Source organism: Nelumbo nucifera, chromosome 8, assembly GCF_055504915.1.
Source record: "Nelumbo nucifera cultivar China Antique chromosome 8, China Antique-T2T, whole genome shotgun sequence".
Classification (NCBI taxonomy): Eukaryota; Viridiplantae; Streptophyta; class Magnoliopsida; order Proteales; family Nelumbonaceae; genus Nelumbo; species Nelumbo nucifera.
The window spans coordinates 41,540,002-41,612,090 of NC_142656.1; the positions used below are offsets into that span (position 1 = coordinate 41,540,002).

A 72,089-nucleotide genomic window follows, 5' to 3' on the forward strand; every position below is an offset into this window, starting at 1 on the left:
GTTGAAATTTGAATATGCTCTCTAGTCTGGACTGATCAACTAAGTAGCTTTCTTACCAAAAACAGATAAACTAAATAGTTTTTATATCATGTGAAACTTCCAATATCAGAACTAATTACAGATAAATGAAACAAGGAGAAAGTAACAAAACCAAGGATTAATAGAAGTTTACCTATAGTGGGCAAGGGAGGGATGATTTCCTTGATTGCAACTGCATCCAGGAGGGGGCCACATGTGGGGTCCTCTTGAATCCCAGGGTTGTGAAATGTCACCTTAGCAACATTAGAAGTGACCTTGAATGCCCAAGCTTAAGTATCACCTCCATTGCTGCTGTAGAGTGTTTGCAGAGGGAGGTCCCCTGAGAAAGGAGGTACTGACACCCTCAAAACTTCATCCTGAGCACAGGTTCTGTTATTTGTCATGTTCAGGGCTGAAACTAGCAAGAAATTCCCCTGTATATTTCATGGTTATTGATCCGTTTGGCCTAGACATCTTGTTGAGATCCAGATGTTATTTGGGATATTGCAATTAGATTAGAACAGTTACTCTCCATGATCTGATAGGCTTTTTGTAGATCTCAATGGGAAGAGGATCAGATTTGTTACAGTACTTTGACCTCTGGCGGTTTTTGGCACCAGGTTCAGAAACAGAATGTTTTTAACTGATAAAAAACATGGAAGAACATGGGAGTAGAGGCTTACTGTCAAACAGTGTTGAGATGGATGAGAAGTCAAGATCAATTCCTGTGGAAACTCAGAGCATTTCGACCTCTGAGTTGGACAAGGGAGACCATTTTGATCCCAAAATATTACCGCGATCTGAACTAATATTTGCTGCTCGTAACTTCAACACCTCATCTACCAAATCAACAAGAGCTTTTCATGTCTCAAAAGGTGTGAAAATCGTAGTCCCCAAAATTCAAATCTTGATTATTTGCTTAAATATAAATAAAAATGTATTCCCCTGTTGGGTACAATTCTTTATCCTCTATACAAGACAGTCTTCATCATTTATAAATTAGGTTATATTGAAAAAATGCTAGAAAATATGAAACTTTGAGTAAAGATATTATTTTATTTATGTAGAAAAAGGTTATAGATATAAAATAAAATTTAATAGTATCATATTAAAAAGAATATAATCTGATAAAAAGTAAATACATAAATGAACTGTGAATGAAATAAAGTATATCTGAATATACTAGAAAATGTGCAAATTAAACAGATGGATTGTTTTATATAGGTAAAATTTATAACCATGAAACAAACTAAAAACTAAAATTCAAAAACAAAAAGAATATATAACATAATTTCAAAAACAGAAAAGTATGTTTTTTAAAACCTTGGCAGTAATAAGGTAAACAGAGAACAGAAAAGCTTTAAGTGACAAAAATGTAGCCATATAATGCTTACAGACCTACAGTTCCATCATACATGCAAGAAAATAAAAACATGTGCTAAGTGTAACCAGTCAACATGTATTTATATATGGTCAAATTAATTATAGTTCAAATAAAACTTTTTAAACAAATACCAATACAAATGAAAGACCATTAACTGCTTCTACAAAATAGAACTACATATAAAGTATGTCGAATACCCTGTGCTCTGTACAACTTGACCAAGAGTTGCAACAGCAACTTCACGTTTAGTAACAACAGCACCATCCAGCAAAGCTTCAACAATTAATGGCATAAGCTCAGAAAGATACTGCCTCATTGCAAAACCACCCTGAAACAAATCCAGAACAAATGAATTAAGAAATAACCATCATCAAGTGATTAAACAGATTAAGATACTGGAATAAAATCCAGACAACAGTAGATATGAAACTAATAATGTACTAGAACTTTGCTCTCACAACTACTTTCTCTTTTTATTTTTAAACTGCTCAGTGGTAAATCATTCTAAATGGCAAAGCCAACTTTGCTCTCCAACCCTGCATGGCAACTCTCTTTACCAGCTTTATCAATGAATTTTATATTGTGAGACATACATATCTACTTCCCTCAGTTTCTACTAGTGTAGTTATTGATTCTCCTTAACGTTCTAGTCTCTTGGGCTGTATTTGTTTGCAGTACCTCGATCTGGCTTGTCCTAAGTTCCAGTTTGCAACTGCTTGTTTTAATATTTTGTGTAGGTAAATGTGTAAGTGGGACCCACATGTAATATTTTGTATATTTGTAAGAAGAACCAATAAGCATGTTGCCAAATGGTCTTTTGATCTTTCTAGTTTTTAAATGATCTTTAAAAAGAATTGCAACCAATCAGTCTTTGGTCTTTGAAGATCTACCTATGAAAGCCTATCAATCTTTTGAGATCTTGAGCTTTTGGAAGATCTTCCTAAAAAGACCTACTAAACGCCACCTTAATGTTCACATCATCATTAACCCACACACATCAATTGTAACAAGCAAATTTAAACCCCAATGGCTCTCACATGAGATTTGAAGAGGTCGATTGTTTACTCCAATATTGTCAACAAATCATGCCTAAACAATGGGCAGGTTTCTTGGTAACGCTATCACAACAACAATTATATTCATTTGCTAGCACTCTTGCTTATTGACATAATACTTCTATCAGAAAATAGGGGGCTAATATTAGGAATAGGAATCACAAAATCAACAGTCCCATTTTAAATCGCTAAGTCACCAACCCTATTTAAGAAATAACTTAGAACATATTTGGTTGACAAATAAGTTATGCCTATTGATAGAATACTCTCTATCAATAAGTCGGGGGCTAAATGTAAGTATATGTAGATAACCATTGCAAAGCCTACGATAAGGTCATAATAATGCAAAAGTAACCACCACAAAACCTGCAATGAAAACTATCCATAGCCAAAGATAGTACAAACCACATTGTCAACAATTAAAATCAAAGGACTACCTAATTCTCTAAATCACATAAGACATGCAATTATGCTTGCGATGATCTTGCTCATCTCCTTGTAAACAAAGATCTCATTCAAAAGGAATAACAATAAAGAAGCATATTGTGATGAAATTGATAAATATCATAGCATAACCACAATTACTAATGCTATTGCATTCTCTAGATTCATCAGCTCAACCTGATATCGCATGATGCCATTAAGGTAACAATGATGTTAGTCTATTTGCGATATTGCATATTAACCCTTAGGTGCTTGTATAGAAGAGCGTTGTTCCGCATGACCATGAGTGAGCTCTTAAAATGGGTTATAGATATAATTGTACCCAAGTGAGAACTCTAAAGACATGGATTCCTTATCTTAAAGAGATTCTCACAGACATGTGGTGAAACCCTGAACTACTTACACCCGTTATGCATCCAACAAATTATAATTACCTTTTTGGGACAGGAAAGTTTTCCTCTATCTTCTTCCATGTTCCCTCTTATAGCCACGTGTCTTCCTCTATAAATAGGGGAGGCTCGAAGCCCTTCACACAATATCACCTCAATAGACCACTACGAGAGTCCTAGCAACATAACCTTTTGCTTTCCTAGAATTCCTTGTTACCTTGCTCTAGCCTATACCTTTACATTCATCCTTCAGGTAAACCCCTTTGTAGCCATACCTTACAACTTACAACTGTAAAGCCAATTGATTTGTACCCTAATATTGTTGATTTAGATGTTCAAGCTAACGAGTATGGAAATATGAAACCCTTCTTCCTTTTTCCCTTCTTTAAGCTCGCATCTTCATGCTACACATGTTTTGCTTTTATTTCTTTTCAAACATCTCCCTCTACCTCTACCTCTCACTCTTTTTCTTTGTTTTTTATTTATGTTAAATAAGATTCCCAATGTTCAAAATATTAAAAAACAATGTAATTTTTTTGTGTTTGGGCCGACTTGGTTGAACTTGATTGAAATATCGAAAGTATCGAATGACATCTTGTATTTTTCTTTATCACCTAAAAGTTTTGTATTGGGTCTCAACACCAACATATGTCAAGAGATATTACGACATTTCCCAACATTTTAAACCATGAGTAGTATCATTGCCAATGGGTTGGGGTCAGGTGTATTAGTCCCAAATTGATTTATCAATCGGTTTCATATGATAGAACTAGAACTGTTGTATTTATTAATTGGGATAATTGGATTTGACCTGATTAAACTTGATTGCACTTGAGATCTTTAAATACATATTATAAAAATAAAAATGTAAAGCTTTTTTTATACAAAAAAATCTCACTCAAACTCATGTTAGAAATTTTAACTCCACCATATAGTTACAACAATTCAAAACTTCCAACACCCCACCCTAAACACCAATAGCTAGGGGTGAGAATTCGGTTTATTCAATTAAAAACTGAACTAAAACTAAATTATAGAAAAACTAAGATTTTCAATCCGGTTTCGATTAAATCAAAATTTAATAATATATACTCTATTATATATATTATAACATATAACATATATTATGAAATCAAATTTCATTTTATTATATATTATATATAATAATAGAAAGTCCTATTAATTCGGTTAACCTAATTTCTAATTGTTAAGACCAAAACTGAAAACCAAATGAATAAAAAATTGAATTAATCGAACTGATTTAACAAAACCAGAAAAACCAAACCGAAAAAACTGAAATTGAAGTTTTTGGTTTGGTTTTAACCGAATAATGCTCACCCCTACCAATAGCCCCCTTGTCCCCTTTATTGGAATTAATTCCCTCCTATCACTGTTCCCCAATTGTATGGTGAAATTAGAATTTGTTAGGTGGGGGTAAGTGATGTTCCCCTTTTAGAATCTGGCCTTCATAAAAATAATTATATCGATAAAACAAATGTTTTAACCAAAATTGTTTTATATAAAATATATAAAATCTATCCTTTTGGACACAAAGTATAATAAATATTATAAGAAAACCAGGAGGCATTATATATTATTAACAATAATCCGTTCGAATTTGAATTGATTTAGAACAACAAGAACCAAATCTGGCCCAGTTATTAATCTAGAATCGAGAGAAAATGTCAAAACATAATTACTTGGATTGGGCAAACCCGACCCATTGAGCCCTAGAGACGAGTATGTACATTCATTACGAATAGGGTGGATACAAAACAAACATTTCATGAGCTATTCGATCTCGATACATGAAATGTTGGATTTGGCTCGACCTAAACCGAGCTTTAAGTAGAGCTTGAGCCTAATATTTAAGCTTGTTTGTTAATCGAGTCGAGCTCAAGCTCAATAAACCTTGACTCATTATATATTTAAGTAATATTATTATTTTTAAATAAATAATTTTTATAATTCTTAATTCTTATATATAAAACAAAAAAGGTCGATCTCCAACCAAGCCGCCGAATTCAAGCTCAAGTTTTTAACCCGAATTGAGTCCGAATTCAAACTCGAGCCCGATGTTTTTTTGGTGAATCCTTGGCTCGGCTCGAATCTTAGCATTGTGAAGTCCGCCAAATGCTCGCGTGCACGTCTTCTGATTAAGACAATTTCAATTCCATTGTCATTGGATGGCCCGGTCCGACTCGAACTACTGGTTCGGGTTATAGTCCGGCTCACCCCGTCCGTCCGGTGCTCCCTGCGAAGTGCGAAGAAAGAGATATCTCGCCCTCCACTGCCGGTCATTTCTTGAGGGAAATCGAACCTTTTTTCGCATTTCAAATTTAATTTGCAAGTTTTGATTCTGGGATTTAGAGTTTCACGCCGATCATAATTGTCATTGCGGTTGAATTTAGTGCGGATGTTCTTCGCAGAATCTCTAGCGTTTTCCGTTGGACATTCTGTTCGTTAAGCTTGGACTCCTTGCGCAGTGAGAGGTCAATTTATTTGGGGAAGAATATGGTACGGAATTGAATTTCCAATTTGGTTCTTTTCAAATTTTGGGAGGTTTTTGGATCTTGGCCTGTATTGTTGTTTGGATTTCAAATAGCGGAATTTGATTTGATTTGTTTCTTTTTGTTTCATAGTTTTGATGTTGGGTTAATTTTAATGAATTGGACATTTCTTTTTGATGTGATTCGGATCAGTGAATTGATTTGGGAGGATTAAATTCTATTATTGCTATGATAGTCTGGATGATATGAATTTTACATAATTCTGGATCAAGTACTCAGATTTGTCCCCATGAAGTTCTTGGGTCAGTTTGAATCTCCGGTGTTGTTTCCTTAATTCCTTAGGTTGCAAATCCAATATCAGGATTTGGTGCCATGTGGATAGAATACCACTGGGTGCAGAGAGAGAGAGAGAGAGAGAGATCTAGGTTGTCAATTCACAAGAAGCTTGACATATATCGATAATGTTCAATATTGAATCAGTAAAGCTTGACCCCATGAAATAGCATTCTATATCTGAATCTTAACATTTACCATCAGAATGTTATAAAATCATTTACATAAAAACCTGTTATTGTTATTTATTGAGGTTCAGAGATCATATGCTCTGCCTGTGCTCAGAAACTAAAGAATGCTATTTCATGTGATCTCTTAACCTCAAGAAAAAAACTAGCTATACGCTGTTTCAAATAAATTTATTTGAAACAACTTATATCACCTGTTTCTATTGCTTCCAGTGGTATTTTCAACACTTAAGGGTAATTTCAATAGGAAAAGCATAAGTTATCATTATGGGTCAGTAAGGTATATAGCTGCACAGCACACAAAATTAACATGTCTAGGCCCTCTTGTGGGCTTTAAAACATTGAGAAATTGGTAGGTTCTTTCTTTATTTCCTTGTTTTTTTGGTAACAATGGTCTATGATACTGAGATAACTGTACAAAGATGCATATTGTGTTGGATACTTGATCTTTTAATGTAATTTTTTTTATCTGGATACGTCGTCCATCCATGTCCTTGTCATATCTGGGTAACACAGTTCTCTTTGTTTATTTTTGAAAACAACTTAATTGGGGTTGGTGACATAGTTTCAGAAATGATGGCAAGTGATGGTTTGTCTGATATCTAGATTATTACTATGACTTGGTAATATGCCATTCATTTGAATTGTTTTCTATGCAAGAGTCAAGATGTCTACATGTTGTAATATCCTCATGCCACTTAACATCCCCTTTTTTGTGACTCAAGGTATAACTGAATCCTTATTGTCATACTAATGAAAATAAAAGATGTTTCTTTGATGATTTGTTTTGGGTTGCTTAATATAAGTTTGGTATTTTTGCTGGATTTTAATGGGATCTCCCAACTTGAAGGGTGCTTTTTTTAGATAATCATTTAATATGGCACCCTAGGATCAGGAAGGTGACAAATTTCAGTTATGCTGTGTTTGATTCCTTTGAAAATAAGTGAGAAGCAGAAAGTTGAGAGAAAGTTCTTAAGGAATTTCATAAAATTCCTGAAGGAAGTGAAGGACTTCCCCACAAATTTCCCTTTCTCACTAGTTTCATGAGAAACCAAATGCAGATAAGCTTGGGTTTTGTGGAGGAATGTTATGGGCCCGGGAATAGGATCTCGTCACGGGTCGGTCCACGGGGAAAACCTCCTGTTTTCCCTTGTTCCTTCCTGCTCTTGATGAACCTATCTTGGTGCCTCTGGGATTTGTCCAAGAGATCACCAACTCTCCTAACTCACTTCTTCAACTGAATATTCGATATCTTCATTCAATAAGGGTGTCTCCTTAAATAGGAGATTACAAGAGTCCTAATCTTAGGGAGACTCCTTGCTGATTAGGGAGATCCCCCCTTCTACTCTATCTTGATAACTACTCTATCTTGATAAGATAAGACTGATAAGATAAGATAAGTCTCTTCTTAATCCTAATCTATTAAGATAAGATAATCTAATCTACTAATCTAATAAGATAAGATAAGAATAACAAGATAATCTAATCTAATCTGCCGAATGGATAAGAACTGTTGCTGCCGCATTGGATAGGATGAGAACACCGGATCACTGCTGCTGCTGCACTAAATTGCTACTGCCGGCGTCCACATCATTACTCTCCTCCTGGACTACGAGCTTGTCCTCAAGCTCGAATTCAGGATGGGTGTCTTGAAACACAGTCAAACGTTGCTGCAATTTCATGCTGAGCCTTGTGAACCATGGCAAGTCCTGCCCATGCTATCCGAAGCTCAATTGTTGCAGAGTCCTCTTCTCTGAGTATTGAAGCCATTTCATTCGCAGCCCATGAAAGTTGTTCAGTGGGATCCTGAGACCTTTCTGCATCCTTGATACGATGAAGCGTAACAGCATATCGATTTGATATGCAATTAGGCTCCAGTTTTGCTGCCTTCTCCAGGCACTTTCCAGCACTCCTATGAACACCAGCCAAATAGTATGTATTAGCAAGATTTGCCCAGATATGTGCAGCCCTAGGATCTGATCTGACTGCAGCTAACAAACAATCTTTTGCAACATTTGCAGCCGCAACATGAGGCATACAAGCTCCCTCACCAGCGATGACGACCTTGGAGTAGTTGCTCTTATTCTTCTTTGAGCTCTCGTCAATGGAATCCTCTGGGTGTTGCTAACTTGCACTAGGGCAACGACCTGCTGTTCGCCGGACGACTTCGTCAAGTCTGGTCGGTGACTGTTTGTGGTTACAGCCCCTTCTGGATTCCTCTCCTTGTTAGAGAAATACGATTCCAGCAAGCGTCGCAGCTCCCGGACATCGTCTTTGACCTCACGAACCTCCACGCTGGTTTCCATGAGCCTATGCTCCAGTTCGTGGACCCTGGATGATAGCTGCTCCAGATCTCCCATGACGGTTGGCTCTGATACCAAGTTGTTATGGGCCCGGGAATAGGATCTCGTCACGGGTTGGTCCATGGGGAAAACCTCCTGTTTTCCCTTGTTCCTTCCTGCTCTTGATGAACCTATCTTGGCGCCTCTAGTGATTTGTCCAAGAGATCACCAACTCTCCTAACTCACTTCAACTGAATATTCAATATCTTCATTCAATAAGGGTGTCTCCTTAAATAGGAGATTACAAGAGTCCTAATCTTAGGGAGACTCCTTGCTGATTAGGGAGATCCCCCCTTCTACTCTATCTTGATAACTACTCTATCTTGATAAGATAAGATAAGTCTCTTCTTAATCCTAATCTATTAAGATAATCTAATCTAATCTACTAATAATAAGATAAGATAAGAATAACAAGATAATCTAATCTAATCTGCCGAATGGATAAGAACTGTTGCTGCCGCATTGGATAGGATGAGAACACCGGATCACTGCTGCTGCTGCACTAAATTGCTGCTGTTGGCGTCCACATCAAGGAAACTCTTAACTCCTCTATCCTTTTTATGGTTCTTTCTCATTGTGGCATATGATTCACTTATCATGATAAAATGGAAATATAATAATCTGCAATCCAATTAACTATTGTGAACCCAGAGAGGAGGCTAAATCTTCAAAACTGAGAAGATAAACTTATTCCAGCTGGAGAAAGGTTAACTTCAGTAAGAAAAAAGGAGAGAGATATATAGGAGGTACACAGTCAAAAAAAAAAAAAACAGGGGTGCCTAAACAAAAATCAGGGCACTAAATGACTGCTATGCAAATCAGATCACAGAACTCCAGCCTTTGGTAGACTATCAAGCAACAGAGTTCAAAATATTCTCTTGAGATCCAATGAAATTGAGAGTGCAATGAGCTTGCAAGGTCTTGGGGTTCAGTTAAGTAATGAAAAAGCCTCCAGGAATCTCCCTCTTGTGACCCCAACGACTTGATTACATTAGCAGAATCACCAAGCACAAGAAGGGAGGAGATGCCTATCCTAATAGCAATTCACAGTACACAGCCATTGCTTTTGCCTTTGTGTTATTAGCAACACCAAGTGGGCCACTAAAAGTTATAAGGTCTCACCATGAGCAGATAGTAATAGACCACCAATTCCCACAGGACCCAGGTTTCCAGAAGAACTGCCATAAAGAAATAGCCATACACCAGACCAGTTAAGATTAAAAGAGAAATCCATAGACCTCGCTATCGGGCTTGACCAGAGGTAGCAATGCAGCTTTCTTTGAATGCCATCTGAGGCAATACCCTTAAAAATCTTATCTTCCGAAGCCCATGAACTGGCATACCATTAATATATTATCTTTGATCTACATGAAACTACTCACCTTAATTTCAAAGATATGTCAGTTCCTCTCTTCCCATATTCCCCACAATACTGCATGAGGGATAAGGTTCCAAACTAATTTACCTCATTGTCCCAAACCTTTTAGTCTCCATTGACAGATTAAATCAGAAACGTGAAGAGGGAAAATCCAGTGAAGAGTTAGGGCACTAGAAAAAAGATCCACATTCTTCTCATCATCTCATAGTGAAGAAGAAGGTGGTTTATCGTCTCCCTTTCTTGGAAACATAAAACACACATGTGGTGAGAAATAAAACCTGACTTGCACACTTCTTCATTGGGAAAGGTTGAGCATGTGGTGTTAAAACATAAAACACACATGTGGTGTTAATTTTCCCAGATAGGCTTCCCAAATAAAAAAACTAACTTTACTCGGAGAAGCAGTGCTCCAGATCTTCTTCATTGGGAAAGGTTGAGCATGCACATCTGAGCTTAGAACCTGAAAAAAAGAGCTAGTTGAGAACTTGCCTGAAGCCTGCACTATCCAGGTTCTATGGTCCAAGTGATGTGGAGAGAGATAAATCTCTGCAAGGGAAGTGAGGAGTCTCAAAAGGTCTTGGGCTTTGGTATCATGTAGGGGTCTATGCCTACGAAGATTCCAAGAAAGGGGGGGGGGGAAGAATGAGCAACAAGACTAGAAACATTGGCATATTAAGAGAGAGTCTAGAAAGACAGGGTAAGGACATGGCTTGGGGACTATTGTCACCAAAGACCAGTCCAGAACCTAATATGGTGTCCATTGCCTACTGTATATTTACAGTGTGATAAAAAGAGGGCGTATGGTTTAAGTACCTTTCCTAGGGGATTGGGAGTGCACTCTGTTGGTGTGGAGTCTACAATCCCAACCGTTAGCATGCTGTCCATACCTGCTTTTCATGACTCTAGCCCATAGGCTGCCTTGTTCAAGAGGATACCACCAGAGCTATTTCCCAAGTAGAGCAATGTTCATCTCACTGATTCTTCCAATTCCTAAACCACCTACATTCTTAGGTTGGCAGACCATATCCCATCTGACCATGTTCCCCATGACCATTTGTACCCTCCCAAAGAAATTCCCTCTGAAGCCTTTCAATTCTGTCTCTAATTCGGGTTGAAATTTTGAAGGCTGAAAGAAAGTATGTTGGGAGATCTGCCAAGGCTGCTTTGGTTAAAACAATTCTTCCACCCTTGGAAAGATAATCTTTCTTCCAACTTGCTAAGGCTTGAATGTAATTAATCCAATTTATTTGATTTCTGACTTCCTTCGCTTGGCTGGCCTTGTTTATATGATTCCCTTTATGTATTTGTAATTTTCAAGTTGGAATCTCGTTCAATATTACCTTTGGTGACTATTTTCATGGTGGTTAACACACTGTACTGCTTTATTATCATTGGTCAAAATGAAATTGTATGCTTCAACCATATTTAGTGCAATAGGGATTCTCGATTTTCCACCATGAAAATTGAATGTATCAGTGATGTTAGGCATTGAAGAAAGAGCCAATCCTTTGGAAACGTCAACCTTGTAGGCATCAAGCTGTATAAGTTGGTAGTTTACATTGACCATTTTTCATTCCCTCTGATCCTGCAGGCTGGAGTCTGGATTAACCAAATTACTAGTAAAGGCATGAATGTCTTTTCTAGAAAATGCATGTAATGGTAAGAAAACCAAGTCCTTGGAAGGGTTTAGTGCTTAATTATAAAGGACCTCAAACAAGGGATTTTTGGAGTATCAAATAATTATGTTATTATAGATCAACTAAATTCTTATAATTCCTACTCTAGCTACATTGTATTTAGTTAGACAGCTGATGCTAAACTTGATTTTTTTTTCAGTTTTGACAATTGTTTATGGATTATACACACCAGAGAATTGATGATCAGTTTCCTTGCACTTTGAAAATGTTCTAAAAATGATTCAAGTTCTATATTGACCTGACAGTCTAATTATTTATATTACCAACAATGGGAGTTCATTAAAGATCAGAAAGATAAAAATTACAAGACTAGAAAAGAGGATGTTTAGTCAGGAAAATCCACAAAGAGTTGCCTAATTGTGGACATTCTATTTCCTTCCCTCTCAGTGAAGGCATTTTGCATCTTTTGGAGAATAGAGTTATGCCTGGAAGTGTTATCGATCACACCTTAGGTGGCTCTTGTCTGCTTGGATCCTTGAGTTTTGGGGACATGATCATATGGAGGATAACATCTTCCTCAGTATGCTTGTGAAATTCCATATATTTGAACAAAATTCTGGACTTCTTGTGTTTAGACAGGCTTACTCACTGTTTCTCCACTTACCATTTATGCCTAGACTCTAAAGCTCAATCATATTTATCAATAGCTGGGATGATGATTCATGAAACTTTGTTGGGGCATCATTTCTTTACTTTGTCATAGAGTAAGTGGAGAAACTAGACTCAGTCTATTGTAGCTGGAATTCATGGTTTTATGCAGATCTAGACTCAAGATTACTGGGCGTCATGGCTTTATGCTTAATCAACCCATGCTGGTCTGGGGTTTTATAACTATTATATTAATTAAAATAAACTTCTATTAGCCTAAGAAATATAATTTCATATTTATTACATTGCACTCAGAAAGATCTATTTGGCTACAAACCCTATTTCTGCAAGAAGATCTCGTTGATTGGGGTTTGGGGATAGAATCCAAGGTTATGTCTTAGATTGGTGGTTTGAAAATTTGAAGCTAGGCCTTCTATTATTGGTTATGTGGAGTCTTGTTAAGAAAAATAAAAGAAAAGTGGTAATTCTTCATGAAAAGACACAAATAGGCCTCAAGCACATGGCATCACATAAAAAGCAATCTGAAAAAGAGAAGAAAAAATAATTTGGGAGAATAGGTGCCCCAGTACAACTTGGAACCCCCTATTTCAAGAGAGTCAACCAAAGAACTGGTATCTTTGCACCCATATGAAGATATTCACGTGGATGCAAAAAGATCTAGACTATTTGATGCGAGGTTGAAGGGACCAAGGCTCTTCACCATTGTTTCTCATCCATTTGATAACAACACAACAGTCACCCTCTTATCTCTATAGATCCTGAAAGAAAGACTAAATGATCTTCCCCTCTTGATCAAGGATTCCTCCCCCCCTGTGCCCCGCCAAATAGCCTATATTCCCATTGGATCAGCCATTAATTGCCAATAAGTTGATAGGCCCAGTGATAGGCCCACTGGATCAGCCCTAGCAGCGTTCGATTTCCCTCTCTCTCTCTCTCTCTCTCCCCTTGTCTTCTTGCCACCACCGCTGCAACTCTCAGCAGTGGCATTTCCTTCTCCCTCCCTCTCTCTCTCTCTCTCTCTCTCTCTTCTCTCTCTCTCTCTCTCTCTCTCTCTCTCTCTCTCTCTCTTTCTCTCTCTCTCTCTCTCCCCCCTATCTTCTCGCTGCCACCGCCGCAACTCTTTGCATTGGCATTCGATTTCCCTCACCCTCACCCTCACCCTCTCTCCCTCTCTTCCCCTGTCTTCCCGTCACCGTCGCTGCAACTCTCAGCAGTGGCGTTTGGGTTCCCTCTCCCTCTCTCTCCCCCTGTATTCCCACCACTACCACTGCAACTATCAGCAGCGGCGTTCGAATTTTATTCTTAATAATTTATTTTTAATTTATAAATTTATATGTATTTCCAATTTTATTCTTATTTTAATAAATTATCTTTTTTAATTTTTATTTGTATTAATTATTAATTATTTGATTTTTTTTTAATTATTAAATAGTTTAACAGGTTTAATTTAATAATTTGATAATTATTAAATATTTTTTTCATTGCTGCATGGACTTTATTACTATTTTCGTTATTATTTTAACTTTTAATAATTTATTTTTAATTTATAAATTTATATTTATTTTCAAAATTATTCTTATTTTAATATTTTTTTAATTTTTTTATAATTTATAGTAATTTGTTCATATTTTTCAATATTATTTTGAATTTAATAAATTATATTTTATGAAATAGTACAAGTTGAACTCAAAATTACCAAATAGAATGTTCTAGGGGTAAAATAGTAAAATTAAGGAATTTCAGATGCTGAAGGTTTGATCGAACACAAACAACCTTCTCTGTTCAGAGCATCCAAAATGTCAAAAAGCATCTGTCTCTTTTCAGATTTTAGATGCCATTAATATCTTTTTAACTTTTCAGATTTATCAAATGCCACCTAAGTACTTAAGTACTGAATGTTTGCTGTAAAAGATGAAGAGGTTTTTAGAGTAGAGGTGTTTCCTGTATTCCCTTAGCGACAAAATCAATAGGACTTCTTCTATTTGGAGTTGAGTTTTATTGATGGGGCTCATCAACACTCAACAATTTCAAGGGTATGTTGCCTTCCAATGTGCATTTGTTGTTGTTGTTATTATTATTATTATTATTACTAAACTACGATTTTAGGTGTGTATGGGGTGGGAGGGCGGGGGGGAGGGGGTAGAGGCCCTCAGTTGCCTCTGTGGTGAAACAGATACCTGATAGCAATAAAAGAAGCGTATTGGGATAACACAGATAACTTTCTGCTATATATCCAAATAGAAGAGGAATTTACTGTATTGAAGACAAAAGGATGCCAACTCACTCAAAAGGAAATGAAGGATGTTGAAGTCTTTCATGTTTCAGAGTCAGTGTTATGTAAAGATTGCAGTCAAAGAGGTTGAGTGGTCTATTAGAATGCTAGATTCAGTAAGTTCACAAATGTGGCATGCAGATTGCTTGTCCTTCCATAAATAAGAGCAAGAGAGCAAGGATGTTAAAGATGCTTAGAAGTTTGATACCCTAATGAATTTCTGATTCTTCACTGCCATCAAAACTGTATTACATTTTTATTATTGATTAACCATAACTTGTGGAATTCATGCTCATATGCTATTTTGTTTATTCTGTATTTAGTTGCATAACTGGTAACTGTTGCTTACCTGAACTAAAACTTAGAAGGTTTATCATGGCAGGTATACCATTCGAGTTTTGTTGATGAGGAAGGTATTACAAAGGCTTGTGGATGCCCTCTACTTCCTCTAAAAAGCCATATAAAGGGTCCTGCTCCAGTTTCAGATCAAGGTTATTTTATGCTCTTAGGTTTTGTTCAACTATAGTCTCATTATATTTCTTGGACTTTCATTGATCACCTAAGATTACTTTTGTTACTTCATTTATTTTTTGCAGACACAACCGATATTGTTGATGAAGCTATTACATTCTTTCGTGCCAATGTATTCTTCAGAAACTTTGATATCCAGAGTGCAGCTGACAAGCTTCTCATCTATCTCACATTTTACATCAATGTAGCATTGAAGAGGATAGAAGGCTGCAGAACTTTGGCTGAAGGAACAAAAGCTGTCATCAACTTGGGTCTTGAGAAGGTCCCTGTTCCTGGAGAGCCAGGTTTTCCCTTTGGGGGCCTGTTTGCACCTCCTGAGTCTCTTCAAGAAGCAGGTAAGTATCCACTTATGTCTCTAGTTATCTTCAGTGTTTTATAAATCACTTTTAGGGTGTAAAGTGGTTGTTTGTGCTGTCATACTTTAAGCGCATTCCCATTATGATACAAGAAAATCTCCATCAACATTTACCTTTTTATTCCAATGATTTATTAGACAAACCATAAAGTTTAGCTTTGTCAAAATATGAGAATCTACATTCCTCTTTTCATGTTAAAAAAGTTCTATAAAAGTTCTCCATCCAGTGTTGGAGTGTTCGTCAGATTATTTTGAGTCTGACATAATATTTGGGTCAGGTCAGGCAGATAGGTCTGATCAGGGGCTATTTTCATTGTATTACCATAAGCAGAATTTGTATGTTAGTGTGTCATTTTAGGTTGTAGGACTGTGAGTCTATTGGGGTAATTGGGTCATGTCTCTTGTTTCTTTTTGTGGATTCTGTGTGGTTATGGTATAGACAGGGGTAAGGCTGAAGGATTATCTTTATATGTGTTTGTATTTTCTGTTCTTTGTGACTGTGGTAGTGGAAAATAGTTTTCTTGCATGGATGTATGTTACCTAATACTGGATCTCCAGAAGAAAAGAATAGTGATGCCTGGAAGAATCTATATCAAGCTGGAAACTGGCTTCAAGGCTGTCAGCTTGCTTAGTTTTGAAACTGCTTAAATGTAACTTGCATAGGGGTCTGGAAAGAACTCGAGTGCCAGAAAGTTTAAGAAAAATAAAGGGAAACTGATCTAGGTTGTGCTATTCAAGGATAGCAAAAAATTTAATAACAAAAACAACAAATAGATAAAATTTGCTTTGTCAATACTAAAAGCTAACAGGATAAGAACTCTGTTATGAGAGAAGGAGCATGCCTGGTGGAGATTATTGGGCTGTCATAATAGTATGACAACTCAATTACAACTTTGAAGCAGAAGGCATACTCTCTTTCTATATTACTAACATCATTAGCATCACAGCCTCATTAAAATAGCTGGTCTGGAGTTATTCTCGAGAAGTTTCAGAAGCAGGATCCATCTCTGATGGGAAGGATTAGAGGTTGCATTGTCGATTCAGCTCCAGTTGCAGCTCCCAATCCACAGGTTTGGGTGTCAGGTTTCTCTGCTGTATTTTTGAAAAAACAGAGTATGACAACAAAAGGATTGATTCGCTTAAAAGAATATGGCAAAGTCTTGATTGGGGGAAATGGAGGTGTTCATGGAGGCAGGTCTATGGAGAATTTTGAAGATAGAAGCAAAGGAGTTCTTCTTTGAAGAAATGAGAATCAGGGGAAAGCCAAGCCTGAATGTAAGGGAAGCAAGAAGGGTATGATTCCGCTGGAAGGGCTAGAAGTAGTTGAATGGTTTAGGGACTTCATAACTGAAGCATGTTCTAAAGGCAAGCAAACAAATGGGCAGGAGTCTGGTACTGAAGAAGGCAAAAGATATGTGGTTGAATGTAAGAGGAATATCAAAGGATTTTACATAGCCCTGTTTGAACACTTTGGTAGGGGAAGAAATCAGCTTAGTATGTTTCCCAGAAGGAAGACAGCCATGGCTGGGGGGAAATTAACAGATTACTTAATGAGTTTTTGTGTCAAAGGGTATCAACTGAAAAGGAAATCTTCACAAGGGAGGAGAAGGTGGACCAAAGTATTAGTAGGTAGGATGCCATGGAACAGGAGCCTGTGTTCATGGTGAAAACAAATGGCCAGTGCAGAATGGTGGGTGCTTCAAAGAGAGAAGAGTGGGAGAGAAAATTTGTAATCCAAGCATAGGATCAGGTTAGTGATTGGAGGAGGGTTTCCGATTTAATGGACTTAAGATTGAAACTGAAAGGAGTGTTCATAGTAATCCCCTTCGATAAATGTAAAGCTCTTTTAGACCTGGTAGAAAACGGAGTTGATGTTTTGGCTATTAACATTCAGTCTGATGTTGGATCCTTCACAGTTGTCAAATGGAGTCCAACGTCTAACTCCAAGGAGTTCATCAAAGATGGTGTGCTGGTGTGTGTTATAGGCTTGTCATTCCATCTGTGGAAATGAAAGGGTACTTTAGAAGTCAAAGATTTCAGACCTATCAGCTTGATTGGGAGCATGTACAAAATTTTAGCAAAGGTTCTAGCTGAAAGACTAAAGAAAGTTTTAGGTGAAATCATTTTCCCAAATCAATTTGCATTTGTCAAAGGGTGACAAATTGTTGACAGCATCATAATAGCAAACAAATGTGTAGAAGAGAGGAAGCTGAATGGAAAACCAGGTGTAATTGTGAAACTTGACTTGGAAAAAGCATACGACAAAATAGACTGGGAGTGTCTCATGGAAACTATGAGGTTAATGGAGTTTGGAAGAAAGTGGATTCAGTGGGTTGAGGGGTATATAAGACAAGGCTGCCCCCTCTCCCCATTGCTTTTTACTCTTGTCACAGAAAATTTTAGCCAATTGGTGAATAAGGCTATTTCTCTGGGTCTGTTGAGAGGTTTTGAAGTCGGACGGGAAGCCACTCAGATTTCACATCTCCAGTTCGCCGACAACACTATCCTTTTCCTAGAGGCTGATGAAGAAATTGTTTCAAATCTGAAAAGGGTCATCACCTGCTTTGAATGGATTTCTGGACTGCAAGTCAACTTCTCTAAGAGCAGTATCGTTGGCCTAAATCTAGTTGGTGCACATTCCCTGAATACTTTCACAGAGATCTTGGGATGCAAAGCGGAGAATCTCCCCTTCTCCTATCTGGGGATGCCTCTTGGAGGGAATCCAAGAAATCAAAGTTTTTGGGAACCAATACTAGAAAAATGTGAGAAGAAGCTAGCCTCATGGAAAAGGAACTACCTGTCCAAAGGGGGGGAGACTCATTCTCATTAGAGCCTCTTTGGCAAACCTTCCCACCTACTACCTTTCTATTTTCTGCTTGCCAAACAAGATAGCTATTCAGTTAGAAAAGCTTCAGAGAAATTTTATTTGGGAAGGAGGTGGGGAAAGGGGCTCTCACCTTGTGAGGTGGTCTCAGGTCTGCAAACCAAAGGAAGGTGGTGGGTTGGGAGTAGGCAACTTGAAAGAAATAAACACAACTCTTCTCAGTAAATGGTTGTGGCAATTCCCCCTAGAACCAAGTGCTCTATAGACTGCTGTAATCACTCGCAAATATGGGAAGAATGCCAACGGTTGGGATAGCAAGCTTCACTTGAATTGGGTCAAATACACCCACCCTTGGAAAGGTATAACCTCGACTTACACTTTTTTCATCTCTTTTATCAGATATAAGGTGGGAAAAGGGTGATAGAATTAAGTTCTGGACTGATCTTTGGTGGGGTAACTCAACCTTGGCCAACTCCTTCCCTCGCCTTTTCAGCCTTACCTCAAACCAAGAAGCTTCCATATCCCAGGTTTTACCCCCTTCCCCCCTTATTTTGGAACCTAACTCTTAGGAGACCACTAAGGGACCTGGAACTTAGTGAAATCACTAACTTCTTGCACACTCTGAGAGAGGTATACCTTTCCTGACCTTCGTGTGTGGACCCTTCACCTATCTGGTAAGTTTTCAACCAAATCTTGCTTCAAGGCTTTAGTTAGGGATGAACAAACCACTGATCAGTACCCGTACAAGAGAATTTGGTATGCCCATATCCCTTCCAGGGTCTGTTTTTTTTGTGTGGGAGGCCAGCTTAAAGAAAATCAACACTTATGATCTCCTTCAGAAAAAGAACCATGGAAGGTCTTATTTATCCCCCCATGTCTGTTGCTTCTGCCTTAAGGCCGGGGAATCTGCTAACCACATCCCGCTTCACTGTGAGGAAACTAGAAAATTTTGGAACTTTTTCCTAACATTATTTGAATACAGTTGCGTTTTCCCAGAACATGTGGTCGTATGCTTAGGACAATGGTCAGGAAGAGGTTTAAGCAAAAGGGGGGGGGGAACTCTATGGCAATCTGCTGCACATGCTATATTTTGGAGCATTTGGGAAGTGAGAAACAACCGGGTGTTTAACAACAGAACAAAAATCTGTGAGGAGCTTATTTCTCTAATCTGTTACAGATGCTTCCTGTGGACTTCCAGCTCAAATTATTTCAGAGGTGTCACATTTTCCGGCCTCCAAAGAAATGCCATAAATTTTCTTCACTCTAATCACATACACCTCAACACTTCCCGCAGTTTCAGATTTGCCAAGGAAGGGGAGACAACTTTGTACCTTGATGGGAGTGCTTTCGGAAACCCAGGTGCAACGGGTATTGGAGGCGTAATTCGAAGAAGAGATGGTACTATCAGTTGGGCTTTTATTGGGCCGGTTGGGATAGCTTCCTTAACAAAGGCTGAAGTCATGGCAGCATTAACCGGCATCAGGATTGCAAGAGACCTGGGTTTATTAAATCTTACCATTAAAGGAGATTCAGCCAACACCTTTAATTGGTTCACTAATCCTGATAGTGGGCCTTGGGCCTTAGCTCACTACTTGGCTGAAGAGAGAGACATCCTCTCCTCCTTGAATTCTCACATGGGCTGGGTTCCAAGGGAGCTAAACTCTGAAGCTGACAGTCTAGCTAAATCTGGCACTTACAGGGATTACTTATTCAGTGATAGTTTTCTGCCTATGTAACTCTTTGAGTGTCTGCTTTCTGTGTACATCTCCTCATGTACCTTTCTTATTTTGAATAAAGTTAACCTTTTCTCAAAAAAAAAAAATCAGTGGAAACAAAAGTGGCAGAGTCTATAATTAGCAAACGATGGAGAAAGGGAAGTTTCTGCTGGCAGCAGTTTGGAGATCTCTAAAGGTTGAAGCAAAGCAGTTCCTCTTTGAAAGCTTCAGGGTGAAGGGGAAGAAAGCTTTAAAAATCAGAGAAATAAATATGGCCATGGTTTTCCTGGTAGGGGAAGAAGCATTTGGTTGGTTCCAGACTTTCATGGAGGATGCTATTCAGATGAGTTGGAAGATAGATTGCAAAGATTCACTGAGGTTAATTAATGGCAGGAGGTATGTAGCAGAAAGAAGAAAAAGAAGGTATATGGTGCTTATGTAATTCTTTGGGGAAGGAAAAAAGTGAATGGTTTGATTCCCGAAGGAAAGCTTGGGACTGGTTGGAAAGAGGTTTCAAGTGCTCTGAAGGAGTTCTTTACCTGGGAGGAAGTTGGGGAAGGTAGTAGAATGGAGATTGAAGAAAAGACACAGGTGGTTAGTGGAGATTCTGTAGCGGGGAAGCAGAAGGAACAGTCCAAAGAAGTAGCAGGAATGCAGGTCATAGGTCAAGCATCAAAGGACTGTAGAATAGTCTTCAATTTATCCAAGAATGGATGGGAGAAAAAGTTTGTTTTTACAGCCTCACCGAAAGATTGGAAGAGAATTGCTGAAGAGTTATTACAGATGCTAAAGTTGAGCTGTACTATCATTTTAAACTCTTTTGACAAGTGTAAGGCCCTTCTTGAGTTAGTAGGAGAAGAGGTTGAACTCCATGCTGTGTGCTATCAACTGGATTCAGTTGACCTGTGTTAGCATAGGGGTATTTCTGTCTTTATACCTAGATTATGTTGCTGATCTGTAATGTTGTGTTGGAACCAGTGCTCCTAACTTAAATAAGGGCACATATGTCTTTTCAGTTAATTTTAATAATATAAATACTGCCTGGCCGACTGGGAGATGTTATGTTGAGTCTTCCAGTTCGAACCAGAATTTCTCCCTTCTCTCTTTCTCTCTTTCTTCCACCTTTCTCTTTCTATATAACTGATCTCAGACAGACAGAACTCTAAGGCAGAACCGAATCATAACATGGTATCAGAGCTACTTGAATCTGCCTAGATTTCTGCTTGCCTAGGTTTCTATTCTCTACGCACCCTATCTAGGGTTTTTTTTCTTTTTTTTCTGCATTCGATTGGAGATAAGGGAAAGGGCTGAAAAAGAGTGATCGCCCTCTTCCCTTGGAGGTTTCTATGCCTCCAGTTAGGTTGTATGTGGTCGGTTGCTATGGTTTCTGAGATCGCCCTCTCCTAGTAGAGGAAGAATAGAGGGCCGAACTGTGTGTGCAGTGGCTGTCGTGTGTGGACTGATTTCCTGGTCGTATGGTTGTTACTTCAGTGATAAGGTAAGAGATCTTAGTGCATGATATCTGTTATGGATTAAATAGGAAGTGTGTTTCAGACCATATGCTATGGTTTCGGACAGTAATGTGCTAGGGTTTATGCTGGTTTCTTTGTGCATTTCAAAGGAAGAGATATGACCATATAGTGGTGAGATTTCTGGTAGTTGTAGGAGTAGGGTTTGTAGTGTAAAGAGCACACTTTTCAGCAACAATAAGTGCTGAAATCAGTGTGACAGGTGTGATCTAGGGTTTGTGGTGTAAAGAGCACACATTTCAGCAACAACAAGTGCTGCAATCAGTGTGACAGGTGTGACCTAGTGGTGTGCAGTGTGCAGATCTCAGTGGTAATAGAATTCAGCAAGTGTGCAGAATCGGTGATAACATAATGAGAGATAATAGTGATTATAAACCTAGTGTGATGGTGCCTACAGACTACCTGAATGTTCAGATGACCTCCATTAAACTAAATAGAGAGAATTATGTGCCTTGGGCTAAATCCGTCGAAGTCTTTCTGAAGGCAAAGAAGAAGGTAAAACACATAAGAGAGGAGAAACCCTCCTTTGACTCTCATGAGTATGAAGACTGGGAGCAAGAGGATGCTCAGATCATCACATGGTTGTGGAATAGTATGGAACCTAGGATTAGTGTGAACTTCATGTTTCTTGATACTGCCAAAGATGTGTGGGACCATGCGAAGAAATTGTATTCGGGGCAGGACAATACAACCAGAGTTTATCAGCTGTATCAAGAGTACTTTAACCTGCAACAGGGCAATCAGAGTCTTGAGGAGTACTATGCCAACATGAGAAGCATACGTAATGAGTTGAATGTCTATCATCCTCTCACTTCTGATGTCAAGATTCAGCAACAACAGAGAGAACAACTTGATGTGACTAGATTTTTGGTGGGACTAAAGTTTGAATATGAACCAGTACGGGCTCAGATATTAGGAGGATCAACACTTCCCACCTTAGAAGAGGTATTTGCTTGACTCCGGAGGATTTCTATCGGATCTACTGAGAACTCTAATATCTCAGATAGATCTGCCTTTGATGTATCGAGAGGCCGTGGTGCTAGAGGTGGAGCTAGGGGAGCTCAGTCTAGCCGTGATGGTGGTAGTGGTTTTGCGTATGGTCGAAGTGGCAATGGTGGGCCTACTCATAATCGTGGTGGTGGTCGTACTAGGGGTAGAGATTCAGGGGGAGCCCGTGGTAGAGGACGTGGCTCAGGCCCGAGGAAGTGCACTCATTGTGGTATGGATGGACATACCATCAACTATTGTTATGATCTACATGGTCCACCCTCAACCTGGGCCAATCATGCCGTGACCGGTGACTCAAGTTCCAGCTTTAGACAGGAGAATCATTCATCTGATCAGATGCCTCCTACATCCACAGATGGTCCCATGAAGGAGATGGTGAGTGTTCCCCGTGATGAATATGAGAGGTTTATCCAATCACAGCAGAACACGACGACTTTCGCTCACTCAGGTATGGCTTGTTTGGCATCCACACCCAATCCCTGGATCATTGACTCTGGAGCCTCCGATTACATGACTGGAACTCCAGGTGTGTTTTCCTCCTTATCTCATTGCTCAACATCACAATCTGTCACCCTTGCTAATGGTTCCACATCCTCAATTTGTGGTGTTGGTAACGTTGACCTAGATCATGTATCCCTCTCCTCAGTTTTGTATGTTCCTAAATTGCCTTCTAATCTTATGTCTGTTAGTAAGCTGACCAAATCACTTAACTGCTCCATTACCTTTTATCCTTCTATGTGTGTTTTTCAGGATCTCAAGACGGGGATGAAGATTGGTGGAGGGCATGAAGCAGGTGGACTGTATTATCTTGACGGTGGTGGTGGTAGAACTTCAACAGCTCTCCAGTCATCCCTTTCTCCTCTCCAGTGACACTGTCGATTTGGTCATCCGTCGCTAAAAGTCTTGAAGTCCTTGGTTCCGTCCTTGAGTCAGCTTTTTGTTTTGGATTGTGAGTCGTGTCAGTTTGGGAAATACCATCGTGTTCCCTTTAGTTCTAGGGTTGATAACCGTGTGTCGAGTCCTTTTTCTTTAGTTCATTCAGATGTTTGGGGTCCATATAAAGTGATGTCATATAATGGATACAGATATTTTGTCATTTTTGTGGATGATTTTTCAAGGATGACGTGGCTCTATTTAATGAAAGAAAGAAGTGAATTGTTTACCATTTTTCAGAAATTTTATGCTAAGATTCGTAATCAATTTGGTACCCACATCAAAGTTTTCCGTTCTGATAATGGCCGCGAATATTTATCCTCATCATTTCAGGATTACCTGGACCAACACGGCATTATACATCAGACCTCGTGTACCTACACCCCACAACAAAACGGGGTGGCTGAGAGAAAGAATCGCCATCTCCTTGAAACAGCAAGATCCCTCATGCATCACATGCATGTTCCCAAACCTTTTTGGAGTGATGCAGTGCTTACCTCTTGCTTTCTGATTAATCGGATGCCCACATTCATCCTTGATGGTCATTCTCCGTTTCAGGTCTTGTTTCCCACTTCGTCTCCATTTCCTCTTACGCTGAGAGTTTTTGGGTGTGTCTGCTTCATCCATAATCTGGGTCCCGGGAATGACAAGTTCGATGCCCGTTCTCTCAAGTGCATCTTCCTTGGCTACTCTCGGACCCAGAAAGGGTATAGGTGTTACCATTCTGGTTCTCGACGGTCCTTTGTGTGTGCTGATGTCACCTTCTTTGAGTCTACTCCGTTCATTTTGGGGTCCGGTGATTCTTCTTCCTCATCACCTCCTCCTCTTCCACTTCCCATTGTCGACCCTCCTTCCTTTGTTCCAGCCGTGACCAAACCCTTGCCTCCGGTGCCACCACCTGTTGAACGCCCACCTATCCGTCATGTGTATACACATCGCTCACGCGCACCAGCTACTACTCCTCCGGCTACATCTCCGTCGACGGATCCGGCACCAGATCCGCACTCAGGATCTGAGCTTGATCTACCCATTGCTTTGCGGAAAGGTAAACGTACTTGCACCCTTCATCCCATTTCTAATTATGTTTCTCTTACTCACCTTTCCGCTTCCCATCGCCAGTTTGTCACCCTGTTATCATCAGTTGTTGTCCCTAAGGATGTCCAGGAAGCCCTTGCCTCTCCAGGGTGGTGCCGAGCCATGGAAGAAGAACTCTCAGCCCTTCATCATAATCATACTTGGGACCTCACTGCTCTTCCTCCTGGGAAGCAAGTTGTTGGTTGTAAATGGGTTTATACGGTTAAGTATCTGCCTGATGGTAGTGTTGAATGCCTGAAAGCGCGGTTGGTTGCTAAAGGGTACTCCCAAACCTATGGTATTGACTACACAGAGACCTTCTCACCGGTTGCTAAGATAGGGTCAGTTCATGTTGTGATCTCTCTTGCAGCTATGTATGAGTGGCCACTATATCAGCTTGATATCAAGAATGCCTTTCTACATGGTGACTTACTCGAGGAGGTCTACATGGAGCAACCTCCAGGGTTTGTTGCTCAGGGGGAGGATGGTAAGGTGTGCAGACTAAGGAAGGCTATATATGGGCTTAAACAGTCTCCTCGAGCATGGTTTGGTAGGTTCAGTGAGGTGGTAAAGAAGTTTGGTATGAAACAGTGCAAAGTTGACCATTCTGTATTTAGTCATGACTCTCCGGAAGGAAAAATACTGTTGGTGGTGTATGTAGATGATATCGTTATTACTGGGAATGATAACATGGGTATTGACAGGCTGAAGACTTATCTGCAGGATCAATTTTAGACAAAGGATCTTGGTAAGTTGAAATATTTCTTGGGGATAGAGGTAGCGAGATCCAAGTATGGTATTAACCTGTGCCAGAGAAAATATGTTCTTGATTTGCTGGAGGAAACAGGCTTGTTGGGTGCTAAACCAGCTGAGACACCCATGGACACAAATACCAAACTAAGCAGTGATATGGGTGAAGTGTTTGAAGACCCTGGCAGATACTGATGACTTGTGGGTAAACTGAACTACCTAACCATTACCAGACCAGACATCTCTTTTGTGGTTAGTGTGGTAAGCTAGTTCATGCAGAAACCTCTGGTTCCTCATTGGAATGCAGTTCTGAGAATTGTGAGGTATCTAAAAGGGGGTCCGGGTCACGGTCTGATATACAAGAGTGACGGAAAACTTGAAATAGAAGGGTATTCTGATGCTGACTGGGCTGGTTCTATGTCTGATAGGCGGTCTACTACAGGCTATTGCACGTTTCTGGGAGGTAACTTGGTGACATGGAAAAGTAAGAAGCAGACGGTTGTGGCAAGAAGTAGTGTAGAAACAGAATGTAGGGCTATGGCGCACACCGCTTGTGAATTAGTGTGGCTAAGGAACCTTCTATAGGAAGTAGGGTACAACATCAACACTCCAATGAAGCTCTATTGTGATAATCAGGCTGCAGTTCATATCTCCTCTAATCCAGTGTTTCATGAAAGAACCAAGCACATTGAGGTTGACTGTCACTTTGTGAGGGAGAAGGTGCTGAATGGAGAGCTAGACACTACACATGTTAATACAGGAAATCAGTGGGCTGACTTATTTACAAAGGGCTTGAGTCGGGGAAGAGTGGACTACATATGTAACAAGCTGGGAGTATATGATTGAGGGGGAGTGTTAGCGTAAGGGCACATATGTCTTTTTAGTTAATTTTAATAATATAAATACTGCCTGGCCGACTGGGAGATGTTATGTTGAGTCTTCCAGTTCGAACCAGAATTTCTCCCTTCTCTTTCTCTCTTTTTTCCACCTTTCTCTTTCTACATAACTGATCTCAGACAGACAGAACTCTAAGGCAGAACCGAATCATAACAACCTGTATGCGAGAGACAGTAATTGTTCAGATCTTAGGTCTGCCTTTTCATCTTTGGACTTTAGAAGTTTTTGATTCTATAGCTTCTCTGTGCAAGGTGAGACTGGATGATTTTTTTTTTCAAAGATCTCCATTTAGCTGCAGTTTATCTAAGTATTGTGAACCCTGAAGATATCCCCCATTTAGTAAAGGTGCTGGTTGATGGAGTATTCTACTCAGCTTGGCTTGTGAGGCCATTGAAGCTGCCTTGTGGAGAGAGGGGAGAAGGAAGGAAGATGAGAAGGTAGAAGAAGACTGGTTATGTGGAAGTATGGGATTGGTTCATTCAAATTTGGGTGAGCCTTTCACCAATGTGATAAGTTGTGGGAGAAGGAATTAAAGGGGAGACACCAGCAACTAGATGGGAGGAATGAATAAGAGAAAAGGAAAAGGAAGCATGCCAAAGGTCCTATGTTCAGGTGCTGATAGATGCTGGCTGTAGGCAGACGTTAGGTTGGCAATTTTCACCAAAGAAGCAACTGAATAGTCAACTAGGAGTAACTGGGGTAAAACAAAGATTAAATATTCAAGGAGGTCAGTTGGTCAGGGGGGAGGGCCATGTGGGCACGATTAGAAAAGGTACCTGTTTATCTTCTCAAAATAAAGTAAATGGACCTTTATTAAACCAAGTGGAGTGTAGTTTGAATGGGCCCAAAGTACAGGAACTTGGAGCCCAAGAGGTGGAACGTGGGCTGGGCCGAGATAGTATTAAAAGTTCATGGGCCAAAATGTTAAAAGGTCTTAAAGAAGAACAAATGGGCCAGGTCCATGTATTTTTATGAAGACAGGGTCAGGTGACGATTTAAGTGGTCACATGGGACCTCTGGTGAGGCCAATGGTGGACATTAGTTCTGGTCCATCATTGTTCCCAAAGCAAAAAACAAAAAAACACACACACACACAGAGCCAAAGGATTTGGGGCGGGGAAGCTTGTTGCAGTGAAGACCTTTAGTAGCAGAGTATGTTGCACTAGAAAGATGCAATCCCATAAATCAGAAAATGTCTTTGGAAGGAGGTGAAGCAGAAGGTTCATTGGAGCTTGAGAGGAAGGTTCTGATTTGGATAAGACAGATATTTCGAGTATTGGGAGTGTTTGTCAGGAAAGAACTTCTGGTTTTTCCAGGGGGATGAAAGCTTCGGCATTGAGCAACTGTTTCTGGAGGAAGATAAAGAAGAAAGACCAAAAAGAAGGGGAAAAAGGAGGAATGTCAAAGAAAGAGGAAGTTGACAGAGGTTGAGAGATTAAATGTAGATGTGGCTGCAGATTTAGAGTTAAGTTCAAGGGGGAGAGAAGGAAAGACACAAAGTGAGGGAATGATTGCTTGGGGGTGGAATCTTTGAAGTGTTTCTATGAAGATAATTAGCTGGAATGTTAGAGGCTTGGGTAGTGCTAGGAAAAGGCGGGTAATAAAAGACCTGATTAGGAAACAAAATCTGGACATAATCATGCTATATGAAACAAAAGTGGTAGATTGGGATAGGAGATGGGTGAGAAGTGTATGGAGCTCTAGAGGGATAAGTTGGTCTTTTATACCCACATCGAGGGCTTTAGGGGGTATAGTGACAATGTCGACAAGGAGGTAGTGGAGCCACTGGAGGAACTAACAAGTTGGTTCTTGGTTTCGTTGAACTCAAGAGTTTGGGAGAAGAGTTTACTTGGGTATTGACAAATGTCTATGGTCCTAATTAGATATGGAGAGAGAGGTGAAATGTGGGAAGAGCTCTCTGATATGAGGGGTTTGTGGGAGGGTCCATGGCGCCTAGGTGGTGATTTTAATGTGATCAGATTTACATATGAGACAAATAATCCCACTCAAGCGGTCACAACTAGCTTCAATGAGTTCATTAATGAGTGATCTTTTCGAAATTCCCCTCCAGTAAACTATTTTCACTTGGTTCAATCTACAATCTCCCCCGAGGTGCTCTAAGCTGGATAGTTTCATCTTCAATTCTGTATGGGAAGAACATTGGATAGGGTTGTCAGCTAGAGCTTTGCCAAGAGTCATTTCAGGTCACTGCTTGGTTGGCATTGGATCTAAGAATTTTTGAGTGGTCCTAAACCTTTTAGATTTGAAAATATGTGGCTAACACATCTTAAATTTATTCATAAGGTTAAAGTGTGGTGGAATGAAGTGGTGGCAGCTCATTGTAAGGGTAGTAAGTTCCATAAGAAAATCCGAACGCTAAAAGGAAAAATTAAAGAGCGGAATAGGGAGCATTTTGGGAGAGTGGAGGAGAGGAAATTAAGTGTTATATAAGTCATTACTTGTAGATTAGTTTTCTAGTAGCCTGTATAATAACACTCAATTTACCAGAATACCATAAAATTAAGGGTTCTAGATGTTCTGGCACTTGGATGTTGTGTTTGAGGATTCAAGCTTGGCCTAGTGGTTTTTGATCCTGCAAATTGTATTTGCTTCATGATAGGGCCAGCCTTTTCTTTCCTCTCTCCCATTTGAAAGTCGACAGTATAATTGGAGTATCGTTGTTTGATTGTGATGCTACCAAAGATAGCAGCAATGTTAAAGTTGGAACTTCTGAAGTGATGAGGTTGAAGGTCCCACCTGTAAGCATAGAAAAGACATCAGAGGCCCTAGGGTGTGGTCCCAAGGGTGAGGACTCCAACAATTAAGTTAGCCAAGGATTCAAGGAAGCTGAGGTGGTAAGAATGCAAGAGCAGTTAAGTGTGTTAGTAAGCATAAGAGAGTTATCCAAGGCCTTGAGTCTGTACTTATAGTCAAAGTCCCCCCTACATTGGCATGGTGAGTTCTTGGTAATGGCTCCACACATTGGGCACCATTAAGATTGGGGTCATTAAGGTGATGACCACGTGGCCGAGCATTACCCTGTCATGAATTCATCAAGAGGGGCTCGGCCGAGGTCGTAACGCCTGTTATTAAGGCTCCTCATTAAGTTGATGAGGAAATGTCAAGGGTGCCCTCCGGGGTTTACATGATGACGATGTTGCCCCTGTGGGCATGCCACGTGTCCTCATATGATTGCAGGGATGAATCTGACTACATCAAGTTGGTCATTGTGGTGGCTGGGTGCTTTCATTGAAAAGGGGAGTGTCTTCCTTATTTTGGGGGAATGGTTTATTATTTATGTTAAAGGTTTGGTTTGAATGCTCCAAGTAGGGTGGGGTGGTAGTTGTCTGTTGACTGTTGTCATTGTGGTGATTTTTTGTCAGCATTTCTTGTTCTCTTTTATTTTTATGGAAATTTTTTCTCTACTATCAGAATAAAAAGTCAAATGTTTTTGTAAGGTAGCTGGTCCTTTCACTATTTGCTAAATTGGAAACTACCAACCCTGAGTTTTTCTGGATGATTCCAGTACTGTAGGGCTAGGACCTCTAATCTGTTGGCTTTTGGCTGCTAAAGTGATTAATAAAACTCTTGGTTACGCTTGTCAGAAAGGTTGACTTTTTTACATGCTATGGGATTTGGAAGCTACTTGACCAATTTAATGCGGTGTGACTACGTATTGTTGAATGTTCTCTATGTGTGCACTTTCTTGGCTGTTTTAATAGCTCAGTTTGCCCCATTCCTGATGAATACTTTTTGTATGGTTTAGCTTAATGCTTCTCTGTCTATTACTACTTTTTTCTTACATGCTTTAATCTCATATTTCCTTGGCAAAGGCACTCCCCCCCATTTACTTGTTTCTTTATTTATTCAGTAATACAAATTTTGGCTATTTGAGCTATGGTGTGAATGGTGGCTAATATCAGATATGATTAATGGTGACAAATCCTTTCTAATTTTGATCTGTCAATGATTGGATTAAGTGCAGGAAATATTTGACAGGAACATTTATTTGGTGTTGTATCATGTGAATGCAGATCTGTTCAGGAATTATCTGAAGCAGATAAGGGAAGAAACCAGTGGAAGACTACTGAGTGTTGCATACAGACCTAATGGAACTCCAAATAAATGGTGGTTAGCATTTGCAAAGAGAAAATTTATGAATGTTGTTACTCTGTAACATAAATTTCTGCATGCCCCTTTTTGGGGTCCCACAAAAGCTCCATTAAACATGTGGTTACGTTTATGGTCAATTTTTGTAATTTCACGTAGAAAATTAAATCAACAATTGAAATTTATTGTGAGGAAATTTGAAAGGATATTGTACTTTGGACCATTTTTATGAGTTAATAAAATCCTCTTTGTCAATAGTAAAAAATCTCTTATTCAACTCAACTCGTAAGCATTGTTCCAACTATATGGGGTATTGACAGGTATATTTAATCGTCTTTTCTAATTAATTTCTGCATATATTTAATCACCTCTAATTTGACAAATCAACGCCCTTATTTAATGCTGAGGTAAATGTTCTGAAAGATGGGCTGCAACTATGTCTTGCACTTAATTGGTAATGACATAATGGTGGAACGTGATAATTAATCAAACCTTGGTGCATCTCCAGAATCACGATGGCATTCCCCTTTTGAATATCTATCATCAGTTTCATGATGCGATTCAACTCAGGTCCTGGTTGAGGGTTTCCTTTCATCACATTATCAGTCAGCTCTTGCTAATTGGGGCATTGACTCAGGTACGTGTTATACTCATTTAGCTCCTTTATCTTCTCAATCACATAAAAGTGCTTTTAGTAATGAGAGTCTGCATTTCCTGTTCTCAGGTTTTGTTGGTTTCTTTTTCTTGTGTTTGGGAGGGTTGAGTGGATAAAGGTGAGATCTTTGTATTTGGTTAGGGGCAAGGCATTTCTGTCCTCCCCTTTGTTTTTGATATTACTGGTTTTATTTAATAAAAATTTAAGATCGCTGCCCCTTCACAGTTTGGGGCTAAAAAAGTATATCCATCTACCCTTCTCTCTCTCTCTCTATATATATATATGTATATATGTATGTATGTATGTATGTATGTATGTATATGTAACAATTTGAAGTTTACAGGTAGAATTTTTTTAAACCATAATAATGCTAAAAATGATAACCCTTTAGTATAGGAAATATCAACATTTGGCAAAAGGAAGCAGAGAAATTGGTCTGACCTGAATCCAACATGATTGAGTTGGGGATAAAGTTGGTAGAGTTCAATAGCTCAGTTTGGGTTAGGATTGATCTAACCCAACCTAACCTGGCCTGACTTGCACTTGGGCAATACTTGGCTCCTACCACGTTGGAGGACATATGTTCTACCACCTCTTGATTTTTAGATTTAAGCCCTAGACTCTATACTCTTAAACTCTTAAACCCTAAATCCTAAGCCCCTAAACCTTATCCCTAAGTCTTAATGTTTTAAACCCTAAAATATAAATTCTAAAGCCCTAAGAGCCTAAACCCTAACCCTAAATCTTAAACCTAAAACCCTAAAATCTAAACACTAAAGTCTAAACCCTAAGACAATCCTAACCTTAAGTCTTAAATCCTAAAAGATAAACTCTGAATTCTAAACCCTTAAATCATAAACTATAATCCCATAAACCCTAAAACTAGTGTGTAAAATACATATGGTAGGGTGTATGTCCTCCAACGTGGTATGAGGCAAGTTTTTTCTCTTGCACACCCACTACACCTTATCACAATTGTTTCTCAAAATGACATAGGTTTTACATTTTACGTACTTTTATTGGTGGTAGTATTATATCAACTTGAGAATTAAAAAAAAAAGAGTAAGAGTAATTATTTTATCATTTAGTATTTCTTCTATCGTTTCACATCTTCCCTAGATATGTCTTCCATATATGTTTTATGTATTATTTATAGTCCTTTGAACTTAAGATTTAGTGTTATTGATGTATTTTGTGATTTATATGAGCTTTCCTAGCGAATCAAGTGTATTTTTAATTACTTCACCCTATTAAAGCGTATCATGATTGTTTGAAGGGTTAGGATCCATCATATAGATGTTCGAACCATGCTAGATGGTTGGGCGAAATTTCAAAAATTTCCTAATCCTTTTGGGAATCGAATTTCCTATGTTTTGAAAAACTACATTTTTTTATGATCAGTCTTGTACTGAATCGGACCAGATTTGAAACCAAACAAAGAGGGAGATTTGTACCTGATATGGATACCACAAACATAGATCCCAAGGTGGAAATTCACGCTCAAATCAGTCCTAAAATCAACCTCCATTGAAGATGGTACAGTATATAGGTGAAGTTGATTCAGCAACACAATTTTCAGCAAAACTAAAATCCAACTGCTTGAATCGAACCGAGGATGATGAGCCTGATATCCCCTAAATTTTTATTTCAAAAATCATAGGAAAAATGGATCTATACCAGTCCCAGATAGCTGATGTTGAACTAGGAAAAACTGAGAGACAAAAGGGTATAGAGAAAACTAGAAACAACAAAAATATGAAGTCTTAGATTGGTCCACCCCCTCCTCTTTTAATGGAGCTATCTTCTAATCTAATTAGGAGATAATCTAGATCTAAATCAGACCTGGACTCTAATTAGAGATATACTTTATTTTCTTATAAGATTAGGTGCTCCATACCTAGATCCAAACCCATATTTGCCCCATGGAACATGACAACTGTCATGTGGCAGCTTAATTGATCATATTAATTATGGGCCTTATGCTCATCAGCTATAAGGCTCATGACCCAAGGGTGTTGCATGGCCAACTTAGATCTGATTTGTATGGTGTGGGACTCCACAATGACCTCACATAATTTCACATGGGTTCGACCCAGCCTCTGTGAAAAGGCTTGATCGAGTTCACTGCTAAACGTCGTGAACCCCTGAGCACATCACTATAGGCTCAATATGGGCCCAAGATTTACACTTAAATGATCATTGAATTCAGCCATCCTATAAATATCCAAGGATAATGGACTTAAGTAAAATAAAGTCCATCAAATAATCAATCCTGTAGTGGTCTCTTACACTTAACCTCTTGGCCCATAATGATCACAACATTGCCCGACAGGGAATGACCTCTCCCCTAGCTGCAAGGTACAATGTCACACTCTCTATTCAGATGGATCCCGGGAATTAAAACCTTTTGCAAATATTTTTAATAAAATATATATATATATATATCATAAATATATTTTGCAAAATCAGATTTCAAATACAATTGAAATTCACTACCGACAATTAAAGTTTCCATTAGAGAGAATGTAAACCATATCATTCACTTTGTCCGGCAAAGGGGCCGATCTTATCACTATGATCACCCACTCAGATGAATTCTCAAACTACCCAACATACCTAGGTTTTGACCCTTAATGGATCTCACTAATTGGCATATCAAAGACAGCCTAGTCGAACACCTAGTGCAGTACCATAATCAAGTCTAGGGATTATGTGTAACTTTCTAGTTTTTCCCATCAATCTCCAAGGTACAGGGCATAACTGGAAAATGGTTCGGGTTCAGTGTTTCATCCAAACACACACTGCATGTGCTTCGGGTCTAACCCTAGTAGCTGAGACAAGCTGCCCCAACTTCTTTGGCAGTACATCAGTGTCAGTTTTGAAGGGATGAGAGATCCATCATATGGATGGCCGAACCCTGTAGGTAGGTTGGGCGAAATCTCAAAAATTTCTCTCTCTCCTATGTGGGAATCACATTCTCTAATTTAGAAAACTGCATTTTCAAGGACCAATCTTGAACCTAAACCAGACCAGATCTGAAACCAAAAGGTAAGAGAGGGATATACCTGATACGGAGTAGTAATAACCCCCAACGAAGGTGTTCATGCCCAAGGAGAATACCAAAGACTGCTCCCATTGAAGATGACACAACGTAGAGTGGAGCAGAATCAGCATGATGGTTCTTCAGCAAGAACCGAATTCTTCAGCAAGAACTCGATGGAGGGCAGGTGAGCACGACTTATAATTATCTTTTCTCCCAAAAAATAATATCAAGAACTCTTCTTGATCGCTCCTATAGGTGGAAACCGAACTAGTAGAGGTGGCAAGAGCAGGAAAGGGTAGAAATCTAAAGTAGTCGAACTGCAAGATTTCTTTCTTGTGATCTGCGAACCAAAGATCTCTCTTTTTTTCTGTGTGTTTTTGGTTCGCTCCTTGCTACTCTATTTATAGCCTTTAAAGAGAGGTTCTCCTAATCCCATTAGGAGTTTCCTAATCCAAATCTTGTATTTGGATCTGGACTCTCTTTAAGAGATAAGGATAATCCCTTATCTTATCTACAGATAAAGATCAACCCTCCTAATCTAATTAGCAGTTTCCTGATCCAAATCTTTATTTGGATCTAGACTCTCTAAGTGGATAGGGATAATCCCTTATCCTATCTGCTGATTTGAATCCCAAAATTTCCCTCTTTTAATTAATCACATTAAGCTAGTTCGATCTGGTCTTTAGGCCCATTAAGTCCATTTGCTCACTTACCCTCCTATCTGCTGCCCAGTTGGATATCCTTGTGTGGCGTGGGACCCAAACATTGATTTACACATCAGCCACATGGGTTCAACCCAGCCTCAATTACAAGGCCTGGCCGAATTCACTGTAGGAGACAATGAACCCTTGAGTCCATCACCATGGGCTCTTAATGGGCCCAACATTTACACTAAATGGTCTTTAGGTCAAGTCACCTTATAAAAACCTAAGGACTGTGGGCAGATGCAAGATTAGCCCATCAGGTATTACCCTCAATGGTCTTACACTTAACCTCTCAGCCCATAATGATCAAACACTACCCGACAAGAGATGACCTCTCCCTCGGTTGCAAGGTACAGTGCTGCACTCTCTACTCACATGGATCCCAAGAATTAAAACCTTTTGCAAACAATTTAAAACCATAATATATATATGTATATCTCTATATAAATATATTTTGTAAAAACAAATTTCAATGGTTGAAATCGACTGCTGACAGTTTTGGTTTCCATCAAAGAGAATGCATCCCTGATCATTCACTTTGTCCAACAAAGGGGCTGATCCTGTCACTATGATCACCCACTCAGATGAATTCTCGAACTATCCCAACATACCCAGGTTTTGACCCCCTCTAAGGATCTCACTGATTGGCATATCAAAGATAACCCAATCCGACACTTAGTGCAGTATCATAATCGAGTCTAGGGGTCAGGTGTAACATTCCAGTTTTGCCCATCTATCTCTAAGGTCTAGGGCGATACTGGAATTCTGGTCCGATTCAGGTTTTCAAGAAAACCCACACTGCATGTACCTTAGGTCTCACCCTGATAGCTGAGACAAGCTACCCCAACCAACTTGGTGGCACATCAGTGTCAGCCTTGGCAGGATAAATCTCCCCAAATCTATCCAACGGTTGTGAAGATTCTAAACTAACACAAGTCTCATATGTGTCCAGTTTAAGGGTATTACATAGAAACACACCATAATAACATGAATCAAATATGTATTTTATTCATTTACATTAAATGTCATAATGTACATCGTTCTGATTGGAGGTAAGGGCATACACTGTCTAACAAGTTTTGGTAGGATAAACTCCCCAAGTCTATCGAATGACTAAAAACATTCTAAAATAACATGAGTCTCATAAATGTCTAGTTTAAAGGGTACATCAATCTAATTGGAGATAAGGGCATATCTTTTAGAAACGCCCATTTGATACTCCTTGTGTTTTCAATACGCTGAACCTTGTCTAGTTCTTTTAGACCCCTTTAACATGCAACAAGTCATTTCTTTTTTTCCCTTTGTTCCATAAATGGTACCTCATGCACATGATCAGACTATGTAAGTCTACCTTTCCTCATTTTATCATTCACTAGGGCAATTTAAGATTCCTATGGGCAGATTTGTTCATGGGCTGGCTTGGGGCTTGGCCTATGAACATTAAACATTGCTCGAAGCCCGACCATTCAAATTTTGGCAACACCTAAGGCCGAAACCTGGCCCACGAACAGGTCTACTTATGAATATGCTTGTTCTTTATCATATTTTTTTTTGGATTTTTAAATCTAGTTCATCTCAACATTCACATCTCTTCCACAGTAAATTTTTGGATTATTCAGTTCTAGACTATGTAAAACTTACTTTATATACAACATTGCTTGCCTTACATGAAGTTATTTTATGAAACTTTCCTTTTAGTCTTGGTGGCATCCTTCCATCATATATTAATTTAGATGTACTGCATTTATCCCAGCCCACTTTAATTTTACGAATGATGTTTTCCTTGATCATTCTCTTGTTATAAATTATCAAATCAGGAAGGTAATGGAAGATATAACACTAAGGTAACTTGCAGTCTCCAATCGTAATTCCTTGGTTTCTAGTTATTTAACTTATGTTGTATGCTTTTTAGCTCCAAGCTTTATTTCAGGTGGAGGGGCTGCATCTTAAAATTTTATTAAACAAACCAATGTAAGATCAACAATACTGGGAAGGACATAGAGATACATTAGTCTCTCCTTCACTCATTCTTAGAACCACCCAAAACAAAACAAAGAGAATTAAAAGAACCTTGGATTGGGTAAATCAGAGATCACATTGCAAGCAAACAGACTTGGTTGATTGTACAACTGTTTGTGGATGTATAATAATACCCAAATTTGGAAGATAATGCATAGATCTATTTTCTTCTCTAAAGATGTGATTAAACAACACTCTTAGTTGGGAAGAGATCATAGTCACTTCATGAAATTGATAATAGACGTTAGAAAGGGAGTCTGTGATCATGAGATTAATGAGCTTTAAATTATCACATTCTACCAATATATCATTCCATCCTTGGTTTAAACAAAACCGAAGTCCACCATAGAGGGAATCCACTTCAGCTTGCACTGATGTGCACTAGCCATGAACAAACATAAAGCCTGCCACGAATCTGCCTTCATTATATCTAATGATACCCCCTCGCCACTAGAGCCAAGGTTTCCTCTACAAGCTCCAGTAATGTTCAGGAGGCCTTTGTTGCAAATGATTGTATAGTGGGGTATTTATAGTTTGCCCTTTCATTAATTATCTTATTATAAAGTATACTCAACCATAATGGTTATGAATTTCCTGTTAAATTGCGTATGCCTTTAGTTCCAATCAGTTTGATGTACATTATAACATTTATTGTAAATGAATAAAGTACATATTTGATTCATATTATTGTGGTGTGTTTTTGTGTAATACCCTTAAACTGGACACATATGAGACTCGTGTTAGTTTAGAATCTTCACAGCCGTTAGATAGATCTAGGGAGATTTATCCTGCCAAGGCTGACACTGATGTGCCGCCAAGTTGGTTGGGCTGACTTGTCTCAGCTGCTAGGGTGAGACACGAGATACATGCAGTGTGGATTTCCTTGAAACCCTGAACCAGACTAAATTTCAGTGTTGCCCTGGACCTTGGAGACAAATGGGCAAAACTGGAATGTTACACCTGACCCCTAGACTTGATTATGGTACTGCACTATGTGTCAGATTGGGCTGTCTTTGATATACCAATAAGTGAAATCCTTAGAGGGGGTCAAAACCTAACTATGTTGCGACAATCCGAGAATTCACCTGAGTGGGTGATCATAGTAACAGGATCAACCCCTTTGTGGAACAAAGTGAGTGATCGGGGAAATGCACTCTCTTTGATGGAAACTTAAATTGTCGGTAGTGAATTTCAAATGTGTTTGAAATTTGGTTTTGCAAAATATATTTATATAGATATATACTTATATATTATGTTTTCACAAATTGTTTGCAAAATGTTTTAATTCCCAGGATCCATGTGAGTAGAGAGTGCAACATTGTACCTTGTAGTTGAGGGAGAGGTCCTCTCTTGTCGGGTAGTGTTTGATCATTAAGGGTTGAGAGGTTAACTGTAAGACCATTGAGGATTATACCTGATGGGATAATCTCACATCTTCCCATAGTCCTTGGGCCTTCATAAGATGGCTAGACCCAATGACCATTTAGTGTAAATGTTGGGCCCATTAAGAGCCCATGGTGATGGACTCAGGGGTTCACTATATTCAATAGTGAATTCGGTCAAGCCTTATAACAGAGGCTAGGCTGAACACATGTGGCTAATGTGTAGATCAATGATAGGGTCCCACGCCATACAAAGAGAACCAAGCTAGCCAGCATTAGAAGGAAGTGAGCCTGAAAGCTTAATGGGCCTAAAGCCCATTTCGAACTGGGTTAGTTGGACTAATTAATTAGGGGCAAATCTGGGTATAGATCAACAGATGAGGATAAGAGGATAACTCTTATCCACTTAAAGAGTCTAGATCCAAATAGAGATTTGGATTATGGAATTTCTAATTTGATTAGGAGTAGCTGATTTTGATCTGCAGATATGATAAGGGATTATCCTTATCACTTAAAGAGTTCAGATCTAAATAAAGATTTGGATCAAGAAACTCCTAATCAGATTAGGAGATTGACTCTTTAAGAATTAAATGTTAAGAGGAGGGCAAACTAAAAAAAGGATACCTAGAAAACACAGTTTGACTGTTTCAGCCTTCTTCTCTCTTTGCTCTTGTTGCCCTACCCTGTTCGATCTCCATTTACTTGGAACTGATCAAGATTAGATCTTAGTATTATTTCTTGCTAGAAGAAACTATTCTGAAGCTGTGCTCACCACCCCATTTGATTCTTACTGAAGAATCAGAGGTTTTTGGTGAAGAAATACCTGCTGATCCTGCCTCATCCTAAGCTTTGTCATATTCAGTGGAGGAAGGGTTTGGTACACTCTTTGGGCGTGAACACCTGCGTTGGGAAGAACATTTTTGCGTGGATTCCGTATTAGGTATACCTCTCCCTAATCTTGGTTTTAGATTTGGTCTGGTTTGGTTACAAGAACGAACCTTGAAAATGCAGTTTTCTAAATTGGGAATACGATTCCCAGATGGAAGTAATGAAATTTTTGAAATTTTGCCCAACCTTCCTGCAAGGTTCGGCCATCCATATGATGGATATCCCACCCTTCATTGGTATTAGAGCCAGGTTTAAGTCTTGAACCGAATTAAATCTGATATGGATCTACGCAAATGGGCAGAAGGCGTTCTTCCTAATTTGCGCAATTAGCAGTTTCTCTGGGAATCGGTTCCCAAATTTATGGGCGTATGATCTGAAAAATAAATCTTTATTATTCTGTTATATTTATGGAATTGTTCTGTGAATATTTCTTGAATATTTGGGCTGCACGTGTGATGGAGATTGAATCTTTCTAGTGCCAAGATTTGTGTACCCTGCTATTTCTTTTCTATTCGATTTGGTCTGTAAATAATTTTTTTTTTAATTTTTTAGACAAATTGTATATGACTTCAATGTGATGTAATAATAATAGAAAAATTAGGTTTTTCTATTTTATTTTCATTTGGAGATTGCTGGAGTGCGCGATAGAGGAGAAGAAGATTTCACAGAAAGAAGTTCTGCGATCTGCGATTTGTAGATATCGATTATGCAATTTGCGATTATTTTTTCTTTGCAGGTTTGCAAGATGTCCAAGAAAATCATAGTGCAGCCCTCTGATTTCATTTTCCTGATAATTTTGCTTATCTATATTTAATTTACTTTTCAAGTCATTATTCTTGAATTAATTATTGAATTGAACACCAAAACTTGGGCCGATTTGCACCAGATTTGGTCCAAACTGGTTGGACCGAATTGCTGGTTCGATGGGTTAGTTTTTCTGACCCAAATTCAATTTTGGCCAGAGGGTTGATGGCTTACTTCAAGTTCTAATTTGGCCCACCTCTGTAAAACCCACTTTTAATATGTTAAAACTGCACTAGCCCTAATTCAGCTATATGGGCCGAACTACTCTTTGCAATTAAACTCATATACCTAGATAATGTTATTTGAAAATATTATGGGCTCTATTGGGTTGATACTGATGTAACCTAATTAATTTAGGGTTTTATAGATATTTTAATTGATTGGATCAATTTGTTTCATGCATGTAATGTATAGATGTGTGATGTGCTATGTACATGGGCCATAAGCACTTGGCCCATGTTAATTCGATAGTGGCTCTTTCTCACACCATGGTTGAATGCACATCATTGCCATGGTGTCCATAAGATCATTGGATGATCTCCCTGCTTAATGGGCCCCACATCAGCTTCCTCCCCAAGAGGAACCGTGTGGAACCCTAGCCGTTTAGGGTCCATTTAAATCTGACTCTAAGAAAGTCAGTGGGAGCCACTTTGGTTTGACCTAAATCAGAACTAGGGCATAATATTTCGTTCCCTCCAGTAAAATATAAGTGCATGTGATAGGGAGATTCATATGATGAACTTTCTAAAGGCCTTCCATCATTAGCATGAAGATGGGTCCTTCAGTAATAAGGAGATGCATCATAAAATTGGGCTATCCATTTGCTGTTGGATCTATTGGATTGTTTCATAAGATGATAGGGGTATCATAGACTGATGTGGGAGGGGCCTATCCTAAAATGGAAGACTCTCTCACTGTACCTTGGCATTTACGAATATGATGGGTAAGTACTTATTGGACAGAAAGGTTTAACCTAAAATGGCAATGAACCTTGTTTGATAGAGGCCAAAGGGAAAACTCATAAGATGAGTGGATATGATTCTTCATAGAAGGTGGTGGGGTTATGCAGCTGAAACAGTTGGCTCCATGCACCGTATGTGGTTTCCCACATTTCCAAAGACATAATTTGCAGTCTCCGTCATTGAGATAGGAGGAAAATCTCAGAGATGAATAAATGAAAATAGAACATAGATTAAAAGCTATTTCTATGTAGATAACATGAATCAAATCAAGTTGTGGAATAATATTTGCTTTACCTTTTATCGGAAATGGCAAACGGACAATTCGTCAAACTGTTGGATGATAATAAGCTTAAGGGCCTAAACTACGCTGACTGCTTTCGTAACCTTATGCTGATTCTGAAGTCCGAGAAATTGGACAAAGTTGCTAAAAACCCTGCTTCGGATCGTTCGGGTGATGGGGCTTTTGAGGCCTGCAGGAGGGAATATCAAGAATGGGAGGAGAAAAACTCTCTTGTCCGGTGCTACATCATAGCCTCCTTAGACAACTCGATACAATGATAGTTCGATCAGATTAAGTATCTAAGGATATCTTGGATAATTAAGGACCATGTACAAAGAGCAGAATCGTGCTACTCGCCTAAAGGTCCTAAAGCAGATTATGACCACTCAAATGTCCAATAACTAGCTAGTTCATGACCATTGTCTTAAGATGATGGGATATATTATTGAACTGGAGGCTCTTGGGTCTGGGCTAGATCATGTTACCAAAGTTGATGCCATCTTGAACTCTTTGCTTCCTTTCAATCAGTTCATTATGAACTATAATATGAACAAGCTAAATGTTAGCCTTCAAGAACTCAACAACATGTTGTAGAGGGCCGAAGAACTGATAAAGAAGGATGAGCCCATATCCATGCTTGTTGAGGGTGGCAAATCGTGCAAGAAAAAGAGGAAGACAAAGAAGAAACCTCGGAAGACAACTAGCAAGCCTAAAAAGTAGAAGAAGGACAAGACATCTGATGCCTGCCACTTCTGCAAGCAAACCGACCACTGGAAGAGGAATTGTCCTCAGTACCTAGAGGCCAAGAAACTAGGTAATTTCAAATCCTTTGTCATAAATACCAATATGTTGGTTACTTCTGCTTCCTGGTGTATTGACTCCGGGGCTTCTACTCATGCATGTAATACATTGCAGGGGTTTAGGACAAGCAGAAGGCTGAGTGACAGAGAAATGATTCTTTACTTGGGGACTTTTGCAAGTGTTGTAGCTACAACTATTAGAACTATAGAATTGTATTTCAAAGAAGGAATTATTACATTAAAAGATTGTCTTTATGTACCTAATTTGAGAAGAAATTTGATTTTTGTTTCAAAACTATGTGTGGATGGTTATTCTATTCTTTTCAGTAATGTGATTACTATCTAAAGGAATAACAAATTCCTCGCATATGGAGAACTTGAGAATGGTCTCTATGTTCTCCATCATTCTCTGGAAACAAATATAACCGAAACTACATTGGATAATATCCCCAAGAAAGAACTCGTGATACAATTAATCTCACGTGCTTGTGGCATTACCGACTTGGATACATTAACATAGATCGTATCACAAGGTTGGTAAAGGATGGTCCTTTGGATTTTTAATTGTAGATGACGAAATGGCCATTTACTGATAAGCCTGAAAAATAGGCACACTTGACCTTATACATACTGATGTATGTGGTCCCATGAATGTTAGAACACATAACCAGCATGTTTATTTCATAACATTTACCGATGATCACTCACGGTATGGTTACGTGTACCTAATGAGACATAAGTCTGAATCCTTTAAAAAGTTCAAAGAGTTCAGGCAAGAGTTCGAGAAATAGTTAAGGCCCTTCATTTAGATCGAGGAGGTGAATATCTCTCTGACGAATTCAGGGACTACTTAAAGGAAAACGGGATAGTAACAACTGGTTCCTCTTGCTATACCACAGTTAAACGGTGTGTCAGAGAGGAGGAACTAGACTTTATTGGATATGGTCCGATCACTTCTCATCCACTCGGAATTACCTACATCATTTTGGGGATACGCATTAGAGATTGCGATATACGTGCTGAATCGAGTTCCAACCAAATCTGTTCTGAAGACTCCCTATGAGCTTTGGACCGGTAAGAAACCAAGTGTGAGACACTTGAAGATTTGGGGTTATCCAACACATGTTAAAAAAGCATGTGCTGACAAATTGGAATCCAAGACCAGCCGTTGCCTATTTCTAGGTTACCCCAAAGGCTCTGTAGGGTATTTATTCTATGACCTAGGAGAGCAGAAAGTGTTTTGAGGTCGAAATGCCCATTTCTTGGAGGAAGATTACATCCTGAACAGTCATCGTCAAGAAGTTGTTCTTGATGAGGAGAGTTCAGTGGTAGGGGGAGATGTCTCACAAGCTCCAGTTAATAACCAACCTAGGAGATCTACTCGGGTATCAAGGCCTCTAGTTCGTTATGGTTATGACCAAGAAAGTTACTTGGTGGAAGCCACGACCAGTGAAGAGGATCCCGTGACTTATATGGAAGCTATGTTGGACATAGATTCTTTAAAGTGGGTAGATTCCATGAGAGCTGAGATGGACTCAATGGAGAGCTATGGAGTTTGGACTCTAGTAGATTCACCCCTTGGAGTAAAAGCAATTGGTTGCAAATGGATCTATAAGAGGAAGAAGAGCCCCGATGGTAAGGTTGAGGCCTACAAGGCTAATCTTGTGGTGAAAGGGTACACTCAGAAAGAGGGAATCGACTATGAGAAAACCTTTTCGCCCGTGTTCATGCTTAAATCTATAAGGATCCTACTAGTTGTAGTAGCATACAATGACTATGAGATTTGGAAAATGGATGTCAAAACCGCATTCCTGAATGGAGATCTTATTGAAGATATCTATATGCAGCAACCGCAATGTTTCATAGCTACAGGGCAGGAACACATGGTATGTAAACTTAGTCGATCCATATTTGGACTTAAGCAAGCTTTTAGGAGTTGGAACATCTGGTTTGACTCTACCGTCAAACAATTTAACTTTGAACAGAATCCAGATGAACCCTGTGTTTACAGGAAGACCAGTGGGGATAAGGTTACATTCTTGGTTTTGTATGTAGACGACATTCTACTCATTAGGAATGGTGTAGGAATGTTGACTATGGTGAATGTATTGCTTTCACTACAATTCTCCATGAAAGATCTTTGAGAAGCCTCTTATATCTTAGGACTTCAACTCTATAGAGATAGACTGAAGAGGATAATAGGATTATCTCAATCTACTTGCATTCAAAATAGCCAAGAGATACAATATGGAGAACTCCAAGAAAGGAAATGTTCCTTTCAAGCATGGAGTCACTCTCTCCAAGGAAATGTTTCCCAAGACACCTAAGGAGATTGAGGGCATGAAGGAAGTTCCCTATGCCTTTGCCATATGGAGCATCATGTACACCATGCTGTGCACTCAGCCAGACATTGCTCAGGCCATGAGTGTGGTAAGTAGATATCAATCTAACATAGGACAAGGGCATTGGACTGCTGTAAAAAACATACTTAAATACCTTCGAAGGACAAAAGAGTTTTGTTTGGTGTTCGATGGTAGTTCACTACACATCGTCAGGTATACTGATACTGACTTCCAGTCAGACCCAGATGATAGAATGTTTACATTTGGTTACATCTTCACGATAGGGTCCTGAGTAGTAAAAATAGCAGATTCCACAGCCCAAGGCAAACACATTGCCATAAGTGAGGCTGCTTAATGAATGAAGGTATTCATTCTAGAATTTGGAATTCAGCACATCACCCATTCCACTGTTGTGTGACAGCACTGGATCTACAGGAGATTGATGTTAAAAGGTAGCATCAACGGAGAATGTGGCAGACCCATTGACTAAGCCACTGACACAGAAAGTGTTCGAAAAACATGTGGAAAGTCTAGGACTCCGGCTTGTACCCGATTGGACCTAAGTGCAAGTGGGAGCTGTTAGACAGTGTATGCCCTTATCTCCAATCAGCTTGATGTACGTTATGACATTTATTGTAAATGAATAAAGTACATATTTGAATCATGTTATTGTGGAGTGTTTCTGTGTAACACCCTTAAACTAGACACATATGAGACTCGTGTTAGTTTAGAATCTTCACAACCGTTGGATAGATCTGCAGAGATTTATCCTGCCAAGGCTGACACTGATGTGCCGCCAAGTTGGTTGTGGTGGCTTGTCTCAGCTGCTAGGGTAAGACTTGAGATACATGCAGTGTGAGTTTTCTTGAAACCTTGAACTAGACTAAATTCCAGTGTTGCCCTGGACCTTGGAGATAGATGGACAAAACTGGAATGTTACACCTGACCTCTAGACTCGATTATGGTACTGCACTAGGTGTCAGATTGGGCTGTCTTTGATATGCCAATCAGTGAAATCCTTAGAGGGGGTCAAAATCTGGGTATGTTGGGACAGTTCGAGAATTTACCTGAGTGGGTGATCATAGTGACAGGATCAGCCCCTTTGTCGGACAAAGTGAGTGATTGGGGAAATGCACTCTCTTTGATAGAAACCTAAATTATTGGTAGTGGATTTCAAATGTGTTTGAAATTTGGTTTTGCAAAATATATTTATATAGAGATATACTTATATATTATGTTTTCACAAATTGTTTGCAAAAGGTTTTAATTCCCAGGATACATGTGAGTAGAGAGTGTAGCACTGTACCTTGCAGCCAAGGGAAAGGTCTTTCTTGTCGGGCAATGTTTGATCATTCAGGGCTAAGAGGTTAAGTGTAAGACCATTGATGGTTATACTTGATGGGCTAATCTCGCATCTTCCCATAGTCCTTGGGTCTTCATAAGATGGCTGGACCAAAGGACCATTTAGTGTAAATGTTGGGCCCATTAAGAGCCCTTGGTGATGGACTCAGGGGTTCACTTTTTTCAGCAGTGAATTTGGCTAGGCCTTGTAATAGAGGCTAGGATGAACCCATTTCGAACCAAGCTAATGTGTAGATCAATGATAGGGTCCCATGCCATACAAAGGGAACCAAGCTAGCTAGCATTAAAAGGAAGTGAGTCTGAAAGCTTAATGGGCCTGAAGCCCATTTTGAACCGGGTTAATTGGAATAATTAATTAGGGGCGAATCTGGGTATAGATCAACAGATGAGGATAAGAGGATAACTGTTATCCACTTAAAGAGTCTAGATCCAAATAGATATTTGGATCAAGAAACTCCTAATCAGATTAGGAGATTGACTCTTTAAGGATTAAATATTAAGAGGAGGGCAAAATAAAAAAAAAACGGATACATAGAAAACATAGTTTGAATGTTTCAACCTTCTTTTCTCTCTGCTCTTACCGCCCTACCCTGTTCGATCTCCATTTTCTTGGAACTAATCAGGATTAGATCTTGATATTGTTTTTTTCTAGAAGAAACAATTCTGAAGCTGTGCTTACTACCCCATTCGATTCTTGCTGAAGTATTAGAGGTTCTTGTGAAGTACTAGTACCTGCTGATCCTGCGTCATCCTAAGTTGTATCATCTCCATTAGTGGGAGGATTTGGTACACTCTTTGGGTGTGAACACCTGCGTTGGGAGGAGCATTTTTGCATGGATTCCGTATCAGGTATACCTCTCCCTAATATTGGTTTCAGATTTGGTCTGGTTTGGTTACAAGAACGAACCTTGAAAATGCAATTTTCTAAATTGGGAATAGGATTCCCGGATGGGAGTAAAGAAATTTTTGAAATTTTGCCCAACCTTCCTGCATGGTTCGGTCATCCATATGATAGATATCCCATCCCTTCATTTCCCATACATTTTTGAACTTTTAATACGCCATTAGTTCCTCAAGCTTTTCCCTTCATTTTCTAATAAATGTCTTGTTCAATATTGAAGAGGCACTTTAAGGTCTAATTAGTTGGAACTATTAATCCTTCCCTAACTTGCACCTTTTATATATTGTTCACTTAATAAGCTTTTAAAATATGTAACTTTTAAAATTTTATTCACGATTTCATCATTCTTTACTAAAATTGTTTGATCTTCATCTTTTTTATACATCTAACATGATCCATCCCTACTTTTTTTTTTCTCATCTTTGTTTTTTATGTCATTAGTACTTAGCTTATAATAAGGTTTGTCATGTGCCTTAAATTTAACTTCATTTGCTACTTTCCTTTTCATTTTTAATATTCTATATTTGAATTTTATTAAATTTTACAGCATACTTAATTTCTTTCTTCCATACAGGTTGTTATTAGTAAACCATATTTTGTTGCAAATTCTAAAGTTGTATCATCTACTTCATTATTCTCGCAAATCTAAATCTTTTATACATCCTATTATACATCGCACTTAATTTTTTTTACATAATTATCTAGGTTTTTTCTTATAAAAATCCTTTTTTTCATTTAGTTTGAATGTTTAATGTTGTTGTTAGGGCTGTTATTAGACTATTATTAGTGTATTTTCTCTGTTAAGTTGTAATCAGGGGAAATCTTGTAATTTTCTTATTTTAATCACTCTAATATATAAGTTAATGAGGGCGCTACCATTTGAAAGAATGGTAGGATCCATCTAATGGACACCATGAAGGTTGCAGAATGGGTGGGCGAATTTCAAAAATTTTCCTACCTTCTTTCAACTGGGAATTGTATTCCCTAAATTTAGAATACAATATTCAAGGATCCTACTTGAACCATAATCAAACCAAATCTGAACCAAAAGGGAAGGGAGGAATTATACCTGATCCAGAGAAGCAGTATCTCCCAAAGTTGGTGTTCACGCCCAAAGAGCACACCAAGATCCGCTCCTGTTGAAGATGACACAACTATATGTGGAACGAAACCAGCAGAGTGCGTCCTACACACTGGATCCTTCGCAAGAATCCTCTGGAAACTCTAAGCACCAAATCTTTTTCAGTCTTTTCTGCAAGACTGATGTCAAGAATTGATTTCTTGATTTCTTTCTTCTTCAAAGATCGAATCTTGCCAGCAAGAATGGCGGTGGCTGGAGGAGAACTCTTGAGACGAAGATGGCTAAATTGCTTCTCTTCTTTCTGGAGTCTGTATGAGATTCAATCTCAATTTATAGGATGCTTTCTTGCTTGCAAAAAACCCTAGGTTCGAAATCTGATATTAATCTCTCTTAGGGTTTTTCCTCTTTTCTTCTTGATTAAGAAACCTCCTAACTAGGAGTTATCCCAATCCAAATCAGTATTTGGATAGGGGATGATCTTAATCCTATCTACAGATTAAGTTAGCTTACTCCTGATCTTATCAGGAGGTTACCAGATTCAAGTCTGATTTGAATTTGGTCTCATAGAGTGGATAAGGTTAAAAGGCCCAATCCTTTTCTAACTTTAATCACAGATACGCCCCATAGATGGGTGATCTTATTAGCTTAGCTCGAAAAGGGCTTTTGGCCAATTAAGTGTTCAGTGCTTAACTAGTTTCCAATCTGCTGCCCAGTTGGGCTTCTTTGTATGGCGTGGGACCCAAGCATTGATCTACACACCAGCCACATGGGTTCGGCCCAGCCTTTATTACAAGGCCTAGCCGAATTCACTGAAAAGCTTAGTAAACCCCTAAGCCCATCACCTGGACCCTATGGGCCCAACACTTACATTAAGTGGTCCCTGGGCCAAGCCATCTTATAACCCAGGGACTGTGGGCAGGTGCAAGATTAGCCCATCAGGTACTATCCTAAATGGTCTTACACTTAACCTCTCAGCCCTTAATGATCAAGCACTGCCCGACAAGAGAGGACCTCTCCCTCGGCTGCAAGGAACAGTGCCGCACTCTCTACTCTAATGGATCACATGAATTAAAACCATTTGCAAACATTTTGAAACCGTACAAATATATATATATGTATATTAATTTTGCAAAACAAAATTCCAACGATTGAAATCAACTGCCGGCAGTTTGGTTTCCATCAGAGAGAGTGCATTCCCAATCATTACCTTTGTCCGACAAAGGGGCTGATCCTGTCACTATGATCACCCACTCAGATGAATTCTCAGACTGTCACAACATACCCAGGTTTTGATCCCCGCTAAGGATCTTACTGATTGGCATATCAAAGACAACCCAATCCGACACCTAGTGAAGTGTCATAATCGAGTCTAGGGTCCGGTGTAACTTTCCAGTTTTGCCCATCTGTCTCCAATGTCCAGGGCAATACTGGAAATCTGGTCCGGTTCAAGAATTCGAGTAATCCCATACTGCATGTGCCTTGGGTCTTACCCTGGTGGTCGAGACAGGCCATCCCAACACTTGGTGGCACACCATATCAGCCTTGGCAGGATAAATCTCCCTAGACTTATCCAATGGCTGTGAACATTTAAAACTAACACGAGTCTCTATAAGTGTCCAGTTTTAGGGTCTTACACAGAATTATACCAAACAACATGAATCAAACACGCACTTTATTTATTTACACTAAATGTCAAAAGTACATCTAATCGGATTGAAGCTAAGGGCATACAAAACTGTTTAACACCATTGACATCTTTTGGCAAATATTCTTCTCTTTTCCTCTATTACAAGTCAATGGGGGTGCCTCCACACTCTATTGTAAATACCTATTTACAAAAAAGATAGAAAGATGGGCCAAGAAAAGGAAACAATAAGGAAAATTATCATTATTGAGAAATTATATATATCATTTCATTTTGAAGTCAAACGAGAACCATTAGTGGTCGTTTTTGAGGGAGAGATTTGAATAACATCTTGGATCCAAGTATATATAGCAACCTTATACTCTAGTTGAATGGATGGTGAGTATTGTAATAATGTCTAGAAAATAAAAGCCTATACTATCTTCATTACCAATTCTTAAGAATTTTGTATCCACTAATTATACACAAATAATGCAAGTAATGAGCATTGATATGTGCCTTTTTGAATTAAAGTAAACCACAGAGAGCATGTCTGTGGATTTCCATGCTTGTTCTTTTCTTTCCCCACTTAGTAATGAGGTTAGGGAAGGATGGTGTTTATGGAGCCAAAATTTGTTGTTAATCCAAAGAGTCACTTAATTTGATGGATATATCTACATTTTTTAAGCAATGGATATGTCTTTTCTCCATATCCCTATAGGAAATTGAATCCCAAAGGCATCTATAGGATATAATATTTTGATTTTATAGGTAAACATTAGATTAGACTCGACGATCCAAACCTTGTTATACAACCCCAAAACCAATTCTTGACTTCCTTTTTTCTTAGGAAAATATTCTCACTTCTTAAACTTAGGTTCAATCAATTAGGGTTAACAAATATGAATAGGCATGTTGGGTTAGGGTTGGTTAAGGCCTCAACCTTAACCTAACTAAGAATCAAGGTTCATATTTTTTAACCCTATCCCTTGACCTGACCTTTAACACAACCCAACCCGTCCTAACCTTTTGGCGTCAGATTTAGGATAACGTGGCCCTTTAATTTAAGGTTATGTTTGACTGCACGTAAAATGAATGAATAATTTCCTTAGAAAGTTATATTTAATAGAAATTCCCTGTTTTCCTATATTTTCTAGTTAATTTAGAAAATAAGTTTACATGTAAAGAAATATTTGAGTATTACAAGATATTAGTTGAAATCAACCTCTTTTTGGTTGGATTATAAAGAATTAGAAGGTACACCATTTGTAAGCAAGGAGGGTAAGGCTGTAAGGAGGTTTACCTAAAGAATGGTAGATGGCTTTAGTGCAGGAGAAAAAGGTATGGTTGTAGGCTTGGGAGAATTAGGGTTTTAGAGTGGTAAGGCTTTCGTAGGGATTCTTGAAGATGAAGGTAAGGAGAGTTTCAGACATTGCCTATTTATAGATGCAAATACATAAAGAAATAAAACCTTCCAAAGTGGAAAAGTTTGTTAGAATTCTATTAGATCTAAAATAAGCAAGACATTTGGGGTGTTTCTACATATTCATGTGGAGATCCCAAGATCTTGATTCCCATCCTTCTCTTCGAAGTTTGCACATGAGCACTAGTGTAGCTATTGCCCCCTTCTAAAAGTTGGCTTGGTTATGTTTGAAGGGATGAGAGATCCATCCTATGGACGCCCAAAAGATTGCGGAATAAGGGGCGAATTTCAAAAATTTTTCTCTCCCTTCAACTGAGAATCGTATTCCCCATTTAGAAAATCATATTTTCAAGGATCAATTCTGAACCATAAACTGAACCAGATCTGAACCAAAAAGAAGTGGGAAGGATTATACCTGATACGGAGAAGTAATATCTCCCAACGAAGGTGTTCACGCCCAAGGAAGGATCCAAAGACTGCTCCCACTGAAGATGGCGCAGTGCAGGTGGAGCAGAATCAGCAGTGTTCTTCTCCAAGAACTCTGTCCTTCGCAAGAATCAGCAAGATGGCACGTGAGCACAGCTTCCTTTCAATCTTTTCTCAAAGGACTGATGTCAAGATCCAATCTTGACTTCTCCCACAAGTGGAGATCGAACTGGAAAGCAGGGCGGCAAGAACAGGGAGGTGGCAAGAGAGTATTTGCAGGGAGCATAATTCTCTCTTCTAGATTTCAGCACCAAAGAAACCTGATGATCTATGTGTATTGTGTCTCTAAAGGCTGCCGCCCCCTTCTTCTTTTATAGTCTTAAAGGGATCAGCTCCTAATCAGATTAGGAGTTGCTAATCCAAATCATATTTGGTTTAGAAGTCCCTTTAAGTGATAAGGGATAATCCTTATCTTATCTGGAGATCAGATCAGCTATCTCCTAATCTGATTAGGAGGTTTCCAGATCTAAATCTTATTTAGATCTTGGACTCTCTAAGTGGATAGGGTCTAAGCCCAATCCTATTAGCTGATCCACTTCAGATTTCGCCCCTTTATTAACTAAATAAGCAGCCCAGTTCGAAATGGGCTTTAGGCCCATTAAGCTTATGTGCTCACTTAACCCTCTTAACTGCTGCCCAGTTGGGCTTCCTTGTATGGCGTGGGACCCAAGCATTGATCTACACATCAGCCACATGGGTTCGGCCCAGCCTTTGTTACAAGGCCTGGCCGAATACACTGTTAAAGACAGTGCACCCCCTAAAACCCATCAAATGGGCTCTACGGGCCCAACACTTACCCTAAGAGGTCCCTAGGCCAAGCCACCTTGTAACACCCAGGGACTGTGGGCAGATGCAAGATTAGCCCATCAGGTATTAACCTCAATGGTCTTACACTTAACCTCTCAGCCCATAATGATCATACACTGCCCGACAAGAGAGGACCTCTCCCTCGGCTACAAGGAACAGTGTTGCACTCTCCACTTATATGGATCCCGGGAATTAAAACCTTCTTGCAAACAATTTAGAAACCATACATATATACTTTTATATCTTATATAAAATATATTTTGCAAAACAAATCTCAACGGTTGAAATCGGCTGCCGGCAGTCTTGGTTTCCATCAGTGAGAGTGCATCCCCGATCATTACCTTTGTCCGACAAAGGGGCTGATCCTGTCACTATGATCACCCACTCAGATGAATTCTCGGACTGTCCCAACATACCCAGGTTTTGACCCCCACTAAGGATCTCACTGATTGGTACATCAAAGACAGCCCAATCCGACACCTAGTGTAGTATCATAATCAAGTTTAGGGGTCGGGTGTAACTTTCCAGTTTTGCCCATCAATCTCCAAGGTCCAGGGCAATACTGGAAATCTGGTCCAGTTCAAAGATTCAATTGATCCTACACTGTATGTGCCTAGGGTCTCACCCTGGTAAATGAGACAGGCCACCCCAACCGACTTGGTGGCACCACAGTGTCAGCCTTGTCAGGATAGGTCTCCCCAGACTGACCCACTGGTTGTGAACATTCTAAACTAACACGAGTCTCATTAAGTGTCCAGTTTAAGGGTATTACACAGAAACATACCAAGGGAACATGAATCAAATATGTATCTTTATTCATTTACAATAAACTCATAAAGTACATCATTCTGATTGAAGCTAAGGGCATACAAAACTGTCTAACAATGTTATAACAATTCTTTCTTCCCAAAAATGGGCAAGTGTTGAGTGCCATCCTGTGATGGGAAATAGGGCACAAAGGTGGTATTAAAAGAAAAGCATAACGATGTTGTGACGTTGTGATATTGTGGTGTTGTAATGTGATGCTAAGGCAAGATGCCATCATGACACAAGAAACCTTTATGATATGAGGTTAAATCGTAGGACAAAATTATAGTAATGAGATTCTTAAGCCAGAGATAACAAGCTTGTGATGCGATGAGTTTAAGGCTTAAACTATGGTGTGGCCACTTCATGGTTATGTGTTTGTACGATTCTCATTGCAATTCCCATGGCCTCTAAATCCATGTGCTTACATTAACCCTCTACTTATTGATATAAATCATTTTGTTAGTAAGTCAATCTACCATTGCATTGGAAAGAAAATTGGGTTTGATCATTTCGTTGTTTATCTGTTCTAATGTAGCCCGCTTGCTTATTAATAGAAGTAACTTTGTTAGCAATAAAGGAGTATTGTAGCTGTGAGGTGGGTGTGCTAATCGTTTTGTTAGGTGTGCGATAGGAAGTCCCTTGTATATGAGAGGATCATGGATATTTTGATACAATGTTTAATATTATTGATGGTATATTTTGATTAATTAAAGGTATTAAAAGGAGTCCTTAATGCAATGGAATGATTAAGTGTCATTTTGATGGCTCATTGATTGTGCAAGCATTAAATGACTATCGGAGTTATTACGAAAAGTAGGTGTCTATTATGTAATTTTGCAAAACCAAAATTCCTAGAATGCAATTTTGCAAGTGTGGTTATTACATTGAGGTGCCACATGGCATTGTACACATGTACTAGGTTCATTTAAATAACTTGGAGGTTAATAAAATCGTAATTCAATTTGAATTACCATCAATCTCTTCATTTTCTTCTTGATTATAGTTTCCATTCCTTGTAACTAACATCTTCTTCAATTCTAATGACCATTATTAGTAGGAAGCCATGGACAAGAACAAGTCAGCCACAATTGTTGTTGTTGCTTCATTTCACCCATTTGAGGCTTTCTTGTAGCATGTAGATATAGAGCATCTAGTACTAAAAACAAATGAGTGAAGGAGAAGGAAACTTGTGAAGCCTTTCATTCTCCCACACCTGTGGTAGTTGATGAAAATGGAGGCTATGATGCAATTAAGGGTAAATAATTTCTATGTTTCTATGATGTGTTTAAGAAGGAGATCTTGTTCCAATGTTGGGATTCTAATGGGGAGGAATACATATAGTGGGTAGATAGGGTATTGAAACATCAAATGTAATGTAAGTTTGTAAGGTTCTTAGGTTTATTATCATAGTAAACTATTTTAGGAATATGGCAAGGAATAGAGAATTTGAGTAAATTAGAACCCATATTAGCACATTGGTGCCCAAGGACCCATATATATGAGTGCCTTTTGGTGAGTTTGGGATTTTAGCAAAGGATGTTTCCTTGATGGTAGACATTCAATAGAGAAGGGATTTTACCTCGACCAGACTTGGCAAACAATTGTTGTTTGCTAGAAGGGTTGCTCCCTCTCGACAATGAGGTAAAGGAAGATTTTTCTACCTTCAAGGCATCTCTATCAAAGACAACTTCTAAGGGAAGATGCCACTTGAAAAGTAGCTTAAGTTTTGCTTTGACGAAGATTATGGAAAGGAAGAGATTGGAGGTTGGCGTGCTGTCGTAGGCACCCAAAAATAAAACTTATACTCCTAAAAATAAATGCAGTAGTGCGAGTAAGGCTCGTTCCCACAGAGAGTATTTAACCTAGTTTGTCTGCTGCGTGAACAAAGATGGAGGGGGGGGGGTTGTATGTAACGAACCAGAATTAAAAAGAAAGAAAATCAGAATTAAAAAGAACGAAAATCAAATGAGAAACAATGCAATTCAGAGTATTGAAATTAATCAAAAGAATGAGTCTTGGTCTAAGTCAACATCCACCATCAGAATTTCACTACTGTTCATCGATGCAAAGATAAATCAATTCAGACTTTGAATATTCATCGTAGGAATTATTTTCCTACATCTCCCTAATCTCAGTTAATCGGAAAACAAATATCCTCTTAACCCTTACTACTGAACAATCCCTAAACAAGCGTTAAAGATTTAATCTAGCAGTAGCCTTAAGCATTAGAGATCGATGAAGCTAAACAACACAAGCACAAGCGGTTGCATTTAAATCAATCGAGTGTTCTTCCCAAGATCTAACAATTTCTGACGCAACAAATCATTAAACCCTAGTTGTTTCGCAGATTAGAGGGATCAAACAATTACGGATCTGATATCTAACCTAGTAGTAGATTGCAACGAATAATAAACTAGTAGGCCTCCTAGCAATCAGACGAAACAAGCATAAACATGAACATAGAAAAACAGTCGATATTCAAAGTATAAATCAAACAATAAAAATCAAATTAGATCTCACAGTTTTGTTGATTCTGAGGCTTCTGTTTCCTTCGACCAAGTATCAGAATTTACCACACATGGTCATGGTGAAAACTCAAGAAAGATCAGAGAAGAGAGAAGAGAAGAGAAGGGAGGTGCGGCAGGCCTCTCTTGTTTTTCCTCTTCTTTTCTTTTTCTCTACTTCCCCCAAGAGAAGCCTACAAAATCTCCTAAAATTTCTCTAGATAACAGTCTCCAAGTCTGACTTATCAAGGAAAATATCAAAGATAAGATAAAACAAATTTCTAATGTAAGTGGGAGAGTGGTGATTTCGTGCATCAAAACTTGCAGGCTAAGGAACGTTTTCAGCACGTCAGCAGTGCGGTTGCAGCTATGTCGGGCCCAATTGCAACCGCGATTCAGTCAGTATCTATCAAAACTCAAAACATGAAATTTGTAGAGTTTTTCCTTGTCGTTCCAACTCATTTTGAATCATATCAATCGGAGTTCGGATGAAAGAGTTATGATCAAATCGCACCTCCCTCTCACATGGATCCCGGGAATTAAAACCATTTGCAAACATTTTTGAAACCGTACATATAATATAAGTATATTAATTTTGCAAAACAAAATTCCAACGATTGAAATCAACTGCCGGCAGTTTGGTTTCCATCAGAGAGAGTGCATTCCCGATCATTACCCTTTGTCCGACAAAGTGGCTGATTCTGTCACTATGACCACCCACTCAGATGAATTCTCAAACTGCCCCAACATACCCAGGTTTCGATCCCCGCTAAGGATCTCACTGATTGGCATATCAAAGGCGGCTTGATCCAGCACCTAGTGAAGTGTCATAATCGAGTCTAGGGGTCAGGTGTAACTTTCCAGTTTTGCCCATCTATCTCCAAGGTCCAGGGCAAGACTGGAAATCTGGTCCGGTTCAAGGATTCAAGTAATCCCATACTGCATGTGCCTCGGGTCTTACCCTGATGGCTGAGACAGGCCATCCCAACACTTGGTGGCACACCAGCATCAGCCTTGGCAGGATAAATCTCCCCAGACTTATCCAACGGCTGTGAACATTTAAAACTAACATGAATCTCTATAAATGTCCAATTTTAGGGTTTTACACAGAATTAAACCAAACAACATGAATCAAAACATGCACTTTATTTATTTCCACTAAATAATAAGTACATCAAATCAGATTGAAGCAAAGGGCATACATAAACTGTCTAACTGCTCCCACTTGCACTTAGGTCCAATTTGGTACAAGCCGGAGTCCCATACTTTCCACGTGTTTCTCAAACACCTTCTGTGTCAGTGGCTTAGTCAATGGGTCTGCCACATTGTCCGCTGATGCTACTTTCTAAATTAGGACGTCCCCTCTACCAACGATCTCCCGCAGTACATGGTACTTTCTCTCGATGTGCTTTGACTTCGAGTGAGCCCGAGGCTCTTTAGCCTGGGTGATCGCTCCATTGTTGTCACACAACAACGGGATGGGTGATGTGCTGGATGGGATCGCTCCCAATTCGTGTATGAACTTCTTCATCCACACGGCTTCCTTGGCAGCTTCACTTGCGGCAATGTACTCGGTTTCGGTTGTGGAGTCTGCAGTGGACCCCTGTTTGCTGCTTTTCCAGCAAACAGCACACGATCCTATCGTGAAAACATACCCAGATGTAGACTTTCTATCATCTGGATCCAACTGGAAATCAGCATCGGTATACCCTAAAACTTGCAGTGAACTACCATTGAATACTAGACAAAACTCTTTTGTCCTTCGAAGGTATTTGAGTATGTTCTTCACAGCAGTCCAATGCTCCTGCCCTGGGTTTGCTTGGAATCTGCTTACGACACTCACCGCCTGAGCTATGTCCGGGCGAGTGCACAGCATGGCATACATGATGCTCCCTACGGCTGAGGCATAGGGAACGTCTCTCATGCTCTCAATCTCCTCAGAAGTCTTGGGAGACATCTTCTTGGAGAGAGTGACTCCGTGCCTGAAAGGAACGTTTCCTTTCTTGGAGTTTTCCATGCTGTATCTTTTGACAATTTTGTCAATATAAGCAGCCTGGGATAATCCAATTATCCGCTTCGATCTATCTCTATAGAGTCGAAGACCCAGTATGTACGAAGCTTCTCCAAGATCTTTCATGGAGAACTGCTGTGATAGCCATACCTTGACCGAAGTCAACATTCCTACATCATTCCCAATGAGTACGATATCGTCCACGTACAAGACCAAAAAGGTGATCTTATCCCCACTGGATTTCCTGTAAACACAGGGTTCATCCGGATTCTGCTCAAAGTTAAATGTTTTGACTGCAGAATCAAAACGGATGTTCCAACTCCTAGAAGCCTGCTTAAGTCCATATATGGATCTATTAAGTTTACATACCATGTGTTCCTGACCAGCAGCAATGAAGCCTTGCGGTTGCTGCATGTAGATATCTTCACTAAGATCTTCATTCAGGAACGCTGTTTTGACATCCATTTGCCAAATCTCGTAGTCATGGTACGCTGCTACAGCTAGCAGGATCCTAATGGATTTAAGCATGGCCACGGGCGAAAAGGTTTCCTCATAGTCGATGCCTTCTTTCTGAGTATACCCTTTCGCCACCAAACGAGCTTTAAAGGTCTCAATCCTGCCATCGGGGCCCTTCTTCCTCTTGTAGATCCATTTGCAACCAATTGCTTTTACCCCGGAGGGCGGATCCACTAGAGTCCAGACTCCGTTGGTCTCCATTGAGTCCATCTCAGCTCTCATGGCCTCCACCCACTTCTGGGAGTCCATGTCTAACATAGCTTCCGCGTAAGTCACGGGATCCTCTTCACTAGTCAAGGCTTCCACCAGGTAACTATCCTGGTCATAGCCATATCGGACTGGTGGTCTGGATACCCGGGTGGTTCTTCTAGGTTGGTCATTACCTAGATTTTGTGGGACATCTCCCACTGCTCCTGAGCTCTCCTCATCAAGAACTATTTCCTGACGATGAGTGTCCAGGATGTAATCAGTTTCTAAGAATTGGGCGTTTCGACTGCATAACACTTTCTGCTCACTTGGGTCATAGAATAGATAACCCACTGAATTCTTTGGGTAGCCTATAAACAGGCAACGGCTGGTTTTAGATTCCAACTTGTCCGCACTTGTTCTTTTAACGTGTGCAGGACAACCCCAAATATTCAAGTGTCTTACACTTGGCTTCCTTCCGGTCCAAAGCTCATATGGAGTTTTCGGAACTGATTTGGTTGGAACCCGATTTAGCACGTAGATAGCAGTCTCTAATGCGTATCCCCAAAAGGATGTGGGTAATTGTGAGCGTACGAGAAGCGACCAGACCATGTCCAACAAGGTCCTATTCCTCCTCTCTGAAACACCGTTGAGTTGAGGTGTAGCAGGAGGAGCTAGTTGTGACACTATCCCATTGTCCCTCAAGTAGTCCCTGAATTCGTCAGAGAGATACTCGCCACCTCGATCTGATCGAAGGGCCTTAATTTCTCTCCCTAACTGTTTCTCGACTTCCTGCCTGAACTCTTTGAACTTTTCAAATGACTCAGACTTATGTCTCATTAGGTACACGTAACCATATCGTGAAAAATCATCTGTAAAGGTGATGAAATACACGTGTTGATTCCGTGTCCTAACACTCAGGGTACCACATACATCAGTATGTATTAGGACAAGTGTGCCTTCAGATCTTTCAGGCTTACCGTCAAATGGCCGCTTAGACATCTTACCCTGAAGGCAAGGTTCACAAGTGGGAAGATTTTCTACGGTTAGAAAATCCAAAGGACCATCCTTTACCAGCCTTGTGATTCGGTCAATACCGATATGGCCAAGTCGGTAATGCTAGAGGCACGTGGGACTTACTGTATCTCGATTCCTTTTCTTGGGATTTTCGACCGACGTAGTTTCGGTTAAGTTAGTTTCCAGAGAAGGATGTAGAACATAGAGACCGTTCTCTAGTTCCCCGCATGCGATGAATTTATTATTCCGTTTAACAGTAATCATATTACTAAAATAAATAGTATATCCATCAGCACACAGTTTTGAAACAGAAATTAAATTTCTTCTCAAGTTCTGTACATAGAGACAATCTTTAACCACAAGTATTCCTTCTTTAAAAACTAATTCTACGGTTCCTATTGCCGCAGCTGCAACACTTGCAGTCGTTCCCAAGAACAATGTCACTTCACCTTCACTAAACCTTCTGCTAACTTTGAACCCCTGCAGTGAGTTACACGCATGAGTTGAAGCCCTGAAGTCAACACACCAGGACACAGAAGTAACTAACATATTAGTTTCTATGACACAAGCTTTGATGTTACCTTTCTTAGATTCCAGGTAGGCAGGACAATTCCTCTTCCAGTGGCCGGTCTGCTTGCAGAAGTGACAGACATCAGATGCCTTGTTCTTCTTCTGCTTCTTAGGTTTGGCAGCCTTCTTTGCCTTTCTCTTTTTCTTGCCCGATTTGTTAGCTTCAGCAAGCATAACCACAGGCTCATCATTCTTGAGTAAATCCTCGTCTCTCTGCAACATATTGCTGAGTTCCTGGACGCTGACATTCAGCTTATTCATATTGTAGTTCATAGTGAACACATTGAAGGAAGAGGGCAAAGAATTTAGGATGGCATCCACTTGTGTGCCAAGATCTAGCCCGGATCCAAGAGCTTCAAGTTCGTTAATGTATCCCATCATCCGAAGACAATGGTCATGAACTTTCTGCCCTTTGGTCATCTGTGCGGTCATGAACAATTTCAGGACCTTCTGTCGAGTAGAACGGTTCTGCTCTTCATACATTGTCCTTAGACTGTCCAATATGTCCTTGGCTAGTTCGATCTGATGGAACTGCCTCTGTATTGAGTTGTCTAATGAGGCAATGACAAAGCAGCGGACTAGGGAGTTCTTATCCTCCCAATCTTGGTAGTCCCTCCTATGGGCCTCAGAAGCCCTATCACCCGGACGTTCCGTGGCAGGATTTTTCACCACCTTGTCTAACTTTTCGGAAGTTAGGACCAGCATAAGATTTCTGTACCAGTCGGCATAGTTTGGGCCCTTAAGCTTGTTATCGTCTAGATGCTTTGCAAATTGACCGTTTGCCATTTTCTGATAAAACAGCAAAATCATTAGTCCACAACCTTGTTTTGATTCATGTTACCTACATAGATATGGCTTTTAATCTATGTTCCATTCCCATTTGTTCATCTCTGAGATTTCCCTCCTTTCTCAGTGACGGAGACGACGAAATGTCTCTGGAAATGTGGGAAATCACATGGGGTGCGTGAAGCCAACTGTTTCAGCTGCATAACCCCACCACCTTTCTGTGATGGATCATATCCACTCGTCAAATGAGTTTCCCTTTGGCCTCTGTCAGACAAGGTTCAGAGCCGTTTTCAGGTAAACCTTTCTGTCCAGTGAGTGCACACCCATCATATTCAGGTTACGCCACGGTACCGTGAGAGAGTTCCCATTTTCTGGTGAAGCCTCTCCCACATCGGTCTATGACGCCCCTATCATCTTATGAAACACTCTAATAGATCCAACAGCAAATGGATAGCCCAATTTTATGGTGCGTTTCCTCATTACTGAAGGACCTATCATTGTGCTAATGACGAAAGGCCTTTAGAGAGTCCATCAAATGGATCTCCCTATCACATGCATTCATATTTGCCGGAGGGAACAAAATTACGCCCTATTTTTTAATTTAGGTCAAACCAGAGTGGCTCCCACTGACTTTCATAAAGTCAGATTTCTGGTGGGCCTTAATCGGCTAGGGGTTCCGTACGCATCCCTTTTCAGGGTTGTGGGGCCCACCAAGCAAAGAGGGGATCATCCAATGACCTCTAGGGACACCATGGCAATGATGTGCATTCAGCCATGGTGTGTGCAAGAGCCACTAACGAGTCATCATGGGCCAAGTACTTATGGCCCATGGTCGCAGCACATCAAACATCCAAACATCACATGTAGAGGAGGAATTGATCCAATCAATTAACTGCTGTAAAGCCCATCGAATAGCCCATTTAAAATCCAAGTCATTAACAATTAATGTCTACTAGGTGTATGGGCTGAATCGCAGATAGCAGTTCGGCCCATACAGCTCATCTCACAATAATGGGCTTTTGTAGTTTTAACCCTTTAAAACTGGGCTTTACAGGTGGGCCAAATTAATCCCTGTAATTGAACATCAGATTTGGAACAATAAATGTGAGAAATATGGACTGAAAAACATTCCCTTTCGAACCCCAGATTCGGTCCAAACAGTTTTGGTCCAATCTGGTCCGAGAGGATCCAGAACTGATTTTCAATTCAAGAATTAATTCACGACAGATCTGAAATTAATAATTTTGATTTCAAACAATCACAAATCAATCCATGGACTGTTCACACCACCTGCAAAACAGAGGTTAATCACAAGGGTTGCAGTTTCACAAACTGTAAATCGCAGAAAGCGATTTCTCCAACTGCAAATCTCCAGCGCCGCCTTCTTCTTCCTTCTTCTTTAATCAAGAAAAATAAAAAACAGAAATCCTATTTCTATTAATTACATTCTTGATCAAATCCTATACATTCAGTCTAAAAATAAAAAAAAAAATTATTTACAGACCGAATTGTATAAAATAAATAAAAGAAAAAGGGTGCGCAGACCATCTGCGCTAAAACTGCACTGCGATCTCCAGGTTTGAACAGTCCATTAAATCAAAATAAATAAAGAACAATTCTAAATAAAATTTTGGATTTAAAAAAAAAATTAATTTCAGATCAATCGCCCTTAACAAGAAACAGTTTCTTGAAAAAGAAAACAATCTGCGCAAATCTTGAAAGAACACCTTCTATCCATCTGCGCAGGGTCAGATCTGATTTTCTTTTTGTTCAAGATTTGAACCTGTGGCTCTGATACCACTGAAAGAATGGTAGGATCCATCCAATGGACGCCATAAAGGTTGCGGAATGGGTGGGCGAATTTCAAAAATTTCCTACCTTCTCCCAACTGGGAATCATATTCCCTAAATTTAGAATATATTATTCAAGGATCCTACTTGAACCATAATCAAACCAGATCTGTACCAAAAGGTAAATGGGAGGAATATACCTGATCCGGAGAAGCACTATCTCCCAAAGTTGGTGTTCACGCCCAAAGAACGCTCCAAGATCCGTTCCTGCTGAAGATGACACAGCTGTGGATGGAACAGAACCAGTAGGGTGCGTCCTACACACAGGATCCTTCACAAGAATCCTCTGGAAGAACTAAACACTGTAACCTTTTCAGTCTTTCTTGCAAGACTGATGTCAAGAACAGATTTCTTGACTTTCTTTTCTTGCAAAGATCCAATCTTGCAATGGCAGATGGCGGCGGCAGGAGGAGAGAGCCAAAACCAAAAAGCTGAACTTCTTTTTTTTTTTCTTTTCTGGAGAGTATGAGATCTAATCTCAAAAATTGCAGATGGTATCCCTTGTGTGTCCAAAGGATGGTTCGAAATCTGATGTATTTTCTTAGGGTTTCTCCTCTTTTCTTCTTGATTAAGAAACCTCCTAATCAGGAGTTATCCCAATCCAAATCAGTATCTGGATAGAGGATCATCTTAATCCTATCTGCAGATAAAGTTAGTTTACTCCTGATCTTATCAGGAGGTTACCAGATTCAAATCTGATTTGAATTTGGTCTCCCAGAGTGGATAAGGTTAAAAGCCCCATCCTTTTCACTAACATTAATCTCAGATTCGCCCCATCTTTTGGGTGATCATATCAGACCAGTTCGAAATGGGCTTTTGGCCCATTAAGTATTCAGTGTTTAATTAGTTTCCAATCTGCTACCCAGTTGGGCTTCTTTGTATGGCGTGGGACCCAAGCATTGATCTACACACCAGCCACATGGGTTCGGCCCAGCCTTTAAAACAAGGCCCAGCCGAATTCACTGAAAAGCTTAATGAACCCCTTGAGTCCATCGTATGGACCCTATGGGCCCAACACTTACATTAAGTGGTCCCTGGGCCAAGCCATCTTATAAAAACCCAGGGACTGTGGGCAGGTGCAAGATTAGCCCATCAGGTATTATCCTAAATGGTCTTACACTTAACCTCTTAGCCCTTAATGATCAAGCACTGCCCGACAAGAGAGGACCTCTCCCTCGGCTGCAAGGAACATCGCCGCACCTCCCTCTCACATGGATCCCGGGAATTAAAACCATTTGCAAACATTTTTGAAACCGTACATATAATATAAGTATATTAATTTTGCAAAACAAAATTCCAACGATTGAAATCAACTGTCGGCAGTTTGGTTTCCATCAGAGAGAGTGCATTCCCGATCATTACCCTTTGTCCGACAAAGTGGCTGATTCTGTCACTATGACCACCCACTCAGATGAATTCTCAAACTGCCCCAACATACCCAGGTTTTGATCCCCGCTAAGGATCTCACTGATTGGCATATCAAAGGCGGCCTAATCCAGCACTTAGTGAAGTGTCATAATCGAGTCTAGGGGTCAGGTGTAACTTTCCAGTTTTGCCCATCTATCTCCAAGGTCCAGGGCAAGACTGGAAATCTGGTCCGGTTCAAGGATTCAAGTAATCCCATACTGCATGTGCCTCGGGTCTTACCCTGATGGCTGAGACAGGCCATCCCAACACTTGGTGGCACACCAGCATCAGCCTTGGCAGGATAAATCTCCCCAGACTTATCCAACAGCTGTGAACATTTAAAACTAACATGAATCTCTATAAATGTCCAGTTTTAGGGTTTTACACAGAATTAAACCAAACAACATGAATCAAAACATGCACTTTATTTATTTCCACTAAATAACAAGTACATCAAATCAGATTGAAGCAAAGGGCATACATAAACTGTCTAACAGTTCCAGCTCATCTTGAATCATATCAATCGGAGTTCGGATGAAAGAGTTATGCTCAAATTACGACGTGGTGCCGAAACTGCCCAGAATTACCCGATATGCCTTGTTTTTCACTTAACGCCTCCATTTGTGCCTAAATCAAAATATAAGAATAATGAGTGCATTTGGACATCAAATAAGTATAAAAGACTAAATATTAAGGGAGAAAAATATGATATTTTTCATTCTCATCAAATCCCCCCACACTTAGCTTTTGCTCGTCCTCGGGCAAAACTCAAATTCACTTTCCCAAAAACACCAAGGTTACAATGCCATCAACAGAGAACAATCAGGCTCTTCAATACTCATAACACATCAAGGACAAACATTCTTAACAACTTTCAATTACTTAGCATTTTCACTCAAAGATGGAATAAACTAAATAGTAGATCCTCATGGAAATAAACACTCAACTCTCATGTTTGAAGGGTAAGTGTTTCACTCAAATTCATTCCAATGAAAATGATCTACCATATGCTTGCATATCTTCTCATTTTCCACCACTGGGATCACATGCATAACACAAATCAAAAGAACTTTTCAAGGGTTGTAATAGGGCTTAGGATTAAGGTGGGAAATATTTGGGAATGTAGCTGAAAAGCCATTGAAACTAGTGGAGCAAAACTGAATCATCTAAAGCTCGAAAGTATAAGACATGTCAAACCAATCACTCCATTCAACAACTTCTTCGATTTTGCTTTAATGCATTTAAAGCATGTAAAACTCCTGCATTGGAAAAGAGATTATTCAAAGGAACACTTTTTGTTCGTAGTAGGAAACAATTCTTCACAACAGCTTCCACATTTGTATGTATAAGCAGTCCCCTTTTTCTTGGAATTTTAGGAGGGGCATGGATAGTTTGTAATATCAAAAGCAATTTCCTCAATTCCTTCCTTTCATCTTTACTTTTTTTTTCTTTTTTCTTTTTTCTTTCTTTCTCTTTTTTTTTTCTTTTTCTTTTTTCTGTTTTTTTTTCTTTTTCTTTTTTCTGTTTTTTTTTTCAAAGCATATCAATCATTGGAACTCACAAATTGAGAATGAAAACATGTTCCATTTCACCATTCACAACCATACAATGAATCCAAACACCCCCACACTTGAAACTTGCACATCCATACATATCATAATGATGAGTAATGCTCCACTAAGTCTACGGCTTGGGTAAGGGTATTATTTTTTTTTCTCGGGTTTAAAGCTTGTAACATGGGTTTGCAATGAACGACAAAGGTCAATAAAGCTCAAAGGGGTTCAACAAAGGGGATAATTTATCACAATGTAGGCTATTTGGATTATGTAGCTTATAACAAAAAGGGCCTTAATCATGTTCATGCATGCTTATGTCAATGTGATCTTGAAGAGAACCAAGGAAAGTTCTAGAGAAACAAATCCATGGAAGAATATCTCACATGAAAGAAAATAGTGGGACTGATGTGGATGTGTCAGTCCAAAGGCTCAAAATCTCACCAGCTTTTGTCTACTAAATTTAGTCACTATCATTCTCAAGGAAAATAACTAAACTAATTTATTCTAAGTTGGAAGATTACTTATCCAATCATGTTATGAGCTTTTCATGCTTAATTGAATCTTGCTCATGGCATACACAACCTAAAAAAAATCGTTGAAAACCACAAAAATAAAGAGCAAAACTTTTTTTTTTTTTTAAAAAAATGCAGAATTAAAACAAAAAAAAAATTGCAGAGTTAAAACACAACCTAAATCCCCTCCCCAACACTTAAAACTTACATTGTCCCCAATGTAAGGTAAAATGCAAAGAAAAGGTAGAAATAGCTCAAACGTAAATGCGAAAATAAGAAGAGAAAGAAAAAATGAACATCCCTTTTTCAATTAGCATAAATCGGATCCTCAAGGTCCAATTGTTCCACATTCTCTACTTGGAAGCCTTTGTGGAAATGTTTGAGTCTATGGCCATTCACCTTGAACGCTTTGGAGGTTGCTAGACTTTGAATTTCAACTACACCATGAGGAAAAACATTAGTAACAACAAAGGGTCCAATCCAACAAGAATGCAACTTACCTGGAAACAGACGAAGCCGTGAATGGTAAAGAAGGACTTTTTGACCAACTTTAAACTCCTTCCAAGAGATTATTTTGTCATGAAAATCTTTCATCTTTTCCTTGTAAATTCTTGCACTCTCATAGGCATCATTTTGAATCTCCTCCAGCTCTTGTAGTTGCAACTTCTGGTGTTCTCAACTTTCATCCATCTTCATGTTGAGACTCTTGATAGCCCAATGAGCCTTGTGTTCTAGCTTGACTGGAAGGTGGCATGGTTTCCCAAACACCAACCAATAAGGCGACATACCAATGGATGTCTTGTATGCAGTCTTATATGCCCACAAAGCATCATCCAATCGCAAACTCCAATCTTTTCTACTTGGATTGACCATCCTTTCAAGGATGGACTTGATCTCTCGATTTGACACTTTCGCTTGTCCACTAGTTTGCGGATGGTATGCAGTTGACACTTTGTGGGTCACATGGTATTGTCGCAGCAAAGCCTCCATAGTTCGATTGCAAAAGTGAGTGCCTCGATCACTTATTAGGGCTCTTGGAATTCCAAACCTGGAGAAGATGTTAGATTTGATAAAACCTATAACAACCATAGAATCGTCAGTCCTGGTGGCTTTGGCTTCCACCCATTTCGAGACATAATTGACAACAAGTAAAATATAAACATAGCCGAATGATACAAGGAAAGGTCCCATGAAATCGATGCCCCAAACATCAAAAATTTCACAAAACATCATGGGGGTTTGTGGCATCTCATTCCTTTGGGATATATTACATGCCTTTTGATAATGATCGCAGGACTTACGGAAAAAGTACGAGTCTTGGAATAACCTCGGCCAATAGAAACCACATTCCAGCACTTTTCTCGTTGTCCTCTTGGCTCCAAAGTGACCTCCACAAGCATAAGAATGATAGAAGGTCAGGATAGAAACAATCTCATTTTTAGGTACACACATTCTTATCACTTGATCTGCACTATGCTTCCATAAGTATGGGTCATCCCACACATAGTATTTGGCATTACTTTTGATCTTATCTCTTTGAGCTTTAGACAAACCAGGTGGCAACACATTAGTAACCAAATAATTCACAATGTTCGCATACCAAGGTGATGTCTCATTTGCTGAGAACAATTGCTCATCAGGGAACGTCTCTTGTAGAGGAAGTTCATCCTCCACATGAACCAAATGACTCAAATGATCTGCGACATGATTTTCTGCACCCTTTTTGTCTTTGATCTCCAAATCAAATTCACTCAAGAGAAGTATCCACCTTATCAATCTTGGTTTTGCCTCTTTCTTCATCATCAAATAACGAAAAGCTACATGATCAGAATAAACAATGACTTTAGTACCAAGAAAATAAGATTGAAACTTTTCTAAAGCAAAAACAACAGCTAAAATCTCCTTTTCAGTGGTGGAGTAATTTTTTTGAGCATCATTCAAAGTTCTCAAAGCATAATAAATGGCATGAGATGCTTTTCCAATTCTTTGACCCAAAACGGCGCCTACTACATGATCACTTGCGTCGCACATAATCTCGAAGGGAACGTTCCAGTCAGGAGGCTAGATGATTGGGGTAGAGGTCAATAGTTCTTTCAGCCTATCGAAGGCTTTTTTACTCGCCTCATCAAACTCAAAAGCCACATCCTTTTGTAGCAACCTGCATAGGGGTAATGCTGTTTTGGAGAAGTCTTTGATGAATCTCCTGTAAAAACCTGCATGTCCAAGGAAAGAACGAACTTCCCGCACACTAGTGGGATAAGGTAAAGAACGAATAATATTAACTTTAGATTTATCTACCTCAATTCCCCTAGATGAAACAACATGACCCAAAACTATACTTTGTTCAACCATGAAATGACATTTTTTAGAATTCAGCACAATGTTAGTTTCTATGCATCTTTGAAGGACAAGTGTAAGGTTATGCAAACAGTTACCAAAGGAGTCTCCATAAACTGTGAAATCATCCATAAAGACTTCTATGATATTCTCAATGTAATCTGAAAATATGCTGATCATACACCTTTGAAAAGTGGCTGGGGCGTTGCAAAGGCCAAAGGGCATGCGATGGTATGCAAAGTCCCGAATGGGCATGTGAAAGTTGTCTTTTCCTGATCTTCTAGAGCAATTGCAATCTGGAAATACCCTGTATAGCCATCAAGGAAACAATAGTAAGAATGACTAGCTAACCTTTCAAGCATTTCATCAATAAAAGGTAAAGGGAAGTGGTCCTTGCGGGTTACAACATTTAATTTCTAATGGAAATTAGCAACATAATATAAGGGGCCTGCAACTCTGGAATACATACTTGAGGTGACTGGGGAGAGGCTTCAACTCTGGAATAGGGGCCTGCAAAATAGAGGGTAAAGGTCTCCTGTCAGAAATCAGCAACATAATATAAGGAACATTACCTATGTGTTGTAACTCTGGAGAATCATTCAATGCTGCAACAGTTTCCTGCAAATCTGCATTCAACGTTGACTCCTCTTTCTCAAGATGCTTACTAATGGAAATTTCTAATCCATCCTTCCCATCAAGTTCAAAGACTTCCTGTGCCAAAGAATCAATCACATCAACAGAACAAATAGGATTATCATCAGTAGGATATTTCATGGCATCATAAATATTAAACTTAACAATTTCACCATCAAATTCCATGGTGAGTGTGCCACTATGAACATGTATCTTAGTCTTGGATGTCTTTAAGAATGGTCTTCCTAGCAGAATAGGAGTGGTTTGGTCACCATTATCCATATCAAGCACGTAGAAATCAGTAGGGAAAACCAAATCATTAACTTTCACAAGAACATCCTCAACTACACCCTTAGGATAGGCATTAGATCTATCAGCCAATTGAATCACAACACCAGTTTTATTCAAAGGTCCAAGTTTCAAAGAAGCATATATAGAATATGGCATCACATTGATAGAAGCTCCTAAGTCTAACGTGGCCTTCTTTATTCTAGTGTTACCTATCATACATGGGATAGTGAATATACCTGGATCTTTGCACTTTGTAGGGAGTTTTCTTTGAATAACTGCAGAAACATTCTCCCCTACTCTCACCTTCTCACATCCTTTCAGTTTTTGTTTCCTCTTATGTATACACAATTCTTTTAGGAATTTAGCATAACGAGGCACTTGTTTAATAGCATCTAAAAGGGGAATATTTACCTTGTATCTACGAAAAGTCTCATAAAAATCTTTAAACTGCTCATCTTTTCTAGATCCTGCTAAAGCATGAGGAAAAGGAGGTACCAGTTTATAATCAGAAAGAGGCGGAAACTTACGCTTGGGTACTTCATCGTCATTGGGAATGATGTCCTCCTTTTCTTGCTTCGATGATGCAGGGGCTGCTCTCGTTGGAGCCTCAACCTCCTTACCACTTCTCAAAACGATTACACTTGCATTTTCTTTTGGATTCACAACCATTTGAGAGGGTAATTTCCCCGAACCTTGCGTCTCTAACCGACTAATTGCGGTTGCCATCTGGCCCATCTGATTGCCCAAATGTTGGATACTGGCCCTCGTCTCCTGCTGAAATTGCAAGGTGTTAGTGGCAAGAGATTTAACAATATCCTCTAAAGACATACTAGAATTGGATGTTTGGGTTGGCTGTTGTCTAGGGGGGTGCGGTTGATATTGCTGGAAAGTCGGACGGTTTTGTGGATTCCCATAGCTAAGATTGGGATGATCCCTCCATCCCGAATTATATGTGCTCGAATAGGGATCATACTTCCTCTACGGTTGCCCCGGAAAACCACCTGCCGCATTCACTTGCTCAATGGGATCCTCTTGAAGAGTTGGGCACATATTGGTTGGATGCCCTACTACTGAACATATCCCACAAGCCTTCACCGTTTGCATATTACCTATAACCATTTGACGAACAAGAGAAGTTAGACTCGCAATTTGTTGTTCAAGGGAAGAGATATTTACCTCATTAGCATGCTTTGATGGAGGGTCAAGCCTATAGCCGAATTGTTGAGAATTGGCCGCCATATTTGCAATCAAGTTTCTCGCGGCTTCAGGAGTTTTATCTACTAAAGCTCCTCCACTAGCAGCATCAATCATGCTCCTATCAGTGGGTTGAAGACCCTCATAGAAATACTAGATGAGTAGCTGCTCACTGATTTGATGATGGGGGCAGCTATCACATAACTTTTTAAAACGTTCCCAGTATTCATGTAAGGACTCCCCGTTGTATTGCCTTACACTACAAATTTCTTACCTAATGTTGGCCGCCCTTGAAGCTGGGAAGTACTTCTCTAAGAATAGCCTCTTCATCCCATTCCATGTGGTAATACTCCCGAAGGGTAGATAATAGAGCCAATCCTTAGCTGAATTCTTCAGAGAAAACGGAAAGGCTCTTAGTTTAATTTGTTCTTCAGTCACCCCCGTGGGTTTCATACTCGTGCATACCACATGCAGCTCCTTCAAATGCTTGTGAGGGATCCTCACCTGCAAGACCATGAAAAGTGGGCAAGAGATGTATCAGTCCAGATTTCTATTCAAAAGTAGCATCAACATCTAAAGAAGGAATAGTTATGCATAAGGGTTGTTGATTCAGATCAGGTGCGGCAAGCTCTTTCAAAGTTTGGTTTCTAGCCATGATGTCCTCCTCTGTCAAATCAGAACCGCTAACAAATAGGGAATCAAGAGCTGGATCGTTCTCTTCAGAATGACTCCGAGCTTCTCTCCTTAACCTGTGCAAAGTTCTCTCTATTTCTGGATTGTACTGCAAATCACCTTGCTTAGAGAATCGAGTTACATGCATAAATCAAGGGAACCCTAATAACCCATGAACGACATACCATAAAAAAAATCTAGAATGATGAAAATAAATAAATAAATAAATAAAACAAAAAATATTCTATGCTAAAACACAAACAATCAAAGTGATCTATATATTTTTTTTTTTCAAAAAGTTCAAGAACGAAACAATGAACACAAGAAGCACAAAAACCGATTAGAAAAACTCCCCAGCAATGGCGCCAAAATTTGGCGTGCTGTCGTAGGCACCCAAAAATAAAACCTATACTCCTAAAAATAAATGCAGTAGTGTGAGTAAGGATCGTTCCCATAGAGAGTATCTAACCTAGTTTGTGTGCTACGTGAACAAAGATGGAGGGGGGGGGGGTTGTATGTAATGAACCAGAATTAAAAAGAAAGAAAATCAGAATTAAAAAGAACAAAAATCAAATGAGAAACAATGCAATTCAGAGTATTGAAATTAATCAAAAGAATGAGTCTTGGTCTAAGTTAACATCCACCATCAAAATTTCACTACTGTTCATCGATGCAAAGATAAATCAATTCAGACTTTGAATATTCATCATAGGAATTATTTTCTTGCATCTCCCTAATATCAGTTAATCGGAAAACAAGCAATCCTCTTAACCCTTACTACTGAATAACCCCTAAAAAAGCGTTAAAGATTTAATCCAACAGTAGCCTTAAGCATTAGAGATCGATGAAGTTAAACAACACAAGCACAAGCGGTTGCATTTAATTCGGTCGAGTGTTCTTCCTAAAATCTAACAATTTCTGACGCAACAAATCATTAAACCCAAGTTGCTTCACAGATTAGAGGGATCAAACAATTATGGATCTGATATCTAACCTAGTAGTAGATTGCAATGAATAATAAACTAATAGGTCTCCTAGCAATCAAACAAAACAAGCATAAACATGAATATAGAAAAATAGTTGATATTCAAAGTATAAATCAAACAATAAAAATCAAATTAGATCTCACAGTTTTGTTGATTCTGAGGCTTCTGTTTCCTTCGACCAAGTATCCAAATTTACCCACGCATTGTCATGGTGAAAACTCAAGAAAGATCAGAGAAGGGAGAAGAGAAGAGAAGGGAGGTGCGGCAGGCCTAGGTCTGATTGTCTTTTCTCTTGTTTTTCCTCTTCTTTTCTTTTTCTCTACTTCCCCCAAGAGAAGCCTAC

General features: G+C 39.4%; 1 protein-coding gene and 1 non-coding gene across 4 annotated transcripts; both read left to right on the forward strand.

Annotated features, from left to right (window-relative positions):
- The first annotated feature begins 5,519 nt into the window (after positions 1-5,519).
- Positions 5,520-30,610, forward strand: ARPC3 (actin-related protein C3). Of its 3 annotated transcripts, XM_019196353.2 has the most exons (5): positions 5,520-5,807; positions 15,002-15,110; positions 15,216-15,485; positions 30,107-30,170; positions 30,270-30,396. In XM_019196353.2, the coding sequence occupies exons 1-4, from the start codon at positions 5,805-5,807 to the stop codon at positions 30,127-30,129; spliced, it is 405 nt and encodes a 134-aa protein (XP_019051898.1). In that variant the 5' UTR covers positions 5,520-5,804; the 3' UTR covers positions 30,130-30,170; positions 30,270-30,396. The 3 variants fall into 3 exon arrangements, with proteins under 3 accessions (XP_019051898.1, XP_088750122.1, XP_010246127.1); XM_088893996.1 differs by lacking the exon at positions 30,107-30,170 and having other exon boundaries at positions 5,521-5,807; positions 30,221-30,346; XM_010247825.3 differs by lacking the exon at positions 30,107-30,170 and having other exon boundaries at positions 5,528-5,807; positions 30,270-30,610.
- Positions 30,611-70,263: 39,653 nt separating this feature from the next.
- LOC148789937 (small nucleolar RNA R71) lies at positions 70,264-70,370 on the forward strand. The gene has a single exon (XR_016079957.1). It is a non-coding gene; the product is annotated as a small nucleolar RNA R71 (small nucleolar RNA).
- The last annotated feature ends 1,719 nt before the right edge of the window (positions 70,371-72,089 follow it).

What these genes read in the sequence shown, in the direction of transcription:
- ARPC3 (XM_010247825.3), top strand. An exon ending in TGCTCCAGTTTCAGATCAAG is followed by an intron (nt 15,111 to 15,215) that starts GTTATTTTATGC and finishes TATTTTTTGCAG; the next exon opens with ACACAACCGATATTGTTGAT. An exon ending in TGAGTCTCTTCAAGAAGCAG is followed by an intron (nt 15,486 to 30,269) that starts GTAAGTATCCAC and finishes ATGTGAATGCAG; the next exon opens with ATCTGTTCAGGAATTATCTG.